Raw genomic sequence first — 72,089 nt, forward strand, 5'->3', positions numbered from 1 at the left:
GAGTCGGCTATGTTCTTTTTTCCGGCTTGAATTATTTAAAGCTCAGTCACAGTTAGTATTTAAATGGCTAGTGCTTGTTATATAAAAATTGAAATCTATAAATTAAAATACAAATAACCGGCCTTCTCATTTTTTTTCTTGTAGTAGTTGATTTTTTTAGTGATTATTTACACAGTCAGAAAGAAATTATCTCACCATTGATACAAAGTTCTGTCAATGGATTTTCAGGCAGGGGAACCCTTACAGCAATATCCAACATCCTACATGAGAATTTAGGGATCTAATTAATTAGTCACAGCTGAAGACAAGTTAGATGAGCCCTGTCTTTAATGACCTGCAGAGCAGAGTTTTACTTTCAAAATGAACAGCTGACTCCTTTACTTGCTACCTTACCACAAAATGAGACTGTCACAGAACCAAGGAACGGCAGGGGTTGGAAGGGACCTTCGGAGATCATCTAGTCCAAACCCCCTGCCAGAGCAGGTTCACCTAGAGCAGGCTGGACAGGAACACGTCCAGGCAGGTTTTGAATATCTCCAGAGGAGACTCCACCACCTCTCTGGGCAGCCTGTTCCAGTGCTCTGCCACCCCCAAAGTAAAGAAGTTTTTCCTTATGTTGAGATGAAACTTCATGTGTTCCAGCTTGTGTCTGTTGCCCCCTGTCACTGGACACCACTGAGAAGAGCCTGACCCCATCCTCTTGACATCTGGCCTTTAGATATTTATAAGCATTGATAAGATCCCCCCTCAGTTTTCTCTTCTCCAGGCTAAACAGTCCCACGTCTCTCAGCCTTTCCTCATCAGAGATGTGCTCTAGTCCCTAGATCATCTTTGTAGCCCTCCACTGGACTCTCTCCAGCAGTTCCCTGTCCTTCTTGAACCGGAGAACCCAGAACTGGACACAGCACTCCAGATGCAGCCTCACCAGGGCAGAGTAGAGGGGGAGGATGACCTCCCTCGACCTGCTGGCCACACTCTTTTTAACGCGCACCAGGATGCCATTGGCCTTCCTGGCCACAAGGGCACATTGCTGGCTCACGGTCATCCTGTTGTCCACCACCAGGGCTCCCAGGTCTCTTTCCACAGAGCTGCTCTCCAGGAGGTCAGCCCCCAACCTGTCCTGGTGCATGGGGTTATTCCTCCCCAGGTGCAGCACCCTACACTTGCCCTTATTGAATTTCATAAGGTTCCTCTCCGCCCAACTCTCCAGCCTGTCCAGGCCTCTCTGTATGGCGGCACAGCCTTCTGGTGTGTCAGCCACCCCTCCCAGCTTGGTGTCATCAGCAAACTTGCTGAGGGTGCGCTCTGTCCCCTCATCCAGGTCGTTGATGAATGTATCGAACAAGACCAGAGTCAGTATTGACAGCTGGGGAACACCGCTAGTTACAGGCCTCCAACTGGACTCCACGCTGTTGATCACAACCCTCTGAGCTCTGCCATTTAGCCAGTTCTCAATCCACCTCACTGTCCACTCATCTAACCCACACTTCCTACCAGACAACCTTCTTGTCGGTCCATGAAATATTGCTAACAATAACATTTCTTTGTTCAGAGCCTGTGTACTCTCATTCCCTTCAGTAAGGGTAGCCAGTGGTAACGCAGAAGGTGGTTCCACAACCGTATCACTGAATTACTCTCAAAAATGCAGAGCTGTTCTCCCCACGGCAGAACTAACACGAGTTAGAAAGTAGTTTCCCTCCCAGTCACACCAGGGGCAGTTAGCCTGAATATTGCTCTAATCTCAGTTGCTTTGCTTTTCATTGGCAGCAGTAAAAAAGAGAAAAGACCCAATGCTCCTTTTTACAGAGCCACTACTGACTAAAGAGGCACTCTTTCTATGTGGGCACATTTCATGATTTTTATAACAGTTTGAGTTCTAAAACAAAAACAAACTAATATTGGTACATGGAATCTCAAAAGAAGTAAAAGTGCACACCAATATCCATGCTACAAAGATTAGGTAAACATTAACATTTTTATGAAAGCGGCAAGTAAAGACTATGAATGCTAAATATGGCTTCATATGAAGTTGACTGCCTTTTCACATATCACCTGAGCAAGCCGAGCTCTTTATAGCAATTCCTTAGTTGGTTTAAACAGGGCAGTGGGCAGGCACCACATCCACAGCTGCTGCAACAACCCAGCTGAACTCAGCACAGCTGCGCCAGTTTACACGTGCTGGGGAGCCAATCCTTACACCTACGAAACTGTTTGTGCTATTCAACATCTAAAATTATTGGCTACATTCTAAAATATCACTTGGACCATATCTTGGATTATCACAGACCTTCAGAAATAGTATTGTTACAGCTCTGCCTTAGAATAAAGCACAGATTCAGATTACAATAGTTTCAATTCTAACTAATATTTACATTCATTGATAATGTCCAGGAAATATTGATTTTTAATTGCTTGGGGTTTTGCCTTTATAGCCCAATAATTATGTCAGCTGTTTTTGAATGAAAACAATAATTTCCTAATATAATATAACCACATAATGCAAACTATTTTAAACGCGGACTTCATGTTGCAAAGCTTGGCATATCAATATAACAATTGTGAGGTATATTTCCACGAATGAAAGACATGAAACAGGAAATGCAGTTGAATCGGTACGTTACAACGAGCAAGAACAAATTAAAAGTTCATCAAGCAGCTCTCTAGCCAACATCAACATTTCAATTCTGCCTGACTAACACCAGGGGCTCTGCAAGGAAATCCAAAAACATATAAATCAGGTTTTAATCTATAACAGTAAAAACAAGCACCATAAACCACATAAGAAATCAGGAAGAACCCACCTCACAAGCCAAACACACAGAAACCAGGAGCCTTGAGCCAGAGGGAAGCTTGCATCAACCCACCCTGCTCTTATACTGCCTGTGAACGTCTGCCACTGGCACCTGGACCTCCAATTGTCCCAGCACAGCAGTTTGTCTGCGTTGCACATGTTTTCCCTGAGTAATTTTCAGTAGGTATAAAACCAGACATAAATAATTTTAAAATGGAAGGAAAATGCAGAAGAGTTCTGTTAGTATCTTTTGGATAAGGACCCTAAAAGAGATGAGCGTAAAAGCTAAATGTAAAATCATACCACGACCACATTGCTCTGTTAACGATTGTCCCAGTGTAGTCCTCACCTGTATTTGCTATGCTTGACTACACTTGGATTTTTAGCACTAAGCAGCCACACAAAAATTAAATCTGAAAATCTGAATATCACTTAAATGTTTACTCTGCTGTTCCTACAGCAGACTTCAAACTCTAGAACGGGACAGCGCGTGCAAGAGTGCTCTGACGGTGTGCTGCGGCCGAGTGAGCACATCTCCGTGCAATGACATCAGCAGGCAGGAAGCACACGGTGTGTCCAACTGGAAGATAAAACCACCTGAAGAGCCTCCTTGTCACCATCTCTAAGAAGAGAGGAAGACAGCGGAGTAGGAGGGATGGGTGAATCGACACTGTGTGCTTCTAAATGACAGTGGGACGCAGCACCTGACAAGCTAATGTGTGCCTTGCCTTTGCTTTACTAATTTTTCCGAGGTTTCTAAACAGTATTTGCAAGAAAGCTTCAGCTGAGCACTGCACGCACTGAAATCTGCAGGAATTTTGGCTAATTGAACTTCACAGGTTGCAATGTTCTCACGCTAGATAAAGGCACCAAGACAGGGAGAGAAATTAAATGTGTCTAAGGTCACCTAAGGAGTCAGCAGGGTATTTGGCTTCCAAAGCAGCAAAGCAACAAAATTCAGCCCAGTGTGACACATTTAAGTTTAAGAATATTTATGACCTGTGGCGTTAAGTGGATTCTTAAGTGTCTGGCTGGATAGGGACGGGTTTAAACACATTTTAAGCATCTCTCTGAATTCAGGCTGACTCTACATCTTTTAGTTCAATCAAAGGCAAATATTTACAGCAGGACAACAGTGTACTGAATTTCTCCCTACTGATTTTTTTCTTTATTTTTTAAGTGTATTTTATTGTTTCTTATCTCTGAAACATATATTGTACTTTGCTCACTTTCTTTTCATAGTCATTTATTTCCTTTATCCACAAATAATAAGTAACAAGGGCTTACTCATGCACTAAACACGGTACTGTTAGATAATTAAAAGGAAAAAAAGTATCAGCTTTCAGGAACTTTGAATAATCTAGAACTGCTGCATACATAGATTTTTATCCTATCTGATTTTAGGAAAAAACATCATTATGGATCAATACCGCTGCTTAAGAAAACATGAAATTACAGGTTACCTCATTGGTCCATAGGAAGATGAACTGTCATTTACTATATCAAACCACAAGTCACAATTTTAAGGTCTGAGTCCCAAACAAATCTGTGCTTCCAAATGCAGAGCAAGAAGGACAGTGAGGTACAAAATTATTTTCTTATTTCTGAAGGGTAAGTGAATGCCATCCACACCAGGATGACAAGAGTACACCCCTCCCTTTTGTGGAGAGAGCTTCCTAGTTGTAGAAGGTGTGTTGAATTTATACTAAAGGTGCTATGACAGCTCCAGGAGGTTGTAGATTTCTAGTCAAGACTTCACCTCATCCGCAGCAGTGACTTATTACATAGGAGATAAACACATATGGTGTTTGTATTCCATGACAGATAAACCCAGCTGCTGCCGGAAAAGCCTCCTGAAAAAGATCTCGTCAATGATCACCACTGGATTTACCAGGCTCTTGTAATCCCCACAAGCTCCCAATTGTGCCCTTTGTTTTTTTTGGTGGTTTTCATTAATTCCACAGTGGTTTTTTTTAGAAAACAGATTATTATTCCATACTTCCTTTCTGACATCGGACAAGAAATCCTATTATTATCTAGGAGAGAATCCTCCGTTTCTGGCTTTATGGATTGAATTTTGAGAGGATGTTTGGCAACAGCGTGGCAAGGCATAATAAATTGTTGTCTCTGTGGATTAGAAAGTCTGAGAAACTTGTAAGTAATTGGGTTTTCTGTTTGAAATATTGTATTTGGAGACTTTCAAATTCAAGAGACAGTCATCATCTCTAAGTTTCTGGGCATCAGCTATTTTACATCTTTATTCCATTTTTAATAGATAATGGGTTCAAAGAAGTGCCACTTTCAATTTTCAACACAGACCTAGAAAGAACATTCATATACCTTTAATGGGCATTGTATCTCAGATTGACTCTTCGAAAATAGTGCAACTTGTTTTCATGAAGATTCTCATTTGTGTTTCCCTGGAAGTTCTCCTTCTACTAATTTTTTGAAGCGGAAAGAGGCAATGAATAGAACCTTACTGTAAAATGAAAGAGCCATAATAAGAGTGAACTTTTTTTTGTTATCATCACTTGCCTTTTATAAAAACAGTAGCTGACAATTAAATGCCCTGTTTTCTTGACTGTGGCTCTAAATTAAACGGAAAAAAAAAGAGCTAGCAACTGAATTTCACTATGTGTACCGAAGGGTCAAGAGCTATTCTTCAATATATTTTTGAAACACATTAAATTAGAAATCAAATTCAAATCATATATTTAACAAATATTTCCATTTAATCACACGAGCAGGACTTGCAAATAACAGAGTTCAAAGCTTTGGAGCAGATGGTCTTTCTGTTTTAATTCTTTATCTGGTCTGCTGTATGCCAGTAAATCTCTGAGTTTCATTTGCTTGATTCAAATCCCCTGGCTATTCAGGACACACTGTGTCAAGGCATTCTGCTGTGGAATTTCGGTTGTTTTATATACACTCCTAAACTAAAAGAAAACATATGTATATTTCCTACACACAAAGAACAACAGGATAAACAACACAACACACAAAAAAATTTCTTCCCTGGTGACTTATATAAATTCTCTGTGTATGTGTTAAGTGTATATATATTCAGAGAGAGGATGCAGGCACCGACGGAATAGGCCAGATTTCAAAAAGTGTTTACTAGAAATTGAAAAGCAAAAATAGTTCTAATGACTTTAAAAATCTTTCTCTATGTCAAATTTAATCCATTATTTAATAAATTTATTTTACCAAAATAGAATTCAATTGGTTTAACTTCATTGCCACTAATCACTTGCACTAACAACGAGGTTCAAAGCGTTGCACACAGCAGCTGTGCCAAGTTCATTTTGGCTGACTGTTTAGATTTAATAATATTGTTTTTAAAGGATTTAGCTCTGCACTACCATGTAAGATGAATGAGACAGCGCCTTTTTGAAAACTTTATGGAGTCATAAAGCTGGCTTGAAAAAAACTTAGGTCTTCTTGACATCTTCAGTTTCCAAATGTGACTGTAAAACCATGAAGAGAGATGCACATCACCAAATATTGAGTTACTTGGAGACAGTAAGTTCAAACGCATCTTCCCTTTCTCATTTGAACAATTCATTCATGAAAGAAATCATATGACCCTAAGACTTACTGGTAATATACACATTCCTATATATAGCTTTAAGATTTTCAAAGATATCCTCTTAAGTTAGGTGCCTGAAACCCACAGATGGACTTACTTGAAAAATGCACTACCCTTAGTAGTATTATGTCAGTGGAATTTGGATGGGAAATGGAAAAAGTAAGAATTGCAAGACATGTATGTCCCATTTAGCACTTGTTCTTCGAAAGAGCATTTATGTTGGTAACAACGAATTGTATTTGTCTTCAAAAGACTAGATGTTTTCTTTTATAGTTGGGGGTTTTTCCTTAAAAGACAGTTATTTTGTTAGCACAATCTATCATAAAATGGACTATTTGTTTCATTACATCCAAATATTTTTAGCATTTACTATGGAATGACATGATAACTGTGATAACAGCCCTTGAAAAGAAAAGGGAAAATCTGGGTTACGTGTGAGCACTGATGGACAGGAATCTCAGCCATGGAGGAAAAATAGTTTTGTCCTACTTTCTGAGCAGATGAGAATTAGAGAGAGAACGAGCAACTTCCTATTTTAGGTCAATATTTTCACCCAGGGAGAACTCAGAAAAACGTATCATCCTTTGGCATGTGCCAACTGTGTTCATGGAGGCAAAGACCATACCGTGTAACCCTTGACACTTTACTAAAATAAAAACAGTTTTCATTGCTTATATACTAATTCAAATAAGTCAAGAAGAAAAATATAGGTGCAAGGTTATGCTTCATTACCTCTGAAACTACTTCAACTGGCCACTTGCTCAGATTTTACTGCACAGAGGTACATGAACCTCTAGCTATTCAATCATTCGCTTTTCAGCCCATCTGTCTGTCTACCTACCTATCACAGACACACACACAGCAAATGTACTTCCAATTTCTTTGTTCATGAGAAATGAAGGGGGAAATGAAATACTGGAGCTATGTTGAACATTTATTTATTTTCGCAAACATATATTATTCATCTAGAAAAAATAGTTTAAGGTCATTGTAGATAATACAATTCCCTAGTGACAGGGCAAGGAATCTCAGTGGTTTTACAGCCACACGATGTCCATGTACTTCAATAAAAATCCCTTGTGCTGTTTTTGTAAACTCAGCTGCGTACCACAGCTTACTTGTTGCTTAAGCAAAACTCTCTCATGCTTCAGTGCAAGAATAGAAACATAGTAAATTACGTTAGCCAAGAGCAAATGAATGTGGAAACATTGCATATTTGGAAAATACCTCCAGCCACTAAGAGTGCATCTATGCGCTAGTGATTTGAAAATTCACTACTTATAATTCCCTTGGGAAGTCAGTAGGCTTTTCTGTTCCCCACTTTTCTGTGCACTGCTAACAACCTTGAATCAAAATGAGATGAACAACATTGGAAATGTCAGGAAACTAAGCAAAAAGTCCACTGCAAGTCTTTAAAATAACCTGTGTCTATTTAATGCTGATCATAATGACTGGGTGCACTTGGTGCACCAGGGGACTTTGATAAACAAAACTTCTATTTTCCTTGTGCGTAGGGAAATCATTGCAGCATTTAGACTGTTGTAAGTCAGGCACTTATCCAAAATGACTGACACCTTGGAAATTATTGCCAGCCTTAGCTATGAATGTCATTGGTTTGTTGGGTCACATCAAATCTTTCTCATGCTGTTACAAAGACAAACAAATCATGCATTTCGTGAGGATGTGTAGAATGTGCAATATTTTATTTAAAAATCTGGATAAAGCTTGCAACAGTTTAACTGTAACATAGGATACCAGTTCAGGTTCTCTCTGACACAATACATGGATTTTGACCTCCCTTGGAACAGCATCATAGGAGGGAACAGAAATTCAATCAGCGATGGCAATGAGAGGGGAAGAGGGAAAGTAGACAGCACTTGAAATCCAGAAGGTGCATATAAGGGTTATTTCCACCCCATGGATGCTGGTAGTGCTTTATAAGTAACAGATACTGTTGACTGAGGAGTTCATTTTATCTTTACACTAAACAGAGCTCAGACAGCTGACCGTGCTGTGTCTGTGGCAGTTGGCAGTGCCTGACATTTCTGCAGAAGGCTTAGAGCTGGTGAAAGCCACGGTAACCTGTGGTGGCAGGTGAGCAGCTGCGTGACGCTCTCCCGGCGTATGCGACACCTCCCCGGACCTGATGCATCCAACTTTCTCCTTGCTTCTCCGCAGAAGTATCGGCACCCGCCGAGCTCGCCCAGTTTGCCCACACCTGAGCAGAGCACGGTCGCTGAGGGGGTTCAAATTGACGTTAACTTCAAGCAGAACCGTCCCTCTCGGTGACCACAGGTGGGCCAGGACCGGGCCACCAGGCAGGTCCCGGGGGGGGGGCTGCCGGGAGCACCCCTCCCGCCGCGGGCTCCGGCGGGGCGCGGGGGGGGCTGCCCCGGCTTTAGTCCCCGACTAAATTTCCATTTCCCCCGGGGAGCCGTGCCGCTGCCAGGTCCCCGGCGGCCCCGTGGGAGAGTGGGGCAGGGGGGGTGGCAGCCCCTGAGCACTGCCCTCGGCAGAGCCCCCGGGCCGCGACGGGCAAACGTGACACCCACCGAGAAAAGGTGTGTGAAAGTGTGGGAGAACCAGCAGGTCCCGGAGCTGGTTCCCACGGGTCTCTCCCAAAATGCATGTTACCTGGGTTTAATTGGGTTTGCACAGCATCTCTGTCCCCATCTGGCTACATCCATAGGCTACCGCCTGGTCTCTATAGGTATATACAGTCTATAGGCACACACACGTAGTGCTGCATCCTCTACATTCCTAGCGAGGCTTCATTCATATTTATGCCGCGATTAAATATTTGATCAAAGGTTGAACGCTAACGCAGAACAGTTATATTTTTAATGCACAACCCTTAAAATAGACTGTTTTGTAAACTGCAAGTGTCTAAAGATTCTCAGCGCAGCCTCCCCCCCCCGCCGTGCAGCCTCCCCCCAAATAATAATAATGCTGCAGATTGTAGAAGGATTTGAGTCTGCAGACAGAGAGAAAGGGATTAGGGCGAGAGCACTGGAAGTTAAATTGTGCTGCATATAAAAAATGGGCGGATTGGTCTCTAGATGAGAGCTTGGTACCACCTTCCTTTCTAAAATAAAATCTCTCTGGCATGAAGTCACAGCCTATTTCACATCCGGTTTACCCTGGGACGTATTACTACTGTCTTGGTAAAGAGAAAGCTTTTGTTGTATAGCGGCGGTTGGAATATTGGGAAGAGAAATTTGGGTGCCGAGCGCGGAGGAGCGGAGCAGCGGCGGCGCCGGCGATGGCTGAGGCGGAGTGAGCGGCGGAGCCGGAGCCGCGCAGCCTCCGCGCCGCGCGGGCGGGAGGGCACCCCCGGCAGAGCCGGTCAGCGCCGCCGCGGACCCGCGCCCGAGGGGCTCCCGGTAAGGGCGGCCGTCGGCTCCCCCCGCGCGCGCACACACCCGCACGCACCCGCACACCCGCACCCCTCCGGGCGCTCCCGGCTGCGGGCACCGCGTCCAGGCGCGCAGGCGGCTCCTCTCCCCTCTCTCCGCAGGTACCGCCGGGTCGGGGTGATTTTTTCCTATCCCTCCAGCTTGAAAAAATCCGCAGCGATCGATGGGCTTTTTAATTTATCTTATTTATTTATTTTTTAGCCTGGACTGATTTCCACCAGTCGTTTGGAAAAGGTTTTCTGGTTTTGGGGCGCTCTTTCTTTTTTTTTTTTTCCCCCTCCGAGGGAGGCGGTGGGAGGGGTGGCTTTCTCGGGGTGAGGGGGAAATACAAAGTTGAAATGCCGGGAGGAAAACAAGTCTCGATTTGCGCCTCAGAGATGGGGAAATCTCTCACCGGGGGTCAAAAATGCATCTAAATGCCCCCTTCCCTTCCTCCCCCTTTTTTTTCTTCCTTTTTTTTTTTTTTTCCAATGAGAGCTGCTGAAATTCTCTCAGAAGCGTGGCTCTTTCTCCCATTTTGAATGGGAAAACCAGAGCTGGTTTCACAGGCGGTGCGGGCTGGGGGAGGCCAGGGGCTGGGGGCTGCTGGTGTTTAACGCTCCTTGAAAGTCCTTGTTAACATTTGCTTTCTCCAGCTGCAAGAAACTTTCCTTCTCCAGGATTTATAGTACCTGTATAGGTTTATTGAACCGGGGGGTGGTGTTCGAGGGGGAACAGGCGTGGAGCTCAACAGATCAAGATAGTTCAGAATAATTCACTTTACGTTCTTTATCCTGAGGAGCCTTTTGCAAAGGCAGAAGTTGGCTGGACCGGGAGAAGGCGATTTTTGAAGCCACAGATGTTGCCTTTCCCTTTGTAAGGGGGCTGATCACAGGGCAAGTTAAGATGCAGTCTCGTCCCTGAAGCTCTTTATCCACGCTTTTCTGCCACATCCAGCTCTTTCCTATCCAGTTAGATTAGCTCAGCCCCACTCAATGCTTATCTGCCGATCATTTGCCTATAAACGCATTAATTGTATCTCATTGCTTACATGCCGCTTTGTAATGATATTTCATTGATTTAAATTGTCCCTGAGAGTGTACAGTGAATTGGGGTAGCTTTATTTAAAGGTACAACAACATTTCCATGGACAGTGCTTCATTTTCTTAGGCATTGAAAAAAAACTCCAATTCACTCCTGGGAAAAACACAGGCTTCATATTTTGTTGTCCTTATTTAATGTAATGAATGCTAAAAATCGACTGGATTCCAGCACACAGTGTGTGTACATATATATATATGTAAAGGGACCTGCAGCATCTCCTGAGCAATCAGGTGAATCTGGAACACTGATTCCACAAATATCGGCTAACTTTGTATTTTATGGTTTATTAGAAAGCGAAAGAAACCTCCTGAGTTGTGTTACTTTTTACTCAAAGGTAAACTGAGAGTAACTCAGTGAAGTCTGGAGAGAGGGCAGGAGACATTTGGAGAGGAGGAAAAGGCTCCTAATGCAAAAAGATTTCCTAGCAGCAATCAGAGACTGGTAGAGATTTAGGAGATGGTGTGTAGGTCATCAGCACATGGTTTGATTATGAATTGTGCCCTTTAGCCCAACAAAAATATTAGTGTGCATATATAGCAGCAGATCACAGAATCTGATCATTTTACTCCTTCTCTGATGCTACTATTTCAGAGAAGAGGAGAATAGTGGTATCTGTAGAAGAAAGTTGCTTCCATCACAACAAAGCAAAGCAGTGGCTGTGAGGGAAGCACCACTCTCCTCGGTCACGCTACCACGCACTGACACCTTCTAAGGGGTTTGGAAGGACTCAGCCTGGTTCAGGTCTAGCTAAAAACAATTACACTTGGTTATCTGGAAATGTTATGGAGGTGCCTTGTCACGTTTTCAACACAGGGGGAAACTGAGTATGAACTGCGACAGAGTTTGAGGACTGGAGCTTTAACTCATGCAAACAAGAATACACCCCTACCCTAAAATAAATCCCACCCCAAGTCTCTGTGTCTAAAAGAAGAAGGTAAACAGGAGAACAGCCAAGGCCACACTGCCTTCTTCTGAATGACATGGACTATAGTATTGTAAGGTCATTGTCTGACATGAATTATTCTGCAAAAGTTTCCAAAATCAAACATTTTTGTCCACAGTACCTGTTTTAATGTAGGGGATGTTGATGGTTATTTTCCTTCTAGTTCCAGAGCCGACCATGAAGAGATTCCTGGTGCTTTGTGACTGCCTCTGGGCCTGGGGCCTCCTTCTGAATGCACTGACTGAAAGAAGGTGGGGAGACACTTTTTAATACACGAACATATTTTAGAAATCTTTAATTTAATATAGCAGCATAAGACAAATACTGCATGGACTGCACTACTACTAAGTGTATTGGGGGAAGTTAATCCCTGTTCCAATCCCAGCTAAATCTAACTAAGGAAAGACTGAAAGAAAACTACAAATGGTTTGCGTAACATCTGTTTTTTAATATTGTGAAAAAAAAAAAGCAAAGGCTTTCTGAAACAAATTGAAACAAAACTGTGCAATCCACCTCTACTCTTATATAATGACTGCTCAGAAATACAAGTTTCTTTAGAGGGGAAAAAAAAAGTGTAATTAAGATTTTTTAAATCTCATTTACGTGCTATTTAGTAACTTTATTGTCCCTGCAAGCAGAGGCAAAGTTTTAACTTCTTGGTTGGTCAGGATTGTGTCCTAACTTAGTAGCTGTTCTCGCAAACCCGAAGCGGACCTTCCTGGTGAAGGGAGACTGCTTGGACAAAGAAGAATTTGTAGGCTCAAACCCTGTAACAGTTTATGTTTGAAAGACCACGCTGCACGGAATGTTTACGGAATGTATGTTGAAATCTAAAACCAGCATTAAGAACGATTTGTAATCATACACCACCTCATCTAACAACTAGTAGGTTAACTAAAGACTGTAAAGCAGTTTGGAGTATACTTGAAGTACTCTCTGCAATTCAAAATTCAGTAAAGGTGTTTAAGACAACTCACAGATCTATTTCTGTATTTTAAAAATATTAATGTCCTGTCAATAATGCTACCTAATGACCAAAAAGCAGTAGAAATTTTGGATTGTCAATAGTGATCCCTAAATCCCTAGTATTTGTGCCTTGATCTCCATAGTGTCTCCTCGAGCATTCGCAGCTCTAGATAAACTTATCCTCTGGCTACCTTGAAGATTTTAAATAGAGTGAAGTGGGCAAACGTTCATCTGCACAAGTGTTTCCTCTCGCTCAAAAAAAAAAAGAATAAAAGCAAGTGATTCATGTTACAATTGCTGTTTTGAGTAAACATGACATTTTAGAAGAAATACCTTTATTTTGATATTATATTAAGAAAGGTAGGATTTGAAGTATTCATTAATTACTTCATCTGGCCTAGCTACAGAATTTTGTGAAAACATGTTTATTATATAGATATGTGTACATATATATGTGTACATATATTTATTATATCTATAATGTATGCATGTGCATTCTTAAAGTGAGAATTAAAATGCACTGGGCTAGTGTTTAAAAATTATATGGTGTCACTATTATAATGACCTGTAGATGGAGTTAGTGCACAGTTTTTTATTATACTGTGGTTTAATATGAAAACACAACCGTGTACAGTCACTTTTTCCTCAAAATGTACACACCTTACATGAAATATATTTGTTTCTAAAGCCACTTTGTCATAGTAACTTCCCTTGCCTTTCTTCCAGAGCGCTGTTATTCCTTTATGATAAAAAACAGTTGATGAATCAGATAGTGTCTGTGACACAGACACAGAAAGACGCAGTCTCTCCATATCATTCTTCTTGTCATAAAAAGCCAGCATTAAGACTATTTTAATATGTGTGTTTTGAATGAAAAATCACAGCCCCTCTGGAGTTACAGGATACTTTATATGTACACAAATGTTCACATTCTTCCTGTTGTGACCATATGTTAATCAAAACCATCCCTAACGGTGCTTTTTACCTCTGACAAAATGGTGGGAAGAACAGGTAAGGGTGCTGACAAACGCGACACCCAGAATGGAAGCGGTGTATTGTACTGCATCCTTTCGACTGCACTGCCACTAGTCCATCTTTCTGATGCCTCTTCTGCAAACATACTCATTTATTTACCACTAAAATTTCTGAAGCATTTTTATATCCTTCTGCCACCTTAATCCTGATGACCTTCTGCTATCCTTGAGATATGTATGTACAGTAGATTGTTTACTGACAATGAGTGTTAATATAAAATTTAATCCAATGAAAAGTCCTGTGTTGCAATTCTACGTAAGGTGCGTGAAGAATGATCCTTTGAAAGAATGCTCACTGGAGGCAGCAGGCAAACTTGTTATTTGATAACATATAGGAAGCATACAAGAAAAAAAAATTAATGCCTGTGCCTTAAAATGCATCTGTAGGTATGAAAAATAAATATAAATCAACCTATTTTTTTATTTAGTGAAATTATATGATATGGCTAGAGGAAAATTCTTAGTATTTTTAAAAACTGTTAGAGATTTTGTCATTTTTATTAGAAGCAGTGATTTATATGCATTAAAACCCCCTGCAAATTGTTCCCTACAAAGTCACACCCTATTGAAATTAAAAAAAAAGTTAGTAAAACTTCTATGAGTGTCCGTTTTAAATTTGTAGTCATTTAAATTTGTAGTGATACTTACTCAAACCTGTACTGCAAAGTAGCTTGGAAGCATTTCCAGAGTACCTATATTCAGGGTATCTTTCCTCCTTCTCTCCAAATTTGATGCAAGTGGAATATACATGTGGGATACAGAGAGGATGTTTGACTGCTGCAGCTTACAGAAAACAATTTCATAGGCATTTTAATAGAACCCGATCGTTGCATGTAACAGTGTATTCCTTGTAAGATGGTCTTTGCTGGTTAGAGCAGGAACAACTGGGAGAGCAGAGCCCTGCGTATCGCCGGAGCCATAGGGATAACGAGCTGCCCAATGGAAGGATCACTTTTGTGACTAGACCTGATCCTAACAAAAGTTTTTGGCACTGCACTGTTCACTCAGTTCAGCAGCAACACGTGCAACAAAACAAGGTTTTGGAAAGCAGTGGTTTTGCTTTTAGTCATGATGACTACACGTTTATAATGGAAGTCTTCCCAGCAATGAATGAGAAAAGGATACTGGGTTTGGCTTTAAGACAACTGTAAGCTATGATTAAGGGAATCATCTATGACAGGGCATTTGGTAAAGATTTCAGATTTAAGAAAAAGGTTGATTCTGATGTCACCTACAGCAGACAGAAACCACTAAGCCCAAGGATTTCATTCTGATCTGTGTTGATGGAAGTAAGATTTTGGTAACGGTTCAAAGAGCTTAATTTTATCCTTGTTCAAGCAAAATTTCAGGACCTTTGGCTAAGTTAGAGATATACTTAGGGATCTGAAAGTGAAGCTTTATAGACCTGAGAGATTTCCATATCAACAGATAGTTTTATTACACATTTGTAAGGAAAAGTTGGAGATATTCCTCGAAATCTAACTGCTAAAGGAAAATGGGAAATAAAATAAAGCAAAATTATATGTTGACCTATGAAAATGCACACTCACTTGATTTACTTCTATATTCATACGGAAGACATCTCTGTATTTTTTAATCTATGTTTTAGCATTTAATTTCAGTACTTAAGTGTCGGTGTTCTAAATTATTGTATCTTTCTTTGTGTGCAAACCCTTTATAACTATTAAGAATTAAACACATTATCTTTTGCTGACAAATGAGCCTTTTACTGAGGAACACATACTAGAATATTATAACCATTATATATGATTATATATCAAATAATGAGATAAACACTAAGGAACTGACGTTCTATTTGTTCACTGTTTATAGAGAGGCACTGCTTTTCTACAATTTTACAAAAAATGTACAATTTAAAGAAGAAAATGTTTAAGTAAAAGAACCCTATAAAGCACTACGGTCTTGTTTTATGGAGGAGATTTTGTGGCTGTAAACCAGTATAAGGAAGATTAAACAGATTTTAGAATTATTTTTGTAAGGTTATTGGTGGATTACTGTTTTTCAGTGTTAACTGTTCTGTATTTCAGCTATGGACAAACCTCATCACAAGATGAACTTAAAGACAACACCACAGTATTTACCAGAATATTGGATCGTCTGCTGGATGGTTATGATAACCGCTTGAGACCAGGACTGGGAGGTGTGTTGTATTATCATTTTCAAGGTTACCTATTAAATAGAAATCAGTTAAACCAATGTTATTTTTCCATTATATACTTGTTTTAATTCTGTTTCTAGATACACATAAAATACTGCTGATATGTAATGTCCATTTTTAAAAAATGCCATGCCTTTTCTGTCTTTCACATACTTGGTTTTCTCACACTTATACCCAAAAGAAGAAGAAAATGGTTCACAATTCAGGACGACCTCTGGATACATATTAAAACTTTAAATGTATAAAGAATAGTAAAATATGACCTGTGACCTGAGAAATGACAAGTTTATGAATCAGGCCTAAACAGCACATCTGTCTATGACTACCTTCGTAAGAGGATTTGGTTTTAAAAGCAAAAGCATTAATCAACCTCAGTCATAAAAGTCTCACAGAAGTTTGTAAGATGTTTTTTTTTCTACTTAGGTATGTCACAATTTGTTTCTGTAACATTGTGCCTTCACAGCTTGCTAAAACATCTTTCTTCTGCTCTTGGTGCTGAATCCATAAAAAGGAATAAAAACACAAAGCAATTACATCTTTATAAAAACGTTGTCACAAAGCCTAATCTTTATCAGCATCCCTACGTTCACTCTTTGACTTCTACTGTGACACAACCCCAAAATTGGGTCCTAAAAGCTCACTGTTCACAAACATGAAAGTTCTAAATATACAAGCACAAATCTGTTCTTTCCAGTGCATGGAAAGGTTGGTTTTACTTCTGTCAGATGTCTTTTTTTTTCTTTTTTCTTTTGGACTCTTCAGGTAAAATAAAACAAAGAAACCCACCCCACAAAATGTAGCTCAACCTGTTTTCGTATAATAGCTCTCAGAGGAACTGCATTATAAGAAGAACGAGGTATTACACTAAGAATTCTTATACCATCTCCTGCGGATAAAATGGAAAGTAATTACGAGTAAGCTTATTCTGTGGTCTGAGGCTATCATCTTACAACAGTTCTTGAATTGTGAGCCAGCTTCTTCAATGGTTCGACTTCACCAACTTCAAGGAATGGCTAAAGATAAAATTCTGTCCAGAAATTATTGATTAACACATTTAAAAATGGGTTGGTCTGTAAATTTTCGTATGCAATTTCAGATAATACACAACAAAATAAGAATCACTTCTTACTTTTATCTACCTGTAGTTTTGCCTGCTTATTTGTAAACCCTTGGACTAGTGTAGAAACAAATGCTCCTTAACCTTTCATTAATGCAACTGTACAATTCAGTCTGCTACTACATACAGTATATACACATAGCAGAGAAGGCAATAAATAAATGAAACACTGTAAAACAAGTAGAGTCTGGTACATGTTTACAAGAAAAGTCTGAGCACACGATGATTTCTTACATGAGTTTTGTAGCTATTATGATTTGTTTAACAGTTACTAGAAGAGCAAACAATGGGAAACAAGGGAAAGGATTTGCTCTCATTCTCCACATTGCAATTTAGAGAACTAAGTGCATCGGTATAGGTTCTTCCGTATATGTGTTTATATATAATGTTTCTGAAGCCAGATTACAAGGGTGTAGTGGGAGAACAGGCCTGCGTACGTCATGAAAGGATCATCTAGTCCAGTTAAAATTTACTCCTGACAGAAAGATTTTTTAATGTAACTGCTTCTATAGGAGGAAATGAGTCTCTTCATAAACTTTAACAGCTATTTGCATCATGATCAATTAAAGGTATAGATTTCAAAAACCAGGGACAAACTTCTAGGCCAATGTTTTAAATTCTGGTACCAATTTATAATAAAGGCTTTGCTCAGGAATTTTGAAATTCACCTCTGCAGAACCTTCTTGCTAAATATGAGCTAAGAACCTCAAGATGACTCAATTTTGACACTTTGTATAATGGGAAATATATTCTGAAATGTTCCATATATGAAAATGTCCAATCCAATGAGAAATCTAAACCAACATGTCAAATACAGCACAGGTTTTGGAGTTGGAAGTTCAATAGCTTTCCGTTATTGCATCATCTATTGATGGAAATTTTAAAATGTTTATGGAAGAGCAGTGGTTTCATTTTTCTTCCCAACATCAGTGATGGCTTCTTACTAGATATTTCATACAGAACACAGTTTTTATCTACTCTAAAGGGAAAGGTAAGAAAGCTACCAACAGCATTTATATATGTATATAATTAGGTCTAAAAGTCATTCATTCCATATTAGCTGTGATGTAGCCATCAGAGAATTTAAGAGACCAGAGACCCTCATACATATATGTTATGTTGATAAATTTTATGCTGTTAGGCACAATGTAAATCTGTACAACCGATTACACTATAGCACTCTTCCAATTATCCACATCTGTCTGTCCTGTTCTTTCTATGCCTTCTAAGAAACAGCAGATGAAGCAAAAACATTGTGTGGTAGCGTTTCTTCTACCGAAAGGGGCATATTGCAGAAAACCCTCTGCTTGTCCCTGTATGACCTCTCCTTCTGTAGTGCAGTTTTTCAAATATATACACCTACAGAAAAGAAAATTCTGTGCATGAACACAAGCAGAAAAGAGAAGTGCTCTTTCTCACCTATGGAAGAAAAGGCAGATTATGGACTTTCTTCCATCAGTTTATTTGTTTCTCCTTCCGCTGTGTTTATGTATATGAATGAAGAATTCAGTGACAAAAAGGTATGTTTAATGAAAAATTGTAATGAATTGTGAAAGAGGTTTGATCTTGATCTTGCTCTACTCACTTGCAGGAGGAATTTCCTCCTTTTTGAAATAAACACCATGATATTCCTCTATCCCAAGTTTGCAAAATTCCTATTAGTGTGTGATGAACAGTTTCATTGTTTGGTAGAAATATCCTGGTGAGGCAGATGAGGCACCATGAAGCCCGGAACAAGCTCTTGGAGAGATCTCATTACAAAGATACGCTGTTGGAGCTATACTATATATTAATTAGAAAGCCAGGTTAAAACGTGGAGCATTAAGATAGTGAAGAATTTAGAGGTGCTGTAGTTTGAATCACTCTTTCAGCATGCATGGTATCAGTGCTAGATTAATATAAATCCTCCCTTTCCTTTTTTTAGATCTTTTGAGGTATCACTTCAAAAGGAAAACTAAAAAACATGTATGCTGCATAAAGAGTATGGGAATGAAAATTATTCATCAGATCACCCAATACGACCATATCTGAAATTAAGTGAGCAGCTCAGGGCATTTTGCCATTAAACAAAGAAGGAATTATTTCTCATTAACAAGAATATAAAAAAATGGAATATGTCACCCATAGGGAAAAATTACAGTGATTGAATATGCTCGGTATTTAAAAAATGTCACTGTGGCTAAAATTACTGATTTTTCTTTAAAAGAAACACGCAGGACTGTATTATGCATTGGCACATTTGCACCTCTTATCAATAATTATTGATATAAATTATGTTATTTAGATGTTTGTCTCCTTCATGTGTGGGCACAGTCACTTAGTCAGACATTGCTAGGAAATAGCATCTGTTGTACCCATCCATAAACATGGACAAATAACTACATTTACAGTTATTTATGCCTGGAAAATAGAACCTTCAAAATGAATGTAAAAACGTTCTGAATCACACTAGAGGACACCTATTAACTCTATGAGAGGATAATAATTTACAAAACGCAAGGAGAAGGAATTGCAGAGAGTAACATATTGAAGCTGAAAAAGAGGAAATGACGTTAGATACTAAGGGAAAAAATAAACAGCAAAGTCATTTAGGTAACAGCATAATTTTCTGTGGGAACTATCTGGATCCTAGAACTACAGGTGATCAAAAATAGGCTAAATAATAAAGACGCTGTTCTCTTTTCAAATACACAATCCTGAACAAAATAAGGTATAAGAGAGCGGTGGGAGGGACTCAAATAAGGAGGAAAATTCACTTCAATGCTTGGTGACCTCTCAAGTAAACCGCTATGTCTACAATGGGAGTTTAAAAGAATTGAAAAGCAACGAAAAGGGATGGAAAAAGCAAGTTCCTCAGATAAACGGATATGCCAGTGCCTTTTGTTCTGGGTTGTCTTCGTGTGGGGAAGAGAGATGAGCCCTGGGATGCCACCATGGCAGATTTGGAGTGCCACAGTGGAGAGAAGGCGGGCTTGCATAGGGCAGGTTGGTTGTACCTGGTGCTGAGATTCATTAGCATGAAATCAGGTGCAGCTACAGATTTCTTAAAACTATCACCTTTGCAGTGCACACATCCTGTCTCTAAAACCATAGGATATCATATGGTCTGTGACCTTTCCACTTAGAATAATTTTAAATGTGGTATATCCCTCTGAGAGGGATTTTGTAGTAGAAAGGTTGTTTAATACAGAACTAAGAACGAGTTTGATTAGGCAGACCAGAATCTTCCTAAGTGAAATTTGCTTTTATAGTTGGGTCAGATGCTCATTAGATCATCCCAAGTAGATTATCAACATTACTGCAGTATTAGACAGAATTATACTTGTTTTATGCTATCAGTGAAAGCTATTTGTTGATCTCTCCTGTGTGATGTTTATCGAAATTGAGTGTGACTGTCCTTAAGTGGAACCTCAGTCCATCTCAGGCAATTCATTACTTCCACAGAGTGCTTATATTTACAGTGATGGAAAATAAACCTGACAGTATGATGTTAATTAGGTTTTAAAATTCAGTTTTATGAGAACATTATCTATAAATATATGATAAACTTACCTCTTGGTGATTGAGGTCCCAATGGAAATTTTTAGATTTGAACTCATATCTGAGCTAACTTAAAGTTTAGGGAAAATATGGGTTTGGTCTGCATGTGTAATAAAAATTTAGTTAAACCTAAAAGTTTCTACTCCAAATGAAAAGAAAGTCCTATACTGGACCCCTACATGTAATTCTGGAAGTGAAGAAGGACTAGAAACTCTATAAAAACTGAAAGAGCTGATTTTGGGCTTTTTTCCACTCAGTAGGCACCACATTGATGTAAAGACAACTGTGAAAAGCCATAGGAGACCCCAGGAAAATTGATTTAATGCAACAGAAGGGAGGTAGGGAGGATATGAGCAGCTTTGAGCTGTTACTTGGCATGGGGAGAGCTGCCATGACACTGCCCAGCTCTCAGTAAACCCTTCCCAGCAGCACAGACTGCAGCTGGGCAATCACAGGGCAGCTCGCTCTCACCCGTCTCCCTTTTGGTCTCTACTTTTACAAAAGCAGCAGCACAAATTTCTTATGAGTGTATTTGTTGTGGTTCTTCAATCAAAATATTTCATAGGATGCAGCCAGGGTGATTAGTCGACATGCCTTTTTTAGTAACAATAGCGTATGCTATATATGCATCTAAATTCCTCTCATTCAAAACCATAGGAAAAGTCATCTATGTTTTAATAATTACAGCGCACTCTTACACAAGACATGAAGGAGGAACAAGTGCATTACGAAAAAAGATGGAATTAATTTAAACCACCAAAATGTGCAATTCAAATAAGCCTTGTGCTCCAATAGGTCAGAAAGGGAAATAGTTAATGTATAGTTTCCTATGATAAATAGGCTTATTTCCTGCTGTTTAAATAAATCTGTATTTGTTATTTTGTTCTCATTTTGTAATCCAATCACAATTCTAGCACTAATGAGCTCCCTGGGAGTTTAAATCAAAATATTTATTGTTATTAATTTTGAGAGTTTACGTTAGTCTAGCATCATTAGCGAAACAAGTAGTTGTAAACAGTGAAATTACAGTAGTTCACGTTGACTGGTGCCTCCATAGCTATACGCAGATCGGTTGCCTGAGGCCGAGTGTTCCAGAGTGCCTAGGTGTGCTACTCAGTTGCTCTTTTGCTGATCAGTGACTACTTGGACCCTCTGGTTGCCTCATGGTAAAACTCGTAAGTCATTAGTAACTTCCTTGGGTTTTTTTACTGGAATTATTACATACGCTACAGATATCCCTATATTATTTAGTTCTGGTTCATGAGATAGAGGTTATAGTCAAGAGACACGGCTAACATGTCTTTACAACTGATGGATTTATCCTCAGCAGTCCAATCAGCTCCTGACCTGAGCTTGTTTTGTTCAATGACTTAGAATTGTCTCTAATTCTTAGGGATATTGTGAAGGTTTTGAATATAGCTCAGGATTTGAGGTTCCTGAAAAATGCATTCTGAGCATTTGAAGCACAGTTTAAGCCTTCCCATGGCAATCAAGCTGCAAACTGAACATGGTTAACCTTGATTCTAAATATATATCCCAACTGTATGAGTAAACACATGTCCTGTGCAGGAGTGACTCACAACTTCTGAAGCTCTTAACAAAGCACAGCTGAATCATCTAATTAGTAAAACAGTAAACAAAAAATTCAAAACTTCCATATGGCTTTGGAGGGGCTAATTTTTTTCTGTGCGTGTTCATACACATTTTTTCATTGCTCTTGAAAATAAGGTACATATCAAAGAAAAAAGAAATCATTTGGTGGTGTGTACGGTGGTTTTATCTGGATTTGAAGAGACTTAGGATTAGATGCTCTGCAAAATTGTAATCACTATGAAGGTAACACAGTCTCTTATGAGTTCACAATCTGAATTTTCTGTTATTACTTATGACATGCCACTTAAATTATTTTCAACCTTATATAGAAATGAAAGGCATCACTCTTTTTTCTGATGCCTTGGAAATCTTCCATTTTACTGCCAAAGCCTTTAGTTTCCATTTTGTGTCCTCAAAGTGATTTCCTTAAGCCTCAGCCTCTCTACTATGACCATATGTCTCCCAAAACTAGAATTCAAGATACCATTACATGATATGCTGCTAAGTCAAAGAGTATATTCTGTGTTTGTGCAAGATAAACGAGTTACCTATATCATATTAAATAGTCTCTCTCAGAGCTGGGACTCTGAGTTTATACCACTAAGGGCTGAAAGCATTGTGCCTGAGGAGCTTCTAGCATCTTCTGTCTCCTAATGACACCAGTGGAAGTGCCTCAGTGGAAAGGAGATGGAGAGATGGGGAGTGAGGATGAAAGATCTTCAAGGGAGCCATTTGAGCTTCACCTTTCAATACGTAAAAGGCTAATAGGTTTAATGACGGTGATAGTTTCTGAGTCTTAAGAAAAGGTGATACAGTAGCTGGAACTTAAAGAATCCATTCAGCAACGTTTTACTGGACCTTGCGAAATCTCCATCTTCTTTTTCTGCCAGCTGTTTTATACAAGACCACAGCCTCTCGAAATTTAGTGAAAATGATGAGCTGAAGCAGAGAATACTTTTTTTCCAAGCCAAGTAACTTCTGGACAACCATATGCTTCTTCCAGTAATAGAAGGTTAAATTCTCACTGTGAACTACTTTAACTCCAGAGCCAATCAGATGTCAAGAGAATATTTAAATTTCTTTAAGTCAGTAGAAAAGCTCGTAAACAATGATAAGGCCACCCATTAATTTCACTGGACAGCCAAGGAGGAAATTTCACTTCTCCAATGCTTTTGTCAATAGTCACTGTAGTTTGTACATGTCTCAGACACAGATACAAAAAGAGTATTATTAGGCAATTCAGCCACATCATGGTATTTTAGTTTATATGGTTATGAATAATACATTGGAAATTTCATGCTTTAACTTTTTTAATGAGTCCTGGAGATTACTTTTGCTACCACCTAATTTTTGCATTAATTTGCTAACAGAATACAAGTGTCATTCAGTGCATTACTAGAGTGACAGCAGAATCAGATCTAATGTTACATCTTGATTATTGCTGTCTCACAAAATGAGATATTTTATTGTATATATATTAAACATTTATTTTAAACTGCTTACATTTATGTATACTTAGAAGTTGTAGGCTTTTTTGAATGAAAGTGAAAAACCTGCATGTGCATTGTAGAACACTGATTCTCATTAGAACTTTTGCATTGGATACAGAAGTGTATATTGTTATTGGCTGCTTAACCTTGATTCCTTATTTCACTCTTCTTCTGTCAGAACTTTCTCGTCAGATGGAGCAAATCATATTTAAACAGTCCAAAGTCTTTTGAAATCAGGGTTGTATTAAATTATTTTTTAAATGTAATTATTTTATATTATTTAAATAACAGTTATTTGAGAAATGTATCACTCCTTCCATATTTGAAATTTCTACCAAAACCCCCACGTTGGCTTGTACAGCACTATAGCAAATGTATTCAGACTTACGCCACTGTAAATTCTGAAAGCTGATGGGCTTAGCTCCACTCAGCACTGTTTGGATTTATGCCTCCAGGCGGTGTTACTCCCTGCAGCCATATTTAAATCAACAGACTTATTTTGATATATGCCATCCTGGGTGAACATTTTGTGTTGCGTGGCCTAGAAAATACCAGTATGTTCAGAAGTGACTGATACTCTGCGTGTGTGTCTAGAGAGGGAGGAGAAGAAGGGGGGAGGTTAAGCTGGTGCGTTTCTCAAAATGCCTTTAAACAGTAGATCTGCAAAAGCCAGATGTTCATCTCTTTCTGGAGATCAGCACCATTTTAGGTGTCTCAGACTCAGCATTTGTGACCTCTAAAATCGTTAGGTTCTTCTGAAGTGGCCAAGGGCGTTGTGCCACGGAGCAAATGTACATCCCCAAAATCACAGAGAAGTCGAGCTTTATGGTGTAACGTATACACGTAATCTGTGTTAAGTACACATTATAGATTTCTGAATTATTATTTATACTAATCTATCATTGAGGCCTGTAAAACAAATTTGGTAGTTTAAGGGAAATCTAACGTTAGTGCCTGCATCCATTTAAAAAGAAACCCAAAACATTTACAAACTACAACATTTATACAGAAGTCAAAAATTGTAGTAGAGAAGTTTAGCCGATATCTATTTGGAAAAGTTTTAACTCCTTTTTATTTATTGCAGTTAAGGGTAATACAGCCATTTCTAACTCGTGCCAATAAAATATCTTTATGTTTTTATACACCGTAATGTATTCTCTCTCTCTTCCTTCTCTTTTCCTGTGTCTGAATATAATAATACATAATTCATAAGGCCAGGGTTAATTATTAGAGACCTTCATTTAGCTTGCCCAGAAACACTGAGTACCCAAATAAGACTTCTGAGTACTGTGTAAAATATTCAGCACTGTTTATATTGTCAGACAAGAAGATTTATTTGTCAAAGAGTGAAACGATTTACACAGGAGTGGAACTATGGCTGCTGTACTGTGGCATCACAAGCCACGTCTCAAAAAGTTCTGTGGAAACACTGTAATAAAAAAATTGTTGCTGACAATATTGACTGTGAAATTACATCTAGAAGCAATAAATTATCAGGACTGTATTGTAGACCAATTTTAGAATGGCTAATCAAGGCCAATAATATTTCTATTTATTGTAAGAATTGGTAGTGGTTAGATCTAATGAAGACTGTTGATAGGCACTCACTGTCCTAATTTCCTGCTTCATCAGAGCGTGTAACTGAAGTGAAGACTGACATCTTCGTCACCAGTTTTGGGCCTGTTTCAGACCATGATATGGTAAGTGTTGGCATATATTTCTACAGCATGCATTTTTTCTTGTCTTTTTAATTTGGAGGATAAAAGATCTATGCAATAACTTATTTACTCCTTTTAAGGCTGGGCTTTTTTTAAAGCCTTGATTCTAAAATTCTGTCAGCTTTTATGTGCAGCCATTCCTGCTAGCTGTGACTGCATTTAAGTGCCCTGAAATTAGCAGCCTCAGTGACTTTAATAATGTGTTTTAACAGACCTTATATTTGCTACATAATATATTATGAAATGCATTAGGGTTTGGATCTGTATTCTTCTGAGAATGATTGCTCAGGTCCTTGCTGGCACATCACTGATCCAATTTGCCGAGAAAGATCATCATCTTAAAACGCAATTAACACTTATGCCTACAGTGTGACATCCATACAGTCTAACCTGTATTTTTATATTAAAAGCTACTGATCAATGGGAAGTGACTTTCCTAGATCTTGGCTGCTGAAAGAGAAGAGAAGATTAATGAGAGAATTAGTGTCACTTCTTTATGGAATGAATATTAAAATCGAATTGCTAGATAACTGCAGGGGATGGAGAAGTTCAGAAAACTGAGGGAAGATGTTGTGAGCCCTGGTCTTAAGAGATATTAAAAATGGTGTAAAAATACAGATAAGGTGCTTCAAATTTTGCATATAAATGAGGTCTTCACAAGTAGGTTGCTATTGACAGGGAAAGCCTGGTCCACAACTACTAGTATCTGCCGAATTCAGCATTAGTATGGGTGCTGGAAACATCCTCGTCAATTTGAATGAAAAAAAGAAAACATTTCAGCCTTGTAACTGGCTACATTTAGCTACAGACATTCACGAAAAGAAAGATGAAAAAAAGAGAAAAAATTATCACAGGAAAGGAAACAAGTTCCATTTCTTACCACAACAGTGACAGTTACTTAATTTGAACTAAAACCGTAGACAGGCCTTAAACACTACGTTATTACAAGTTTCTGACTACCCAAAACAACGTTAAGGGATGGAATAACAGAGAAAGTAACTTTTACAAGACAGTTTATTTTCCTAAATGAACTTTATGCAAAGACACCATTTTCCTGATTGTTTGGAACATAGCACTTATAAAACTACAGTCAAATTTATAATTGCAACCGAGGCCATGATAATTTAAATGAGAAAGCACAGACTTTTTGACCAGCCATTCTGCAGAGAAGATCTACAACAGAAGGGTAATCCAGGGAAACAGCTAGACTGGTGACTTGTTTCCTCAGCACATATATACAATATTGTCTAAGTACTATGTATACCATGAAGAAGGTAAAAGTTCATTCAATGACTTCTGCTTTTTTGTTCTGTGATAATCTTGTGAAATTACAATGCCTACTTATTACTCTAAATTATATATTAGAAGAGGGGAAATTTCAATGTCCATTTAATGCAGAGTCCTCTATGCATATTCTAGGTTGGTCGCAGACACCATCATGTGAGGGCTACCCCAGATTTGCTCCAGTGAGCAGATTTCCAGTGAGTGTAGAGTGGACTGGGATTTGGTCACAGGGAGACCTCACAAGCAGCTGTACTGGCACTCTGAGGGAACGATGCGCTGCTCTCTGAGCCCAGGACTGACGGCTGGGAACTGGCAATGAGCTATTCCAGCTGACGCCATATGTTATGAAACTACAGCCACAGTGAGACATCAGCATACCTAGACCATCTGTTTGCAGGAATCCAACGAGGCAGTTATATACATAGTAGGTTGATATATCAGGGAGTAAGTACATGATGTTCCTACCCACTCTCAATACGCTCTTTTAAGAGCAGCATAGACATAACCTGTTATTCTATAAAGAGAATATCTTGGCTTGTTCTTAAACTTGTGAATAAAGTTAAATGTGAAAAAAGCACTTTTTAAAATAAAAACACCTTTTTTTGGAAGAACTTTGCAGGTTTTCAGGCAGAAAGACTCATCAGTCTCTCAGGTGGTAGACTGAACTAATCAATAGATAAGTGGCTATTCTCACATGACTGTCTTTTTTGTGAAAATTTTGAAGTATATTATCTGTAATAAGCAGCATTTTAAAATTAACTTTTTTTCATAAGACAGAATTGTTTTTCCTAGTAAACCTTCATTCCCGCTCCTTTTGTACTATAAGCTCTTCAGGGACAAATTTCTATGTTACTACCTACCTTCCTGTACAGCACCTTGTCTGATGTAGACCATAGTGTGGTCTACCCTGTGAATAAACAGTCTCCAGGGAGAGATATCAGATGAGTAAATTAGAAAACATTTCAGTCAAAGTGTTATAAATATGCAATACCACACAACTTATTGCCACAGTGCAGACAGGAATCTTCTTTCTTTACCTACCCACTAAGGAATGAAGAGTCTCCACTATGGAGAATTTATTCAAAATTTCAACTCACACATATGTTTGCACATAGACCCCTCTTATAGTGCACGGTTTGGAGAACATCCTTCTGTTCCCTTGTTCTGCCTGGCACCCTCCTGCAGAAGAAAGCCCTAATCAGAGTATCCGATGACTTGATCTTAAAGATCAGCTGTCTGTCAGGATTCATTTGAGGAGAATTATTGTACACGTTAGAGCCGGTAGTGAAAACTAAGGAGTCGAGAAACCTCAGCCCAAACGAATTCATCCTATATGGTGCAACAGCCTGCGATAGAGAAAGATTCAGTCTCTGCCAGTCTATACTTGTCAGCTACTTTTTAATTGAGTTTTGTCTTATGTTGTCAGGTACCTTATCAGATCTCTCAGACTCCTTATTCTTTTCCAGCATAAGAACCCTGTGTTCATAGAAAGTGAAGAACCAGACTCCCTTCTCTCAACCTGTACCACCTCCCACTCAGCTCCATCTTTGCAGCTGAAAGAGATAAAAAGGGAATGGCTTACATGCACACTGAAATGATGTCACCTTCTGGGCATGTCTTTTACCTTTCCCATGTGTGTAGGAGGAAATTTTCTTTGGCGCTAGTAAAACATGGAGGAAATCCAGTATTTTAATGCTGTCTACTGCATTTTAAACCTCCTTCTCTCCTACTCTGCTGCACACCTGGGACAAGACTTTGCACACAGTTCAACCTAAGGCCCCGACCCAGCAAAATCCTGAAGCAAGTAATTGGCAGTAAGTGCACAACTGCTGTCACTGGAGCTGAACAAATCCAGGCTTCAGCGGCTCACTGAGCACGTGATTAAAAAAATGGAAATACAATTAAGTAAGCACCAAAATGATTCACGGGTCTAGGATGTAAATAAAAAACACCAAAACAACCCCCAAACAACCCCGAAGACACACCACCCCACGGAACTACAACATTTCCACGTCCACAAGAAATTTATTTAGGCATTTCAAGCCCTAAAACCAGGAAAAACCACGCCACCAGTAAGAATCACCATTCTACAGGCTATTAGTTGCCCAAGGAATAAACAACTCAAGCTCAAACAGCTCTCAACTGTTTACGTTGTACAGAGCCTTGTCATTTGTTAAAAGAAAAATCACAAGTCTGAGGGAGTCTGCCACAGATTTTGCACACTCGTTCCAGAATGTTTCTCTTACCAACATATTCCTAGGGGCGGCTCCTTTCTTTATAGCTGTGTGTGCCTTCACACACAGGAATTTCCTTTATTTCAGGATGTGCTGTCTCCATTGTCAGGAGAGCTCAGAGAAGGTTCACTTTCTCAGGCAAAAGATTATCATTCAGGGTAATTTTGAACACTGTTTGGATAGCTACTTTTTATGTTTATCACAATATCGTAGCCATGAATGATAGAGGAGCAGGATAAAACCATACTGAACTTTCATATCAGAGTGGAATTTATCCCTCTGAAAATATTATACTATACTGCATCTACAGCAGTTTTTCACATTTTCACTCTACATAAATCTATATTTTATGTATAACACTTCAACATATTTTTCCTGACTTCACCCTCTGCCTTTTAACTTTGTTTCCGTTGCTTTGTAACAAATAATTCTTTCATTTCGTAGTGAGTGTTGGTTATTTTGATTCTCCCCACGTACACTGAGTCAGCCACTGCATCTCTTTCCCATTGGCCCAGCTTGCATAACCAAACTATGATTCCTGGTACAAAGCTGTCCTCGGCTTGTGCTCTCTGTAGTCCAATGATTTGGCTCAATAAGCCATTCTACTTCTCATAAATCAGACACATAATTTTAGTGAACTGTGAACTTTTTGCAGGTTGGCTACGTGTTTATATTAATGAGACACTTAAAACAAAAGGCAGTAGTAAGACCCTGTCTCACCAGCTTGTGTTTTTCTAAGAGACATGCTCTTCTTGAGCTACGCGTACTGGCCACGCAGCCACAGCTTCAAATTACAGGTTTATGGAAGGTGAAAGAAAAGTGAGAAAAGGGTGAATTATTTTGTTTCCACTATATTATATCTGAAATTCTTACCTAACTTTTGATATACTATTCTCCCTGACATTTATTCTGTTGAACATAGTAATGATATTGTAACTGTTTAATAACAAGCTTCAGGTACAACGTAAGTAATATAGAGAATAAATGTTCTGATAATTACTAATTTCATTAATAGTCATCTTGCTTCTAGGGAACGATAAGATCATACTTTTCAGATTCTCATATTGCAACATATGGCATGTGTTTCCTCTTTTTCTGAATTGATACAGGAATACACTATAGATGTATTTTTCCGCCAAAGCTGGAAAGATGAGAGATTAAAATTCAAAGGACCTATGACTGTTCTCCGGTTAAATAATTTGATGGCCAGCAAAATCTGGACACCTGATACCTTTTTCCACAATGGAAAGAAGTCAGTGGCTCATAACATGACGATGCCAAATAAACTATTACGAATTACAGAGGATGGGACGTTGCTATATACAATGAGGTGAGCCCTGAAATATTATATCCTTCATTTAGACTGACAATTTATCTTGTTAAAGCATCATGTTTTCCAAACAGGAAACAATTTCTTTTTTTGAGCATAATTTGGTTCCTGCTTAGTAATTATCTTCACAATAGGCCATGGAACGATGGAACAACCTGAGACATTTGCAGCATTGTTTGTTTTTTCCCCTCCTGCTGAGCTATCTTTACACTCCCTACATGCGCCTTAATGCTTGATTTTAAAAAGATACCTATAGTATTAGGAATCCCTCAGTTTGCATAGAACCTTTAATTTGGAGTTGCTTTCGAGGATTCCATCAGCAAAGTATAACAAAGCCGCAAAGTTTAACATACTCTAGGCTGCTAGATGGTGTACAAGGGTCTTTAATCTTTGCATCCTACAGAAAGCAGATTCTAAGAACTAGCAGATGTACACAGAATTCATTGCCCATTCTTCATATTTCTTGTGCTTGGGCATACAGAGCATGACAGTTTAAAAACAGACATTTTTTTATTCCATAACAATTAACTAAAGCATTTGGAAAGTTAGGAGAAAAAACTACTTTTGTGCTGGCACCACTCTTACTGGAAATATATTATTCTCTTCATGGATAACTGAACTTTAGCTATCCAGTTGTCAACAGAGGAGTTAAATAAATCCTTCTGAAATAACGATGATACACAGTCATGGAAACATTCTGGATTAAAAGACTGCAAATTAAACAGTGAAAAAACGGTACGTTGTCCCCACAGAGCTACACATGCCCTGTTTATGTCTCCCGTGGAATCAAACAAGGTATAAAGTGATTCTGTGGACTCAAAGTCAAGATGGATAGCTTAGTACGTAGGTGAACACTGAGTTTTCTTCTAAAGATGTTTTTAAAAGCAGTACAAGTATTTGGAGAAAACAAAGTCTCCGGGCTTTTGGGAGCCTGTCAAGTATGTTCAATTTATTCCGCAACATCTTTCAGGACTGCCTAGGCTACAGCAGAATCTGCTTGGCTGGTAGTTATACAAGTTCAGGTCAATTTTTCTTGTCTTCCTAAATGCTTGGCTGTTAGGGATTTAATCCACAAGAACATTATCTTGGCAGCACATTGTTCACATATGTCTCTCTTTTTGACCATAACCATTTCTATTTGCTCACTTTTACAAGTGCTTTAATGCAATCTTCTACCTAGTATTCAAGTACTATTGTTCATTCCTTGCTGACGTGTGGTATGTGACTGTTTCTAGTTTATTTAATGTATTTTATTGAGAAACATGTTTGCACCCAAGCTGATAGCAATGAAATTATTCCAGCAAACGTCTGAGCATCCAGAGTGGGCCAATTTAATGAAGCAATTTCAGTTTCTAATAGATTTTAATCCTCATGCCAAGTTAGACGTCTGTGCATGTCTCTGCTGTACAGCGAAACATGGCAGAGGGGCAGAGCCAGTCACACTGCTGTGCCTGTCAGCACCCCCAGCCAGACAATTCAGGTCCCATTCTAGCTGCTAATTAATCACATAGAAGATATTGTACTATACTTATTTTATGTGTCTTAATAGAACTCTATTTGCTATTTCTATGAAACTAGAATAAATGTGTCCTTTTGCTCATTAATCCATTATAGATTGACTGTGAGAGCAGAGTGTCCAATGCATTTAGAAGACTTTCCTATGGATGCACATGCTTGCCCCTTGAAATTTGGAAGCTGTAAGTTTCTTTTAAATTGAGGTTTCTCCCTTTTTAGGCCACTTTGCAAAAGTATTTTACAACTGAGGAAACCTCCAGGTTTTAATCTTGTGTATTTTTCACTTTTTTTGCAGGGTTGTATTTTTATTCTTATATATATATTTATATTTAATATAATGAACTACTCCTACATGTCTTAAATATCCTCCCAGTGTCATGCCTGGACATCCATAAAAAAGAAAAATGGCAGGGCTCTAAAAATCCAGAAAAGTAGGTTGTCACATAGAAAGTGTTGTTAATCTTATAGTTGCTTTATTTTGTTAAGACCCAAAATCAATTTCAGAGAAAAGTAATACAGACCACAGATAACTGAATTGGCTTAGGTGAAAACAAGTCCCCTACCACACTCTTGGCACACTTAGAACAAAATTTTGCCTAAGAATATAAAATACTCATATTACAATCATGCAACATTTCTGAAAGTGAAAAATCTCTCAAATCTCCTACATTTGTAGCATTTGCAACCTTAGATCAGAGAACATACTGGACAAAATGTAATGTAATTGAAATCAATATAATAACTGACAAAGCTTTCTGTAAGTTGAGAATTTCCTCCAAAACTTTAATTTGAATAAAAACCAACCTGACACTGATACTTTGAAACTTAGCTAAACACAATATTTTTAAAAATTAAATATAGGCTCCCTTCAACTCTTTAAGTAAAAAACCAAACAAAACAAAGAAAACCCCACAACAGCGAAGAGCTGGTTTACTCTGGTTGGTTCAACACAAACAAGGAAGACGTAACAGTGTACAAATTGGTTCCTCAATGGCTATTTTTTTCTAGTAGAAATGGGTCGTTTCACCGATAATGGGTACTTAGTTGCTTGATCTATTTTAGAAGCCAACAAACAGAACACTCGATTCATTCTTCACATGTTACCAGACAAAGCGATAATTTACTTTGGCCTGAACAGCTCTATGTTTACCATGAGAAAGGACTGATCTTTCGTCTTTAAAGAGCTACTAGGCTCCTAGATAAGATTTAGAGAACAAAAAGCTCATACAAACTTGGACTATAACTGTCCAAGAATAGTCTACTCCTTGAATGTTAAGCTTTCTTGTAGCACTCCCAATAAATCTTTCCAATCTCCTGTGAAACAGAAGAGGATGGGGGGAAGCCTTACTCTAGCTAGTAACAGGGCAAACAGCTGCAGTGGGTTCTTCATTAATAACAGATCTGTGCACCTGAGATCCCAGTTAGATCAGGAGTGGTCACAGGACTGAATTCTTTTGAAGTATTTTTGTGGAGTGCATGCTGGATCTGGGAGGTGGGAAAATGGCTAACCGTGCATAAAACCTGCGAAACCAAAGTTAAACCATCACCAGTTTTTGAATAAATGTGAACTACTAAATTGAATTTTTTATAGACTTGATAAGACAATCTGTGCACAGCCTAAACACCAGACACTCCCTAGTCTGAACAATTGTTCCCTTTGGCCCACTGTGTCCCAGATTAGTGTACTCTTGATTCACAAAATGCACGGCTTTCCAGATGACTAAGGATCTTGCCTCGATTAAATGATAAGAGATGCAGAAATTATGAATGAAAAGGGATAGATAATATGGGTTGGAATACAACTCCGGAACCATATCACAAGGTAAAAACAAGATAGCAAAGAGACATGCAGGTGTATCTGCATGTCTTTTGTGTCATAAAATACATGATTTTCTTAAATGAACAAAAAAAAAAATCAGTGACATTTCTGATTGAAAGACCATTTATTACACTAAAATGAGAGGCGATAACTGACATTCTAAGCTTAGAGTGCAGGCATGGTCTGTCATGTTTTGCAGGCTATTTTCATTAATTTTTTTTGTTTTGAACACCTGGCTACCATGCCAGCTGTCCTAAACAGGACCTAGCAAAACAAGTAACTCCAAATGCTGGCAAGGGCCATGAGACAAAATCAAGGAGTTCTCAAGGAAACTTTGCATTCCGCTACTGAACACAGGTGAGCTTCTAATCTGGGATCCTCATGGGGAGGAGTTCCTTCTGTAACACAGTTTTACTGCAAACATGGCATGGGGAATTCACTGTCCAGAACAGGGCTTTAAGGCTGGACCTCTCCCCTCTTTCTCATCACATTATATGTCATAATTATCAGATTATAGAACATTTGTCTCAATATTTATAGATATAAATGGATACAAATATCTCCCATGGGACAAATGGCTGGACCCAAGCAAGATATCAAAATGGGACTTACCATTGGACATAGAAAAAGAACAGTTCTTATATCTAATTGCCACTTTTTCAGTGGGAATCATATTTAAATACATTTGGGGCATTTATGTCAGACAACTAAAGCAATTCATTATAATCACCTTAACAGACTGCACAATTTACCAAAAAAGACATTTAATTCTCATGAAAGCCATGCTTTAACTGCAGATGACAACATTACACTTAGTAGCTCCCCAAGGTAGTGTTTGCCCGGCTCTGTTTGTTTTGAATTAAAGTGGTTAAGAGTTTTTCCATGTCCTTCACTGCTACTCATCACTCGTTGGAGCTGGATTCAGAAAAGCCTTGTATTGAAGGAGTTGCATGCCTCCTACGGACTCTGCCCGTACTGTAGGGGCCGATAAATGTGTGACCCAGCTCCAAGCTAAAGTGATTTGCCAAAACAGCAGCTTAAGCTAGAGGTTATTCCAATGTAAATTCAACGTGACAAATGCTGAGGAGATTCTGGAACAACAAAAAGCCATATGTTGGCAAAACAAAATCAGAAAGGCAGATGCTCTCCTTAACCCTTACCACAAAAATCTGATTGTCAGTTTAAAACTAAGGACACTCTGGAAAGCCGCAGTGATAGGAGCAAAAGGCTGTGTGGCTACTTATGCAATATTTGAATTGGAAGCTGAGGACAGAAGCTAAACAGAGCACCCAATCTGGCAGTTACAGGGCAGGGCAAGCTCATTTCCAGCACTGATGAGCGTCCTCCCTTCCCTCTAACCCAATCCAGTGGTTCTCAGCAGCTCAGGAAATCAGTCCTCTCCCTTCCAAACTACTCTCATGCTCTAGAACAAGTAAAATGCTTAAAAACTATTATTATTGCCACTCTTTCTTTATATGACTAGATTAACAAGGCAATTCTTGAACTTACTGTGGCCATTATTTTTAAGGTCAGAATTATTAAGACATAAATTTGCATTTACCACTGATTCCAGAAAGCTACATGTTACAGTGTTTGGGGAATATGAAGTCTGAGGGCAAAAGCACCATTCTGCATCAATAATGCAGGATCAAATGCCATGCAATTAATTTACCAGAGCACTCCATCCAACACCACCTCTTCAATTACTAACTGTTATCTCTTACATTGATAAGATTAAATTACTAACTCCCAAATGAGGTCAAGTGAATCAGATTCCTCCTTTTCCTTTCCTGCCTGCCAGTCCTGAAAAAAAGCAGGAAATCTCACCCTGTTGGTAGGATCCTAGGGTCATTTTAGATGCCCTAAGATGTCCCATCTGGCTTCCAGCTGCCTTTGGTGGGTGCAAGCGTTATGTAGGTTCTGATCACACATTGAGTCCCATACACATCTTGGACACTCTTACGTGTGAAGAATGACACTAGATGCCTCTACGTAGACAACTAACTCCCACCCTAACTGCTCAGAGCAAGAGCTGTCAGACTCCAGACTACGCAAAATCACAGAAGAATTTTACAATGGGACTAAGATTAAAAATATTTATATATAGTTTGCTTCCTGAAATATCATAAACAACATACTAATAACAGCACAAAACACCTGGATGGCATATGTAGTATGCTAATGAATTCTCTCTGTAACATACTAGACTGTTTGGGTTTGAAGAGCCCAGAGTGTTTTTCTTTCACTTTGTTCAAGACTCAGATAAATATGAACTTGAGTGTGAGCATTTCCCAGAAATAACCAAAGCAAAAAAACCAGATTAATTGTGATTTAAACTCACTCGAACCTAGGCAGCCTCAGAAATGTCTGCTATGCCTCTTACACAGCAAGGACAGTGGACACCAAATGGAGAGCTCTAGCCAGGCCGATGATGAGATCGCTGAAGCCACCCTGGAAGGACTTACTTTCTTACAGGGGCCCAGACAACACCACACTATGACAAATTGAAAAGACTCGGGTTCCTCTTTCTTGACAGTAGTTAAAAGTTAGAAAAAGAGCTGGAGTCCTGGCATGCCTGTGAAATTCCACATCTCACTATTGCTTCTGGTTACTCAGATTTTACATAGGTAGGAACGACGTAAGGGAGAAAAAGATTTTCGTGCCATTAAGGACCAACCTTAATGCAGCCCTACAGCAAATCTTTAGCTAGTCATTGTATGGATAGACCTATAAAATCAATTATATTTCCCATAGATAAAAAGTTCCAGTAAGCTAGTTGTGGGTTACTACAGATAATTAAAGAGAATTTAATATTCAAATTACTGCTCGAAACATTGTTCTGATAAAACCATATGCAATAGAGGTGCAAAGCTGAAATGCAATGTATTTCTTTTAAATTAGATGCTTATACCAGAGCAGAGGTTGTGTATGAATGGACACGGGAACCAGCAAGGTCAGTGGTTGTGGCTGAAGACGGCTCTCGACTGAACCAATACGATCTGCTCGGACAAACTGTGGACTCTGGAATTGTTCAGTCCAGTACAGGTCTGTGAAAAAGTGTTTTGGGAATGGTCATATTTAACTGCCAAAACATAACTTAAAGCAGGAGAAAAAATACAAAGATGAAAGAGTGAGAGAGGTAAATTGCAATACATGTGCTTCAGATTAGGAAAACATGACTCTGAAAAGATAACATATCCTGAGATTATTTTCCTACTTCAACAGGCGGTTAAAATACTTGAACAATTAAAAAGCTTCCTATAGTGACAGATGTAGCCAGAAAAAAAAAAATTTGCATTATAAAGAAGCACCCCTCGTATCCTTATCGTATTATCTGTTTACTATATAAGCTTAAAAAAAACTGTATAAGAATATGAATCCTCAAAGATCATATTCCTGGAGGCAGTGAAGTAAGTTGCTAAAAGCAAGCATATAGTTTCTCAAGGAGGAATTTAGAGAGTGAAAAAAATATGCCATCAAATTAAAAATTGTCTGGAACATCCAAGCAGAATTTAGGTGTCTTAATGCTAGCACCAGCTTTAACTCCAAAACTATTAATGAGATACAGAAATATAACCAACATTTATAGTATTATATACCTGCAACCTTGAAACTGGCTAAAAACCTTTTTCTTTTTTTTTTTTTTTTTTTTAATAATTTGGAAGGGGCACAAACACCTAAATACAGTAATAAACTGAGCATTGGGCATGAACAAGAGCTCAAAATGTTGACCAAACTGACTGTTCCAACGACCAAAAGAACTGCTTTAGGAGTAGTTGTATTACTTTGAACGCACCCGATGTTGTGACTGAACAGAGAAGTACACTTACACCTGCATAAACTGGACTTTCTAACGTCTCATTCATAAAGTCAATGAACACTTAAGGAAAAGTGAGTTGATCTAAGGTGAAGCCTAATTCATGTCTGAATTTTTTATTTAGCTTGCCAAAATATATTCATATGCTCTATTAAGCCAAGAAAATTTCTCAAAGATGAAAGTTTCTGGTGGACCAATATTCAAGTTACTGCTTGAAAGTTTTTGTTCAGTTGACATAATCATAAATGATGTCAGTAATAAGGATTTTGCATAAGAACACTATCAATGCAGCTGTCCCATAGATTCACTGCTTCCATCATTGAGCACAGAGTCATGCATTAGACAAGTGAAAAGAAAAGGGGAGAACTCTTGGCTTGGCCACAGCTAGAAATGTTGCCACTGACTTTTGGAGACAGTAGTTCAGCCCAGCTGCCCTTTGCTGAAAAGTCAGTAAGATTTGTGAGGAACTGCAAGGATCTCAAGCTCTTTGCTCTTTCTTTTCTAAAGCTGCTCACTCAAGAGAGACCTCAGCAATGCCTGTGCCTGCCCTTTTGCACCCATCGCCAATTCTCTGCTTGCTGGATGCATCATAAGGGCAGCAGGATAATCAGAAGAGACTCATAAGCTTGGGAACATATCTAAACCAAATAGATAATACCAGATACAGTTCAGGGTAATTACATAGTAATGTGAGAAGCACCCTATAAATTCTTAAGAAAGGCAGATAATAAATTTTTAAACGGAACTGAAGGCAAATACAAGAAGTGTAAAAATTCTTCATACATTTCCATGAACAAACAACAACAACAACAAAAAGTTGTTTTGCCCATGATAGTTCATGGGTTTGAATTCTGACTCCTTTCACTACCTTAAGAAACTCTCTACCATGCCTATCTATAAAGTTAAATATAGTGTAATTAATATTTGCTGAAACAAAGATGCTATAGTCTAAATGCAGAAAAACACTACAAAGAACTAAACACAATGGTTATCAAAACTAAAGACAAGCCTATTAAAGAATATCTTTAATACCAAACTTGCAATCCTCTTTAGTTACTACCTGATAAGAACATACAGTTGTGGAAGAAATACATTTATCGCTTGTAAATTCAATGTCTCAAGGAAAAATTCTTCTTTATTTGCTTTGGAAAGACAAATGCTTTGCCTTCCCCAAAATAACGGTGGGGATCAGAAGTGGTTACTAATCACTTTTCTCCGCATTCAGGTAGGTGGGCAGCTAGTCTCAACAGAATCCTCCAGAGCACATCTTTGTCCTCTGATCATCTCTGTTTTAAGATATGTCATATGTATTGAGAAGGATGAAATCCCTCCCTGTGTTCAGGGTTGTGGATGATGACTCATCTGACAAAAAGACAAAAGAAGATAATCTTCACTTAAGAGTTCTCAGCACCTCTATTAGGCAAGAAAATGAAGCCCTCGTGCAGCTGATTCTGTGGATCACTAGAGGAATCTACATCATCTTGGGCAATTTTAAGATTATATTTATAGTTGTCTGGAATTTCAGGCACGTATTTTCCGAGAATTTGTGTGTAACTGGGTTGTTCTAAGCATTCTCAAAACAGTCAAATGATCTGGTGAATCCATGAAGTCCTTTTATTTTTTTCTTTAATTTCTTCCTTTGCTAGTAGACCATCTGCTATCCTTATATCTGGGATCTAGAGTAAGATAACTAAAAATACTGATTTTTTTTTTTTTGTGACAAGAGAATCTTGAAAGACTAGAACTTTTTTGTAGCACAGTTATTCATCTATGCTAGGAAGGCAATGTGCAGGTACTACAGTAATGTAGTAATTCAGTAAATGAAATAATAATTACTGTTGATGCTGTTTTGCTTAAGCAGAGTCATCCTTTCACTCTCCAACCACTGACTCATATTGACTCAGAAAGAGTTTAAAATCGCCTTTTCTTGTAAGCACCTTAACAGATACTTAAAGGGCTTGTGCAAGTTTCTATTTACATAGAATTATTTTGCCACCTTGAAAACACTGCTTTGCACTGAGGATCATCAAGATTTGTACTCACAATGGTGTATTTTTTTCTCATGTTCTGTAAATCTGCTGAGAGGATGCTGTTCCTAAGAGTTTTTCTATTGGGCTATATGGCATAAATAGTAAATGAGAAATACTTTGTTTAAAATCAATGGCAAGGAAAGCCTTACTTCCTACCTACAGTGATAGAAAAAGTATTATTATAGCTAAAACTCAGTCCCCACCTCAAACCTTACGTCTGATGTGATGCATATAAATTTTAGGTGCTGACCTGATAAACTGGGTTTATTACAAATAGTTTACAGAACACTGAGTAATAGGTTTGGTGGAACTTTACTGAATTACCAGCTATTTTCTTCTAAGGACACAAGATAGCTTACAGCACCTCAGCATTCGACTCAACGACTGTGATACGCTGTATAATTAAAAGCTGGTTAAAAATTGCAGCTATGGAAGTGCTGAACACAGGCACAAACTCTTCCAGAGCACTGGAAGTATTCAAATGGGGACAATCAATCGAAACACTAAGTTAATACAAGATGAAGAAGTTGTGTGACCACTTTTAAATGCTTCATATTGTGTAATACATATAAACTAATTTATACTGTGTGGAATAAATAAAATGAAAAACAAATTTATCTGCTCAACACAGTTATTTATAGAAGACTAGGAATTCTAAGGAAGCTAAAAACAAATACCTTTCTTTCTAACTTCTTTGGAAAAGAGAGTAAGAGATAAGAGCAAGTAAGATGCATAAGTTACAAATTTGTGAAAGCCTAGTGATCAGACACAATGAATATAGGAAATATTTTTCTCAAGAGCTATTTGAAATTTTAGCTTGTACGGAATTTTATGGCCAAATTACAAACCTTTAAAAACAGAATTACAGAGGAATTGCTGGGAAGTTAGACAATGGTCAGCAGCTGCCGTGAATGTGGCTGTGCTTTTCAATTAAAGCAAGCCATAAAACGTGGGAAGCTGAAGATTCAGTAAATAACTGGAGTACTTTCATGTCCTACACTTATTTAAATAAATCTCATCAAAGATCTACTATCTTCTAAGAAATGACTGCAGTCCATTGGTACTCTGGAGACTTAAAACCACGGTTTTGCCTTGTAACTGAACTGTAGGCATTATTCTAGGCCTATGCTTTGCCTGTTTCACTCCTCATGGCATTACCTTTAGCTGACTTCTAGCTCAGACCTGCTGCAATGCTTAACAGCTGTGAGCAATCCCTGTCTTTTTAATTGCCTTTATGCTTTGAATCTTGTTCTCATTTTCCAGAGGTTAAAAATACTTTGATAATTTAAGCAGCTAAATAAAGCTTCAGAGTACAGCGGTGTGTTCACTCTATATTCTTAGCTTGCCATCTACAATCACTGAATTAATTCTGAGACACAGTTGTGAGCATTCTATATCTGATTGCATTAAAATAGCTTCCCACGTCATATTTTAGTAGATAAAATTAAATTATTGGCTCTTCTAGCCAAGGCTGGCACCCTTCATAAGACCATAATCTCTGAAACAGAGGAGAAGAAGGTTGTTTCAGCAAAAGTTAAAGAAAGGTGGGCAAAATTCAAGTAATAATGCCCACTATACTATTTCTTCCAGTCCTATTTTTGGAGAAAATTTTCTTGTATATCCTTTGCTTTACCTCTCAATTCATAATTGATTCTCTTTTCCCCCTTTGTTACTGTCTTTTATATTGAAACATACCAAGAGTATTGTCACATCTTATTTATAAGCTTTCCTCAGGGTTACACATTGAGCAAGATTGTTCACATGAATGTTCTCCTAGACTCTGAATTAAAGAAAAGGGCATTTGACATGCTCGGTGCATAAGCAGTCAATGTCTAGACATAGTTTTTCAATCCAATTTAAGCTCTTCCTGTACAAGAGCAAATTTCTCTTTCCAACTGCCTACATTTTAAAATAGAATAACAGTAATTTCACGTGTCATCTCCAATCTAGACAGAGGTTTCCATTCAGTTCCACATCCACCTCTTTCTTTCCTAAGACAATGTTTATTGCATAATGGAAAGAATCAATCTGCTCCAAAAAAAGGTCACAACAACAGGTTTTCCAATCTTTTGAGAATATAATGTTTTTCAAAATCCATTTTCAATGATGTAAAATAATGATCTGAAAACCAGGCATTATTTGCTGTGCTCTGGCAGGAAAGTTTTGTAGAGTTATAAAAATACTTAAGATTCATTTCAATTGCAATTAGAATACCCAGCTCATATGTTTTTGTAGCACCCAAAAAGTTAGTGCTAATGAAAATATTCTGTGTTATTCTTGCATTGTCCATTTAATTCAGGAGAGAATAATCATTTAGTAAAGTACTGAATTTGCAGAACAGGGGCACTTACTTAATCCTTGGAGTACATAAAGCACAGACAGCACACAATCTGTCAATCAACAGTCTGATTGACATCAACAAATTACATCAACATTTACATGACCAACATCAACAATTACACCTTAAGCCTGGTCCAACTGAAACACTTTTGAATGCCTGTCTTGATTTAGTCTTTATACGATGTTTACACGTGTATACTACGGTGGATTTCCGTCTTTCAATGGAATAAGACCTTTCACAACAGACACCAGTTAATGCAGACTTTCTTTTACTACTCAGCAGAGATGAAAAGATGTAAATTTAATTAGCATTTCCCAGAACTGTCTAGTTTTTATTATTAGTGGAACTTCAGAACCTGCTTTATTAAATGTTTTATTCAGAGCTAACCCAATTTGATCTGAGGACAATTTTTTGTATTATTTTTTTATTTTGCAATGGGGATGAATATAATGAAAAAAATACTTTCTATAAAGCCCTCTAATTTGCATATTATAAAATCTTCAATGTTCCTGTTTTTCTTGTTTTTAGGGGAATATGTTGTTATGACTACACATTTTCATTTGAAGAGAAAGATTGGTTACTTTGTCATCCAGACTTATCTGCCATGCATCATGACAGTGATACTGTCACAGGTGTCCTTCTGGCTTAATAGAGAATCCGTTCCAGCAAGAACTGTATTTGGTAAGCAAGACCTACAAACTGCTTGGCAATCATAGGCCAAATACGTTTAAGAAATTTTATGATAAAATTAGTCATGTGTAACACAATATTGGAGAACAGCACGAGCCTGGATACAGTGCAGTACACAACAGTTACCATGCTGCATTGCGAAGATGTAGCTGATTGTAAAAAGAGACCTGAAGAGATCTTAAGCAATCTATTACAGGTCCACTTTTCCAAAACAGTAAGTATATGAATAAAACATTTCTGACAGTGGCAACGACATTCATAGTGGGGATTGTCAAAAAGGCTTTAAGCAATGGGTGTTGGTCACTTGACATCCGCAGGCCCTTCGAAAATTCTTACCTAAAAAAAAAAAATCTTTTTCATTGATCCCTTTTGCTGGCTGCTGCTAAAGCTGTCCTGTTGAAATTAGTGACAATTCACTGTGCTTACAGCAGTGAATAGATGCACTCAATGAATGCAGTAGGAAGGCAATCTAAAGGACTCTGAGTTTACACAGTTGGTCCCTGGTGTTTTAACTACTGCTTGCGAATGCTTATCTTAAAATGAGAAACACAAAGTAGCATTTTCTTTGGAGATATTAAGTCAAGTACCTAATTTAAAAAGAAAAAAACAAAACCAAAAACAAATGAAAACACCACCACCACCAAACAAAAAAGCCCCAAACAACAAACAATAAGAAGATGTAACAACTCTTCAGTTAAGGAAAATAGAACCTGAGGTTTCTGCCACATGTCCTAGTTTTTTTTTGATGTTCAGATGGGACACCTGAACACCTTTGGCAGCAGGAGGTGAAGAGCACACGACAGAGTTGGCTTTTACAGTAGTTTTCCTGCCTCAGGGCAGTGCAGGGGCAGGACGCCTGGACCTTTCTGCTTTGCCAAAGGGAATCTACCCATTTACGCTGGACATCGTGAAGCCAGAGAGTCAGGAGGCCTGATGTTGAGAAACGCAGACTCTGAAACTCTTGTTGAACAAGAGCTATTTACATTGACCTTTTCTGGCACTCTTCACAGCTGTGCTTTAGTTTCCCAATGCCTCTAGAAATCAATCACATCTTGCATAGCTTTAGACCTCATGAACCGAGCAGAGGCTTTCTGTTGATATGCAGATGTGCATTTACAGAAGAATGGTTTAGACTGCAGTATAATTAAATTTGATTTACATAATACTGTTTAGATTAACATCAAAAATCAGTTCTGAATTTTTATCATCAACTTAACTGAGAATTAACCTGTGATTTTTATGGGCTTCTGTAGTCAAAGCTACTGAAATTGTGCCTATTCTACCTCTTTTTGCACATGCCATTTAAAAAGAAATGTCAGATGATCAGTTTGAAATGCTATACTTCATTGTCTCTAGATGGAGACCAAAATTTCCTAGTCTTACAACGAATAATATAAAATACTGCATGATGTTCAAGCTTCTATCTTCACCAGCTCAAGAACACACACATTCTGAAAGTTTTCCTTTTAGAAAACGATTATTTAGTAAACAGTCTTATGTTTACTCCATCATTATGTATCATTATGTAGCTTTCTCATTTCTTAATGGCAGTGAAACAATGTTTCAGAAAATCCTGCATGAATGTATATACACACAGAAGCACAACTTACATCTTTTAGCTCACTTAGTACCACAGAGAATAAAAACTATAAATCTTGTTTTGCTACTATGTAAGAGAAACTTAACTCGCTATTAATCAGTCAAAGACAGAATTAGGTTGTCTCTCAGGGAAGAGAAACTGCTTCCTCATTAGGCACTAATAATTCAAGCTCTTTACACCAGCACATAAATACACTGTTTGTTATTTGCCCTATTTTAGACCACTGCACATTTTCACTAACACTAACAGCGAAGATGAACTCACAAGACACATTCAGTACATGACATTGCAGTTGTCAAGGTAACTTATGGACATGTGATTTGATGTAAATGTCTGGCCTGCGCTCGCAGAGTTATTTTTTTCGAGCAGCTGCAGGCAGAGGGAGTTCAATACAGTCCTGCCTGCTCTCTGCGGCCGGTTAAGGGAAAAGGTTCTTCAGCAGTGAGAAGCTCTGGTATCAGAAACACAAATTACATTATCACTGTTCTTACACAAATTCTTTGCTACTTTCAGGGCATCAGTGAATAAAGGGACAGAAATCTGTAAAATCCTCCATTCAGACAAATCTAATATCACGTAAAGCTTAGCGCATTCGAGCATATATTTGAAGGCACATATACCAAATAAGCTGAATGGAAACAACAAGTTTTCTAGTTTTCTATCTAAATATTTTAGAACTGTTGCAAGAAAGGACTAAAAATGTTAAACTGTTACATCTGTAGTACAATTCCCAGGGCATGAATAAGGAACAGCAACAATGATTCTCCAAATAACAGGAAGCATAAAGTAGTACCCAATCAACAACTCAAAATAATATTTCCATTCCAACTTTAAAAATATTATTCCACTATAATAATACCAAAGAATAACAGTATAAAAGATGTTTTGAAGATCCTGCAACTTCCACAGAACTTGAAATCCAAGATCCTTAATTAGCAACTGAACTTAAATGGGGAAGTTTATAAGAATTAGGGGTGAAGACACGGCTTTCCCATCTATCTACTGTAACAGTTGAGAAATGAAGCACAAAATACGGCCGCTGATCTAAAGACACTAAAACTGTTTGCTTTGCAGGAGTGACAACTGTCCTGACAATGACTACTCTGAGCATCAGTGCACGGAATTCGCTCCCCAAGGTGGCCTACGCCACTGCTATGGATTGGTTCATAGCGGTGTGCTACGCCTTTGTGTTCTCTGCACTCATCGAATTTGCAACAGTGAATTACTTCACAAAGAGAGGCTATGCATGGGATGGCAAAAGTGTCGTTCCTGAAAAGGTAACACCACTTAATTTCTGTCCCACAGGTGATACTGTGTCATGCTTGGTTACTATACGGGGTTTTTTTAACCCATTAGAAATTCTTATTATTTAGAATAGTAAGCAATTATTCCAAAAGAGTTTCCTCATGTGTTCGCACACGCCATAAATAAATGAGAACAGATAAATAAATAACAACAGATAATAAATAATAATAATAACAACATAAATAATAATTACTTAGACACTGAGCACCTAAAGAGTAATTCTGACATACTGGATGATATTTAATGCTATTAATAATTTAAAATTTTACTGAGATTTTGACTTGTAAGATTGAGTAGAAAAAATATAAATATGTAATTTTTTTTAAGGAAAAGCAATTAATTTTCTAGCATTTGAGCAACAGAAAATATGGATGCCTCAGTATAAATGTAGAAAAAAAATCTTATGGCTGCTGTATTTGGCAGTTTCCAAAGCATGTTGCTCCCCAACAGGAACTTCAGGAGGACTGCTCTGTCATCATGACCAAATAAGTCACCGCAGGACTTTTTCTTTCCTTCCTTTTGCCTCCTATCATTTCTCTATCTTTTAAAAAGTAGAAATATTATTTTTACTTCTTAGTCTATAGGATAAATTGATTTGGTCTGGGGAAGCACTGACAGTTGTGTTGGGAGTGTGCAATCCTGATCTGTACCTGACCGCAGTAGAGACACATCACACTGACTCCCTTTGGTCTAGGATCAGACCCGACCTGTAAAATACAGATACATCAAGAACTTGTTGAGGACATTTAGGGGATGAAAGAGAAAGTTTCCCATTTCCTGTGAGTTACCACAGTAGCTACTTCTGTGAGGAAGCTCATTTGGTTGGGGGTTTGTTATTTTTATTTGAGAGAGATCTTGAAAGAGAGTTTTAACTTGCCTAATTGGTTATTATGAACATCCACAGACTAGAGATTCAGCAGAATAAATATTTGAAGGAGCAGATATTACTCATTGGTATGCGAATACATGTGTTTAACTCAGGAGTGTATGCCTACAAATAATTTTTTTTTTTTGCTGTAAGTCAGTGAGAAAACAGAAATAAAATTAGGACATTTACACCACGACAACTAATACAAAAGTACCGTAGAACAAATGAATGAACTAACAAAACAAACTTTCAGTAATGAACTGCAATACTGCTGGTGAATATTTAATTTTCAGTTACTGACGATACTTTCATTGAAAATAATTTCTTTGATTCGTTGTTGTGCTCCTATCTTCACAATATCTACTCTAAAAAATGGGCTGTATTAATGGAACAAAATCCTTAAGCGTTAAATATTGCCTTGTTATAATAACCTACCTTCTAACATAGTTATTATACTCAGCCATTTCATTTGTTTCAAAGAAAGTCACATTTTCAGAAAAAAACACACTAACGTAAACGCAATATTCAAAAAGTGTTTAAAATATTGGAAGACCTCTGGCTTTGCATTCCTCAACAGGTAAGGGTCTTTATGTGTCATTTTGAATAAGTCAGCAAAGACAAACTGGTACCTGGTAGAGTGCATTATCTGCAGACGTAAGGAAAGGCAAGCAAGGCAAATTCATGGCGAAGAGAGCATCGCAGGGTAATAAAATTTATAGTTCTAATTAGCTACAATATTACTTTTTCACAAAGTTGAATTTGACTTGAAATGCTAAGACCCTGATTCGTGTCAGGGCTTTCTGTGGATCAGATTCTTCATAACATTTGAATCTATAGAAAGGGTGTCCTCTGAGACTCCTCTGGAGCGGTTTTTTGCCTGCTGGATTTACTGATGCTCACTGGAGTCTCTGGCTGAGAAGGAAATAGGACTGGCTTCGTACCCAGCAAGCGTGTTAGCAGCCTTCCTGCTCAGGGGGAAAAGAACGGACAGACAACTAAAAAAAAATAACATCTTCCTGACATCACCTTTTTCCTGCTCTGAGTATTTTTTTTTAGCCTGTTTGTTCCTCCTATTCAGCAGAAATATTCTAAGACAATTTGAAGCTTTTTCTTAGCCTCAAGCTAAGCTGAATATTGTCGTGAAATACAGAGCATCCACATCAGAGTCATTACGTGAATCCCTTTTCTTATTAAAGTAGCAGAAACTTAACATTTCAGCCTTCATTTCCTTGCCGCATGGGGCTCCAAGTTATGTGTCGACAAACCTCTCTGCCCTGATGCATTTGCAGCTTCCCTTCACATTCCCAAGCATCCTGCAGGAGCCAGTCTGCTCCCTGAGATGTTCACCTCTTGAACAAGAACTTTTACCAAAGCCCCTCTATGGGGTGGTCTATTTAGCTATTAATCTACAGTTCATGTGTAGATTAATACAGATTAAAAATACAGATTTAAAAAGTACTGTGACTGCTTTAAAAAGAATTGCCTCCATGGGACAGTTGCTTTTTGAAAACAGAGAATTATATTCGATATCTTGTGAAATAACATAATAGATCACACTCTGCTGATATTTCCTCTTTAGCCATATTTTTTTTTTTCCTTCTACAAGGACAAAACAGATAACATTTGTCTATTCTTTTTTGTGGCAAACACTGCCTAAAGATTTTCTAAGCTCTGGGGAATTCCTTGTTATCTGTTGTTTTCTCATAATCACAGGAACTTGGAGCAAAGCGATGCTTTTCTTTACACCTCCTTAATGACCCACTACATCTCTCTTCTATGTTTATCCTTGGGCTGTGGCTGGAGGAAGGGTTTGGACTGTCCGCAACAGGGACAGTTGAACTCTAACTGGTAACCCCAGATGTCAAAATTCACATTTTTTTTCCTACAAGTAGATCCCAGAAGTAGAATACTAGAAAACATAAGGACCCAGGCCAAAAATTTAGATATTCTTTCAAATCAGGAAGTTCTTTTCCACTAAAAGATTTTCAATACATTCTTGCTTTAGCAATAAAGGTAGGTAGATGTAAAAAATCATACAGCTATTTAAGTCCCTGTATGTGGAATGACGTTTCAGCCATTATCATCCAATTGTAACATTCAAAGAAGAACATTAAGTTTCTATTCCATATTGCATATGCTTTTGGCATAAACCATTAGTGAATAGAATAGAAAGTGGCAGCTTTGCATTTTATTAAATAATCCACTTATTTAGTGCATGGTCACATGATATTTTTATTGTTTATTTTTATGTATGAACTGTGTTAAAATGCATCATATAACATTGTCTTAGTATTTGAAAGCTACATTAAGAAATTCAGTGTCTTTTAAAGTTTTTGTCCTGGTCAAGAAGCACAGTTGATTAAGCGAATATTGGATTTATTAGTAGTTTGTCACTATTGAGTATCATTAAAGGTGATTTTGTCAATCAGTGAGCCTAGCTATAAGTCCTCGTTATAGTTTATCCATCATCTAATTTGCTTTAACTAATACAAGTAATGCAGGTGGATGATTCTGTCTCTGTCTTCACCTAAATATTTTGCATGAGTCATGTATCCAGACACTAACTTCTTTCTTACAGCTTACTACAATTTGTGGTATAAATCCAGTAAATTGCAAAAATTTTTATGATGCTTTTTCATAATCTTATCTGTTGAGAAGATAAACATTTTCTTCTTTCTTCAGCCAAAGAAAGTGAAGGATCCTCTCATTAAGAAAAATAACACGTACACAGCTGCAGCTACAAGCTACACCCCTAATATTGCAAGGGACCCTGGGCTGGCAACCATTGCTAAAAGTGCAACAATCGAGCCCAAAGAAGTTAAGCCAGAAACAAAACCTGCAGAACCCAAGAAGACTTTTAACAGCGTCAGTAAAATTGATCGACTATCAAGAATAGCCTTCCCATTGCTTTTTGGAATCTTTAACTTAGTCTACTGGGCTACCTATTTAAACCGGGAGCCCCAGTTAAAAGCTCCAACTCCACATCAATAACCTCATTTATTCGTATAGTTCTGTTTTGTCTTTTGCTCTGGGAATTGCTTCCCGTTTTCACATACAGTAATTCCCATTTGCTTCATTGCCTCTGTCTTAAAGAAAAGAAAGGTTTCTTTATTTAACAAAAGGTAATATATATCTGTATATTTAACAAAACTGTGTGTGAGGGAGAGAACAATATAAGCTATATACTTTGGAAAAGTGGTTCTGGAAACAGGAAAGAAAGAGTTGTAGGGTAATAAAGAAAAAAGGATACCATTTGTAGATAACTTAGTACTGAATGTTGCCAAAAGGTATTGTATATGTACGTGAAAAAGATATTTTTATTCAAAGGATTGTGGGGAATGGGAAAAATATTCTTTATGACGTTCCTGATGCACATACCGTATCATTTATTCAACCACTGTTTATAAGATTTTCAAGGATGTAAAGCTTTCCATTTGCTGAATCCCATAAGATGTGTTATTTTCCTAATCCCTTTTCTCTTCTATATTCCAAACCACCTGACTTATAATATTAAATGGTCTTTAAAGAAAAAGGAAATCTACTCACTCTAGGTACAGTTTGTCACTGTATAGCACATAAGATCCAATGGTAAGAAATGCTTTAATCTGCCATTTTACTGCAGTCTTGTTCTAAGCATTAAGTTGTCACTAGACTAGACTTAAAACCAGCTGCACGATCAAGTGCAGACCCCAAGTTCCCTCTATCACCTGCGTAATCCAAACAATTCCTGGATGCTTTTACAGATAGCTTTTACTCATCACTATGTTTTAGAGACTTAAACAACAAACCAACAATTTTTGCAAGCTCTAGATATGTTGAATGTATTCTTTTATAAAATGATACATTAAAAAGAAGCTTTAGATTGAGATTTATGGGTAGCAGAAAGACAAAATATAGTATTTAAATAATATATGTAAATATGCAGCATGAGATTGTACATTTTTTTACTTTTTTAAAGTTGTGTTCTTAAAACATTGTGTAGGATTCACCTCTTAGCTCTTAATATGTTGTTAAATGCTCAATAAAACATATTTAGAGCCTGAATAATAAAAGAACAATCAGTGGTACTGGAAAGCCTAAAAAAAAATACACAGGAAGTGCTTGGAATTAATTCCATTTGTAAAGTGGTCAAGTGTACAGTAGCTTGCAATTTGACAATGCCATCCAATGTATACTATTAGATTAATGACTGGTCTGCTCAGGTCATGCATAAATACTAAAGTATGGGATTATATTTGGTAGGTAAAAATGGTGAAATATTTGTTAAGACAGAAGTTCATCTGTATATTACTGCTATATTTGCTGATACATAACTGTTACAATAAGTGATGTAATATATGTAGCATTAAATACAAAAAAGTCATAATAAAAGAATGTACAGGAAAATAGATTTTATTGAGTAAACTTACTACATTTCATTTTTACTGTAGCAATATATTTGTAGGAACAATACGTAAGGGCTTTAAATACAAGATGTCCATTTTGCAGGTATCGTGCTCCCTTTAAAAAAATTCTAGTCAGTGTCATTACTGCTGATTCTTAGAATAAAATTTCAGATAAAGATTTTTCAAAGAGATGGGAAGACTGGTGAATATTAGCAAGCATCAATTAAAAAACCTTAATATATGTATTGAATGAATTTTAAAACAATGTTACATGAGCCTACAGAGAAACAGCTACTGAGAGTCAAATTTCATAGGCAATGTTTTCTAAACTCTTTCTCAATAAATGAAGAAGTTGATATTCTCTATCTACAAAAGGAAATAGTCAATGTTTTATTTAGAGAATATTTTTTTTTTTAAACAATGCTTCATTGTCTAACATTTAGTCCTGTCTAAACTTGATAAGTTATCTGATTGAAGGTTATTAAAAGGGGATGTTTCATCTTCTGGTATCATGTGTAGATATATGTATAGAAAAAAATAAACTATGGCTCTTTAACTTCTGTGTACTTGTTTATCTTGTTATTTTTGGCGTTAAACTAGTGTGTTCATTTAGGGCATTTTATCTTCCTAGCAATTCATAGCTACCTTTTGGTCTGCATTTTGCACATTAGATGTGAGTATTACTTAACTAGTCTGCTTTTTGCTATGCAATGATTGCATTATATCACCTCTTAGTTAGTCTATGCCAATAGTATTATACTGTATAAACTTGATTGCACAGTTTATCAAAGACAAAGTATTCTCTATGTAGCTTTTTTACAATGCTTTGCTAAACCATGTAATAATAGTAAGTCTTCCTTGAAAATAATGATACACTCTTATAGAGGACAGTTTCTGTTTACTCCTTGGATAATTTTAAAAAGATGACATTGAATGTTTATTGCACCTCAGTGCAGTGATGTGGCAATAAAACCTAAATCTAATAGAGATTGTTTATGGCAGAAGCATGTATTGCTTTACAGAGTTTAGCAAAAGCTCTTTATTTTATGTCAGACTGTAATTCTATTATAATAATAAAGCTAAAAATGTTCAATAATGAAAGTGAATGTTTTACTTTGGTTTTCTTTAGTTACTGCTTTTTATGACACATTGCTTGATAAACTGCTATTCATTCAAAAACTTAGTTTCTGTGGATTTGGTAATGAATGCAGTTTTAATAGAAGTAATTTTTTGGCCAGTGTTTTCCAGGGACAAATATAACAACAGGAATGTTTCTGAAATCTGATTCGATATTCAAAAAAGACAGTTCAGTCTGTGCAATGTACACACAGTAAGGCAATTAACCGAATCAGGTGAACAATTGTTAAGGCTTGGTACCACAACAATGATTATGATATAGATTAGGCACAGAATAAAATGCATTGTCTCCCAGATAAAATGGCAGATAAACCAAAGAGTGAGAATAAAAATGCAGGTATTTGTTATAATTTTCACTGTTTAAATAAACGCACAGATCTAAGAAAGACTGTTAGAAGAGAACCTCAGGCTGTATAAAATAACATTATTTCAGTTATTTAATGAGTTGTGGGGACAGCATTCAAACAAGCATATATACAGCTTGGAATTTTTTCCCACACAGAAAAATGCAGAGAGAGAAAAAGTCATTCCGATGCATTCAGCCCCCAAATTTTCTTAGAAAAGTTCTGGAAAGCAAGGCTCATGCTCTTAAGTAGGGGGAGACAACCAATTGCAGACATACAGTTTTAGAGGATCCAAAGCAGGAAAGGCTGATATAAGTGTATATAAATATATAACAATATTCATAATGTTCTTAAGCACGAGCCCTACAGAAGAATTCTTCAAAATGGAAGGAAAGATTGTATTAATACAGACACAGATTCTATTGACTTCTTTTTCTTTCCTCTGTTTTGAGTGAGAATAATGCAGTCTGAATCCCTGTTCCTTGCCTCCTACTACTAACTCCACAGAGATGAATCCCTATGGAAACCCACACAGGATTTTCTGGAGGAGCATGGTAAAGAAAGTGGCGAGTGACACTGTTTGAACGCCCACCTCCCGTGTTCTCATGCCAGATGCAGAGCATACATGGGGATTCTCACGTCTCCTTTGTCACTGCTCAGACACTTTTAGGCAGAACTTTACTTGAATAAAATGAGTGAAAAATGTCTAGATGCAACAGGATTTGACTCAGAGAAAAATATATAGCACTATTCAGCTTCAAAGAGTGGGAGAACAGCCTCAGATGACAGATTCATGGTCACCAGACAGTCCAGCATGACAACCTGACAGGGAATTGCTGTGTTTGCTCTGATATTCCACCAGTAAGGCAAACTTCTCCAGTTTTTTTGGGTCATCCCTAGAAGCTACTGCAGGACTTTCTTAATGACCAGGACCTTTTTTTTTTTTTTACACCACCAATGACTTCTTAATGATATTTTTTCTCTTGGAATGACTATGTGAGACCTGAAAAAACTTATTTCCTTTTCTCTCTCTGTCTCCTTTTTTTCACCAATATGGTAAATAATAAAAGCTTATGAAACACCCTAATGGCTAGAAAATGGGGCACACGTGGTTCAGGGAGCAAATAATAAGATAACCTCTTTCAGACTGTTCTTTGTATCAGAATGACCGTCCAAATAAATTAGTGTGACTGGAGAAAGTCAAACTTCTTAGATGCTGTAAAAATTTCAGTCATACTTTAAAAGATGAAAACTCAAGATCTCCTCAGACTTTCTATAGCAGATCTACAGAAGAAAAAAAAAAAGATCCTCCTGCTATGCATAAACACGACATAGCTTAAATAAAAATGTGTTTGCAGCCTTAGCACACGAATTTTGCAAGTGAAGTGTATTATCAGCTTGTCAAGCTGTTGCTGTCATGTTACATCTGATTACAGACTACGTCAAATACAACAAGAGAGGTAAAAGCCTTGAAAGGACGTGTTTCTATAAGCTCGCTCACTCTGGCTATAGGCCCATCCAAACAGGCAGGATGATTTCACAGCTGCTGATAAACTTATTTGATTAAACTGCTTTAGGGCATCTGAAGATGCTCCAAGTAGATTTTGCCCTTGCAGCACAGCTGTTACACACATTTCACCCAAAGACTAGAGACATTTCCCGTCAAAAACCCACAGAGAGATCAACCACCAAAGGGCACTGCTTTTCTGAACGTGCTGTCAAGGAAGGAAAGATGTATTTGCTGAACCCTTTCTCCAGTCAAGACCATTTGAATGCAAACAGATATGATGAATTTCTTACCAAATATCCTCATATATGAAGTGTTCAATTAACCTCAAGTTGTACAAGCTTAAGGATCTGAACCAGGCCTAATATGTTAAATTTGTTTAGAAGTGGTTTGCTAACGGCTGCCCAGAACGCGCTATCTTTGCTACACGATAGTTTTATATGTATGCATCATCTGCTTAATACTAGGTGACTAAAGTGCCTCATAGGAAAAGACATAATTTAGCTGCTACAGGATTAACGCAAATTCTTTAAACAACCCCACATACTTAGAGCTCCTATTCCAGTACTGCCCATAGCAGCACAACCACGCTTCTAAACAAGTAGTTTGTAAGCCTCTAGGATTGCTCTCCATTGTAGTGAAAAATCTACTGCAAGGGTATGAAAAAATGCAGAAAAAAAACCAGAAGAAAATCTTTTATGATCATCTAAAGCCAAAAATAAAATGCAGTAAAGCCACAACAGAAAGATCTTTCTCTTAAAATACATTACTTTTTTATGCAATACCTTACAAACCAGAAAAGTGGATTTCAGCCAAGAATCTTTTAAATTAATTCACCTTTTAAATAAGAGAAAAAGCCAACAAAAGCCACGGTTAAAATCTCTGCCAATTGTTAGGACTTGCTGTAAGGACAAAAATTTTAGAAGGAAAAATAGCATTTTTCAATTAAACATAATCAACTAAATTAAGAGGCCATCTCCTTTTTTTGGATGAAATTGTTAATTTCAATAGCTTCAGGAGACATTTCAGACAGGGTTTTTGCTTTGATTTTGTTTTTTCTACAAGAACCCATGAAATTCCAACTTCATTTTTCATCTTTTTCCTGTCTGAGGGGCTATGGCAGGCATGAAGAGGTGAGGGACACAGTTCTCAGACGGAATGGTGCATATCTCAGGAAATAACAGCGTGGGAGTCTTAGATTGAACATTAGTTTTAATATGGCAATGTGAAATATTTTTGTAACAACACATAATGCTCAGCTAAGCGTCATGGATGCAACACAATAATATGCAAATTAGCATAAAACTTTGTGGGCTCGATAGGATTTTGTTTATTCATTTATGTGAGACAGCTAATCAAACTTTGAAGAAAATTGCTACATACAGATATTCAGAAGATGATACCTACTGTCAATCAGCCTGCTGATTTCTGCACATTTGTATCATCTCATGCCTAGCTTGCCTCACCAGTGCTTGGATTTGTAAGGAACAGGCTAATTTAGACCAAGCGCAATGGGGCCTTGGGTTGTTAGGGCCTTTACCAGCTTGTCTGTGACTACCTTCACTCCTAACTATCTTTTCTGTGGGAAGGTGAAGAAAACGTAAATAAAGTAACTAGAGCAACACATCCCATTTCAACAGTTTAAAGGGACACAGTGTGTATTACGAGAATAAATATGTGTACTGATAAAATGATTAGCTGGCTGCAAAGCCAGAATTTTCACACCTGAATGCACTTCTTTTGTATCCATATGTAATCTCTTCCCCCAAAGGACAGCCAGATTCCCAGAGAAGGTGAATCTTTTTGGAGTTCCGTGTGTGTGATGGTGTGCTTCACCTCCAACCCAACCTTTATGTCCTGTAACCCTGCTCAAGTGATAACCACCCATGGTAGTTATAATTGGTGCAGCTAGTCGTGATGGCTGCACCCAGCTCAACATGGGTTTGGGGAGACAGATAACACCATAATAGCCAAGGGCTAACTTGAGCAATGCACCCACCTAACCACAATACTGGTACTGTGGTCAATTTGCAAATATGACTATATTGATACGATATGACTACATCTTACCCCCATAAATAGTGAACAGCTCAAGAGCCCTTTGAGCTCTCCTGCACAGCAGCAGGCTGCACACCAGGAGCTCCCCTTCAATAGGGACACCTCTCAAGGTTACTTCTCAAGATTTGGTGATTCATTGCCCCAACAGATCCTTGGTAAGTGACTAACAGCACGCTAAACTTTGAAATCTTAGCTAAGTGATATAAGGGATTGATTGCGTACATATAACCTTTTAGACATAAACGATTGACCAAGACTAGCACTAGGACTGGATCCTGCTGCACCCAGAGTCCTCTCTGAAAAGGAGTTTAGAAAGCAAGGGGGCCCTCTCTGAACCTCGTGACTCAATAGGAGGGTCTCCCTGACGGTCCTGTCTGACCCTGTCCCCTGTGCAGTAAATAACCAAGTGTGCCTGGCCACTGAATCTTGTTAAAACACCATCGCATTTACTATCAAACTTTGTTAAATCCTTTTTGTATATCAATAAGTGTGTCGCTGCTTCTCTCTAAGAGTGAGGTGCATCCCTCCTTCTGCAAAAGCATGATACTTCCAGAGGATCCCGGCCATGATTTTACCAGCAGCTTTCTAAGAACACGTGGGAGTTGTATTCTGGTCATTGAAGTACTGGATCTCAATGGTTATGTTCATTTGTAAGTGACCCTAGGCCTTCTTTTCCAACAAAGGTGGCAGGGCTGAAAACATCCACTTCCATTTCACAGTTTTTGAATGGAAAGAATTTTTGCTTGCAACTTCCAGAAAGTATAAACATTGAGAAAATTAATTTTAAGAACACTGAGACAGAAGACAAAGATCATTATGGATAATATAAAGAACTGGTAAACCAGAAAGTTCATTTTCAGATGTTTATCACAGCTTTAGTCCTGATGATTAACCACCCATCATCCATCCCCCCCATCCCCAGAGAGCATTGGCCTTCTCCTAGCAAGTGAGTTAATAAAACAACAAAAAACCTTTCAAGTGGATACAATCAAAATTAAACGAGTCCCTGTTGCTTTTGAAAACCTCACCCAATATTTCTAGCCATGCGTAGAATGACTTTTAAAAGCATACTAGTGATACTAAAAATAATTATAACAGAAAGCAAGAAAGAGATCACTAGATTCTGCAGTAAGTTCTGCTAACAAAACTTGCTGAGTCTAGATTTTGCCAGAGCATGAGACTAAAAATCTTATTCTTGCAGACACATGAATGGTGCCATAAATACTTAGGTGGTAAGCCACACAAACATGGGTTTCAAGTCTTTGAAAGAGAAAACTAATTCCTTGTTACATTCACGCTGCTGCAAAAGATTTTCTTACTTATGTAACAGCTTGAGAGTTTTATTAAGGATTGTCATAGACCTGCATGGAGCTATTTATCAGACAAATTACAGACACAGGTTAATTATTATCTTCCTGTATGAAGCCCTAGTGATGGCAGTAGAAATAACAGTTAGAAGTTCAAGTAACTAAATTCTGTGAAGTATTTCCATGACACTATTCTAGAACTAACATAATTTATCTGTCAACGCAACTTTTTTCCCTAAATATCATGCTTGGTTAATTGCAAAGTAAAAGATACAAAAAGCAAGAATAATAATTTTGTTACAGCCTTAGGTTCAAAGGGAATAAGCACGCTTCAAGAAATATGACCATACACCTAAAGAAAAGCAGTTTTATCTGGCTACTGCAAGAAGTAAATGGAAAGAAGTCTATAAATAAACATGATTCATTTATTTATAAATGTCTAGAGATAAGAAATAATAATAATTCTCTGGTGTAGCACAAGCTGACATATTTATTACTAAACATAGTGTACTTAACAACAAGAGTTGTAAGACAATAGGCTGTTTTACTACTGCCTCTTAATGGGAATTACATGAATAATGAGTCTCAGGAGGCACTTACCAGTGATAAAGGTAAATATTGGCTCTAAAAAATGTCAGGCAAGCTATTATACCTCTGTATTGCAAGCAAGCTATACAGATTATTAGCTATTATTTTGTTTTATTATATCTAGTATTTAATAGCTGTGAATGCACATTTAAAAGATAAAAAGACTGATGATATCAGAAGGTATGGTCAATGCAAATGGCAAGTAATCATCCATTTCTCTTCCCATCATAACTGTGGCTGGATGGTGTGAATCGTTAAAGTAAAGAAAACCAGCTTCAAGGTCAGCGCAGTGAAGGATCTTGAACAGAAACCAACACAGCAGAAACTGAACTGTAATGCATTATGTCCCCAAGTCCAGATAAAAAATGTCTTGTTTCTACTATTACTAGTTTCTATGTAGTAACAGAAAAGAACTTGCCCAAGATTTCAGCTCTGCTACTCGAAGCGTTACGCAAAGAGTGCCAGCACTTTACATAGTCAGAATGGACACACTGGTCTCATCATTGTACACGAATTAAAATAAGGACAAAAAGAAACTTTACCTATACAACACCAGAAGGCAAGAAGGCTGTAAATAATGGGGGAGGAGGTGACACCACAGCTGCCACTGCACAATCACCTGGTCAGGCCAGGACTTTGGCAGGAGCCAGTGCCTGCCGGAGCAGCCCGGGCAATGTACCCTGCACTGCTTGGCTTCCCCTGACCAGTCCTTGCTGCAGCCCAAACAGGTCTCCCTGCAGGAGTGACCTGACACAGAGCAGGACTGTACCTGCCACAGGTTTCTGGGGAAAATCCTAAGCCTTAGTGCGTGCCTGTCTCTGTTGTTCCCTCAGAAGGGGCATTAGGGCACCATTGAACAATAAGGCTGAAAAGAGCTCCAGGTTTGTCCTTGTCCACCATTTATTCCAAAGGGGCACCAACAGTCCTCACAGAAATCACCATTCCCTATGACTCAAATATTCTTATTAAGTGTGCATTGTATTAGTGTGATAATTTCCACAGTTAAACTAATGTGTTTCAGAAAGGCCAAGAAACCATTAACATTGGATGTACACTGAGATCCAAGAAACTACAGGTAAAAAAAAGGGCAGACCAGATCACAACCTGTTGATAATAGTAACTACTAACTCACGGTATCTGGAATTTAGGAAGCTGCTCATCCAAACATAACTTTCTGTCCACTTGTGAACAATCAAAAGAAAAATATTCACCATGGTCACACCACCATAACTGAGGTGATATAATCCAATGGTTTAACTTTCCAAGGAGCTACACTACTGAGTCTTTTCTGGGTGAATGTGGATAAGTCACTTTTTCCTATAACTGCACTGCTTCATTGGTGAAATGGTGATAATGATGCTGATCTGCTTACAAATGCTCTGAATTCATATTTCCCTCTTTAAACAAATGAAGTTTAAGAGGAAGAATTATCTTGCGGTTCACTGGGTTTGAAGGATCCACTCACTCTGCTCTCCCAGATTTCTTGTATGACCTTCAGATTCTGCTGAGAAAAAATGTCATGTATCATCTAGGTATTATTGCTATTAGCTATAACAGCAACTGCAATCTGTGGTAAGTGACTGGGACTTCTCAGCAGTGACCGTTGTACAAAGAGGTAAGAGCAGATAATTAGAAAAAAAGGAGGAAAAGATGTAAATCTCAGAGTAACGGTTATGATTACATACATTGTAAGTCTCAGCAGAGATGTTGCTATTTATAGCAAAAAGTCTAGCCCATACTAGACAATAGTATACAAGAATATTGTGACTAAGGCAGTTTTAAAAGAGATTTTTTTTAAATAAAACCAGAATACATTTTATGGAGACTTTTTTCATCCCAGCATGTTTTTAATGATAATAAAAAAAAAGATTCTTGAGACAAATTATTCTCACAGAGTTTATTAAATTCTTATCAGAAGTCTAAAATAAGTTGTAAACAACTTTGGATTGTGTACTTACAGGGTAGACGCATTCCTTGTCCTTTCAGGAGATTTCTTCATAAAGAAGAAAGTTTCCTAAATTTGAATAGCCTCTGTGGTGACTGATTCACAGCTGTAATATATTTCAAAAGAACTCTACTCATGAAGCTGTCACTTCTGATGTCCCAGAAATCACCAGCATGACTAACATTTCTTCTGCCACTCATGCCACTGCTGGCCAGTGCAGTGCAATAGGTCAAGGGGTATAGTTGTAAAGATATGCCAAGATGAGGAAAATCAATTTTGAAGCCAAAAGGCAAAACTACTGATGCAGAAGATTACTAAATACAACCAGTTGCCTTATGGCACTTGAGTCTTCCAAGGAGGACGCTGTGAGGCTGCTGTTCAGTAAATATGAAATAAGGTCTTATGGCAAGTCAGAAAAAACTAAGATTTTTTTTTTTTCCTTTGTTCCTAATTACTATTTGCTTGGGGGGGAAATGGTAAAGCGTGTATGCGTATAAAATGCATTACAAAAATTTCTATGGCTAACATTACAGAAAGAGTGCAAAACCTGCTGACCCTTAGACAAATTTGCATCAGCTCTGGGACTCTGCCAAGGGCAGAATGTCCTTGGGGAAAAATAGCTATGTCTTAAATACATATATTTAGAGCTTAAATTGTGGAATAATAAGGGGACTCTCTCAAGCCTAATGCAACAGTCCTAAACATCTAATCAAATTATTAGAATGTTGTTAATACTTATATATTTTTATGTAGTTATATTTATACACACATACGTATGAATTTTCTCCCCAACTTCAAGTGGTTCTTCTTTCTGCCATAGCTTCAATGCAAATCTGCACTTAAACCTTGTTGTCTAGTCAGCTGCTAACACAACAGGATTCACGTAGAAAATGCCATATTACGTAGTTTCCCAAGAATTATGAACAATCCTCCTAAACTTTGTGGAAATCAATGGAAAGTTTTGGGTTTGGCATCCACTTCAAACCTACTTTTTTTCTCAAAGGAGTGAAGCATATTAGAAGCTCAGGTACAACATCCCACTACTCAATGGCTGCATCATCTGCTGAAATGGCGAGTTTTGATTTATTAAATTAAATTTAAGTCAATTTATTAAGTTCTTTTCATAGACTTTAATAGTGAACAAGATCGCATAATCTGAAAACTTCCCTCAATGTATATATTAACATTTTGATAACAAAGTACAAGATCCTCTAAAAGTCATTTTTCTGATATGGTGTTTATTCTTGCCTAGTGCATTTAAATATCTCCAGTACCTGAAAACAGCGTGTTTGACTGAGTGCTCGATGCCACTGAGACACAGGCATGGCAATCGCTGTCACCAATGTACTTTCCAACCCCATTTCATCTATGCAGCTGGAGTACACCTTTGATGTGCTGTGGATGCATTTGGCTGAGAGTCAGCTGTGAGCTTCAGCACAGCTGGAGTCAATCAATCTCTGTGCTGTAACCACAATTTTAAACAAGCCAGATGTGCACCCCATGAGTGATGAACATCTCGGTAACCCCCAAAACTTCGTTCCAATTTCCCATGGAGATAAATGGTGAACTATTCAAATGTGTGAATGGCAATTATGCACCTAACCTGGAATTCTGATTCTAAAGGGATCTTTCAACTTATGATAGAGGCAAAGCTCTTCATTCTGCTTTGCTACACTTACTTGCTATATTTTCTTCCTCCTTGCTCCACAAAGTAACTGTCTTATTATATGGGCATACTTGGTTTGACGGTCGTGGGCTTTTCTACAAACCTGTTTTTCAAGCTGTGTTTACCTAGGCAGAGTCATCACTCGAACTAGAAAAATTAAGGCGGCCAAATGTGATCAGTGAGCACGTGATGGGCAGATATCCCTTCCTTAACTGCGGTTAACCACTGAAATGTGGGTGCCTAAATGAGTTTGGGTCTTGGACCATGTAGGCTGAAATGTATTTTTGATTTTTCACTCTCAACATACCATATTAAAGTAGTAAATCATGTAAAAACATTTCAGTGTGATATTAACAGAACACTTCAGCTAGAATTTCCTTGCAGATTCCCTCTATTTTGCTGAATCCTCAATTACCTGTTGTTGTTTCAATCTTCCTTTTGCCAATATTTGTTAGGGCTGGATATAGGGAATAGACTTGGGACAAAAGTGCCAAGATGACAGATTGTTTCACGCCAGAGAGCTTGTGGAAAGATTAGTGGCTGCAGGCAACCTATGTTAGCATGAGAGCGCAATAGTCCTGGGACAGCAATGCCCAGAGCTGTGACTTTTAACAACTGCATATGGCCTAGACATCATGCGTCACCCCCCTCCCACTTCGTCATTTCTGAACTAGTCAAAGGAGACAGCAAAACGTAGAAAGGAATAACCAAGTAGCTGCTGCCTTCCTGCCCATTCTGAGAACCTTATCCCTAAACTAACACTGCCTTTGGCTTGACAAAAATTAGCTTTTAGAGCAAAAGTATTTTGTTATTCCCTTATAAGATGTTGTGACACATCACCAAACTGAATCTTTCGCATGAATAGCCCGAGTACTCCTCTCCCACCTCAGCACCCTCCTTCCCCTTTGGTTTTCTTTTTTTTTTTTTTTTAAATATAATTTTCCTCCACCCACCCACCCCTTCCCTTTTGTGTTGGTTTGTTGGGGTTTTTTTTCTTTTGTTTTCCAAAATATATTTTTCCTCCATATGGTAAATTTTTCTTGGACTCAAGAAATGGAAAAGAAGGAAGGGGAAGATCATGGCTTTTGCTTTGATTATACTGGGAAATTACCCCAGGTTTAACAATTTGATAGTCACCCGTGTAAGTATCATTCCTTCTACAAGGATCCGGCAAGGGAAGCGGTAATTTGCAAAGATAAGGAGCAGGGAGGGAGATAAGGGTACTTTCAGTTTCACTGAATGAGATATCTCAGAAGAACAGTGTTTATTCGTGTCTCATTTGAGATCTAGCAATGCTAACACCCCTCGCTGTAAACGAAGCAGTAATTGTATACCTCTTGTTCATCATGATTTACAATTTTTGATGTTAAGATCTTGAAATGACACACTATTTAGTATTATAATAAAGGATAAGACAACAGATATTGCTGACTAGATCTTTTAGACTGCTTTTTTCCTACTGCATGAAATGAGTTTGCCTCCAACAATACTGGAATTTACTTTTGTTAGATCATCCTTAATGAACAGGTACTTTGAACATCAAGCTTCTTGGAGTCCAAGTCTTTATGAGTCAATAATGTACAGTTTGAGAAACTTGAATTAGGAATATCCATGTACCATTGCTCTAGTCTAAAGCAAGTACAAGGATACAATATGATATGTAAGACTAAGCTATCAGTAGAAAAAATAGCCTATTAAATAGTGAAACATAAAATTTCATGGTCTGTGCTCATAAGGTTTTTTCTGCAGATTTTAAAAGACAGATGTACTTTATTTTGAGCAACATATTCTTGCTCTAAAAGAATTGTGATAAGAAATTGTCAGAATTTTATTTCCAAGTGAATAGAGGATATAAGAGGCTATGAAAAGAAGTGCTGAAGTCTAAATATGATGACTAAAATGCAAGGTCAATAGTGTAGTAATATTATTAATGTGGTATCAAGTGATTCACAGGAAATAAACAGCTGACTGGGAAAAAATACTACTCAACTTCCATGAATTAATAAAACTTATTATAGACATAAGGTATATTCTGCTATACAAAAATTCTCACATCTGCAGCCTGTCTTGTGGTTTATACTGAATAGTATAAAAAGTGTATTATGTACAAAAGACAAAAAGATGAGACCTGCTGGGGGGGGGGGGGGGGGGGGGGAAGAGGCAGCACAGTATTATATTCCAGAGGTTTGTCTGGAAAGAAGAGCACTAAGAAATGAAAAGCGCCCTATGTGCAAGAAAAGGAAGACTCAAAGAGGCTGCAGCAGAAAGAAAGAGGGAACAAACTCCCATCCCCCAGTAACGAGATTTGAGGATGTTCATGTACATTCCAGGCCTTTAGTATTTAGCTGTATTTATATACCTTCATTTTTGATTCATGTTGAGAAACCAAGCTAGTAGTGATTTTATCTAAGCAGTCAGGCCCCTCTCTAGCTACATCACAGAACGTAGTAATTGAGCCAACATACATATAATTCAAATTGGATTTAATTCCCCGATTTATTTGGAGGAAAGGCATGCGGAAAAAAGGAAAACATTCCTGCAGCTTCATCAAGGTAATTGCCACCATCATCTCCTACCTGGCCAAAAGATCTGATGAGAAACTGCAGCCCTAATTAGGAAAATCAGTTTGAACCATCCAACTTTAGATCTGCATACAGAGTGGGAAATTACATGGGTTATAACCATGGGGTTTTTGCACCTCAGCATTGAGCAGAGATTTGAATAATTTGATGCAGTTTGCAGGTTGTGTATATGATGCTGAGTCATGTGCAAAAAAAGTGCACACTGGAATCAGACTGAGATACAAGTGAAAGGTTTTTAGTGAAATAACATTTTCAACTGTAGAGAAGTAGAGGGAGATTCAGTGGCCCTATTCATAACCTGGGTGGTAATTTTTAGACAAAAATTTATCTTCATAGTCTTATGAGGTGATTAAACACAAAGCCTCAATTAATGAGTATTGTTATAATATGATTTTAAGTGGATTATAGCATCATTTTACTTTCTGGGCTTAGAAGATGGAAATAACAGATGAGTGCAGATACAAGTAGGGTCCTTTTATTTAGCAATAAAACCAAAGCCTACAAGCCAAAACTGGGAAGATAAAACAGAAAAGGAAGCGAGAAATTACCAACATGAGGACTAGGCTTATGCTGCTGCATACTGACCAGGGGAGGGATTTGGGCGCTACTGCTGAAAATTTACAAACTCCACTCCAATGCACTGCTGTCATGAAGGAGGAAAATGAAAATCAGAGCCAAAGCTCCAAAGAGACAGAAGTGGAACATAAATAAAAAAAAGAATTGGCGGTGTGTCTATTTTATTCTCACCTACAGCACTAGGATGTAAATACAGAAATCCTGTTCATATCCGAATGATAAAGTCGAGACAAGGAATGAGAAGAGGTTACCCAGCAGTGACTGAGTAGCGTAACTAAACACATCACATTACTTATTACTACTCATAATTAATTTTTAAAATATAGTAAGTTAAAAAATGAGAAAGTGACTCTGATAGAAAAGTAAAGATTAAAATGTGTGGCAAGAACAAGTAAATCTGTGCAGTAGTTCAGACAACTAAACATAAAATGCTATGTTACCTGTTTCATTATGAAGCAATAATCAAGCAAGTTAACTAGACCAATTAACATTATGCAGCAAATTCAAATTAATTGGCCTACTGGGATATTTTCTGTAAAGGTAGAATTATTATTTATCAGAAAACCACACTCCTAATCCAAAGTGAAGGAAATTAATTTGCTTCATCACCAAATCCTGCTGACATGCAAAGTATAAACCTCTAATGGCTAATTCTTGCTCATTCCACAGACTGCTGAGAAGCATACAAGCTCCCTGTCTGGGAGTCCTCGTTGTACGTCATCTTGATCGATGACCAGTTCATTCCAGTTAAAAGAGATATTTGCAAATGCTTATTTAGATATAATGCTTATTTGGTCCGCCTTGGGTGAGACACGAGTTTCAGTTGGCACAACAGATAGTCCAGAGCCACAGACAGTAGTGTGGCTTAGCTGAAAGAGGCACTATGCAAACCAGAGGCCTTCAGTAAACCACCACTAGCAAAGCAAGATAGAGAAAGGCTGAAAAGAGAATCAGACACACAGATAAGAGCAGAGCAGATCAATATCAGAAAGACGAGCAGACCTTCTGAGTCTTGCCCAGTATCTCCCCTATACAATGCTGTATCTCCATCATACTCAGAATAAAAAATTTGTATCTTAGGTTCTCCTTTTCCTCTTTTCTCACTGACCCAGTAATTGCTTTTTTCCTTGTCCTGTCAGACTGGAAGATGGCTAGACAACAGGCTGGAGGCTCACTTCTCAGCTTTGCTGGAACAATCATCTAAATATTTGAAAGGGATTGCATATAACCTCTCTATAAACTTAATCTCTCTCCCTTCAACAGACCCTTGCTACTCTGAAATACAAAAATAAGTCTCTCTTGAATCCCCATAATAATGAAAGTGCTATAGCCCTTGTTATAAATAGATTGAAGTGATCTCAGATCACTTGTTGCATCACTCTATTAGATAATCTTGCAATCACAAAGGGATTATCATAAATGGCGTGGAAAATTATGTTAACCCACAACGGCTGCAGCATCTTTTGTAGAGCAAGATACCTTAAAGCAGTTATTTCTATTCTTAACACTTATTCATGAAAGGAAAATCTGTACTTGGGGGAGGTCCTTTTTCTACTTTTCTTTCTCCAGATCTCATTTATCTCATAGAACAGGGGCATTCCCAAAAAAGCAACATATACTATCAAAATATTTTCTTTTCTAATTTCCTAAACCTCTTTCCTAATTTTGACTTTAAGATACCAGAAGTCAAGGTTAGCTCTAAGGCATTTTCTTCAACATAACAGAATCCAAGCTCTTTGCAGTCACACTCCAATTAGCTTGTGATTGACAGCTGTTGGACTGGTTCATAATCAGGATTCTGTATAAAGAGTAAAGAAGAAAAAAGCCATAGAAAACGTGAATTTTGGTAAGTAATCAGGCTACTGTCAGTTGATTGAAACTTTTTTGGTTTTGCATACATGTCTTTATTAATTTCTCAGATAGGCATGCAAAAAAGTAGATAGTTTTTCCATACCAGAGACATCTAGTGAAGTTTATAGATAAATGAGTTTTATCTTGGGGAACTGCTACCTGTTCTTCCTGAATGCCACATAATTCATCCCCAGGATTTTTTGTTCTTCCTCCCTTTATTATTATTCATATCATAACCAGAGCCCATACTACTTTGTGTCAGGTACTGAGCAAACACAGGCTGAAGAAATGAGTGTGGTTTTACTGCGTTTTCAAGCCAGAGTTCAAAACTAGTGCCAGCTGTTTTGGCACAAAACCCCCCCGCTATATATTTAAAGACCAGCGTAGCTATAAATCACCAAGTAAATTTTGACACCTCTATTTACCCGCCTGCAACCACAGGTTCACTATAACACACGGTGGTGTTTAAATTGCTATATTTTTCAAATTCTGTGCTCTGAATTTGGCCACCGACAACTAATGTACAAGAACCAGCTCAGTCCTCACAAGAAACAGAAAAACTGTCATGGAGTAACAATTGCAATTAATATAATCTCATTCTGTACTGAGAACAAAGGCCTTAGGAATCACTTTGCTTAAAAATTACCTCTGTGCTAGTGCCCCTCTTCCATGTGTTCTCACAGGGAGAGAAAGGAAAAACTACGTATTCTGGAGGGTGACAGCCAGACACAATTTGGGAATGGCCTTGTCTTACTGTGCTGATTTCACTGTGCTCCTAATTGTAGCATCAATAGTCATAATTAAAGTGTCACCAAGAAATTAAAGATGTTCCTACTCAGTAACACAAATAAAGCTCTGTTTATTCGACCAGGAGAAGGATTTTTGCCGCAAAATACCCTTCTCACACATATTTAATGAGCTCATTTTCTAGGGAGGATTAACCGATAGGATGTTTGGATGGAACTTAATTATTCGTAGTGAGATAAAGTAACAAATTAGGGTAGACTGTGTGGATTAGTAAATAAGTAATTTATTTTTCTATAATTAAGACCTAACTTAGAGTACCAAGTAAAATGGGTTGTGTTATCAAGAGACTGTAAGCTGCATTTTTCCCAGCATTCCCAAGTTCCAGCATGTGAGTTTATAATCTAGAATTTAAGGGCATTTAAGAAAGAGGAGAAGATATAGTTGGAAAATGAGTGGGTAAAAAATGCTATAAGTTTTCGTGATAAATATTTTCATATGAAGTTTTCCATTCAGATTTCAGAAATGTTTAAGCTGAAGAGGCCCAACAATAGTCTTTTCTATCTGTTTCATTGTTTATGATATTTTTTTAAAGATAAAGAGGTTAGTATAAGCCAGCTGTATCTATATAATCATAGAAAGATAGTTAATACAGATTGCATAATTGTTCAAAGACACTAACAATAGTCCAATATCATCACACATGGCCATTCAGTATCCTATCACAAGGCCAGAAGCCATAGACACAAATTCTGAGATTTTCTATGGTTTTCTTGCTGAGATTGTTAAGTCTAAAATTTCATAAAATGTTTCAGATTAATGAAAGCTTGTTTTTTAGCTAGATCACCTCTATTCAGCTTGTTTTAAGCTGCATGTCTATGGCTGGAATACATAAATGATAGCATCGTGGGACAAACACCAAACCATGTTAATACAAATCAGGAATTTTTCATTTCAGTTTCATTTGAACTGAAACAGGCCCGTAGTTTAAAGCGTACTCCATAACATCATTAGCAGTTATACAGCTGGAGCTATTGAGCAATGCTCTGGCCACACCTTGGTTCATTGAGGCCTTAATGCAAACAGCAAAGGCATCAGCATCCAAAGTAGGTACCATTTTGCTCCTGCCAGGGAGCTGGAGGGACCACGCAGGGCAGGCATGCCCATAGCCAGTCAGTAACACAAGTTCATATCCTCCCCAAAACTCACTTTGTGCTACTGCATTAGCATTTACATTCATAATCAAGCTGTAAGCTGTCATTTCTGAAAGCAAGTACATAAATAAAGATTGATCATGCAAATTACAACATCTCAATTTGCATACACTCTCTAAATATGTCACAGGTTTCAGCCTACCCATGGCAGAAAGGTGGGGAAGGTCACACTGTTCCCAGTGCCTTATACCTTTAGAATCTGAGGAGCTGCAATACTGCCCCCCTCCTTCAATACCCAACAATAACCACCGCAGAAAGGACACACCTACTGCCTTTTAATACTCAGGAAGACTGCAATTTTACTCTAAGTTTTCTTTAATTCACAGGTTTTTTAACTTAAGATTCTTTCCCTTCTGGTATTTTTCTCAATAAACTCTATGCTGCTGACAACTAATCAACCAACAGGATGCGATGATTAACCTACTGTGACACACAAATGGTCAAAGAAAATTAGCCATAAATGGTACGAAGACAGAAGATGTATCTGACTTTCACCTTTTCTACTGAAGCCTCAATACCTGGATGCTGCTTCTCTCTGATATTTTCATACCTTGCCTCTAACACTTCTCTGGGCTTAATCATCCTTGTTTGTTTTGGTCCCTACAAGTGCCTGTAATGTCCTGAAAACAATTACTCAAGTTGCTGGTATGTTTGATTCTTTCAGGAGATGGCACAAAACCGGATGTCAGATATATCGTGTCTCTATTAAACAAACTACTGAGCATTCAGTCAACAGCACAGTGGCAGAGAGGGAGGCAAATGATTGACTCCAACCTGGTTTCACATTGCTACCTTCCTTTCCACAGGCAAACGTAAATCAACATTACATGTCATTAGTTATTTAGCTTAAATCAATTCACATATTCTAGTCCTATTTGGATGTATCTAACTGCAGCGATATTTTTTCTCCAAGTTTATTATTCCTTTTCTGCAAGACAAAAACATTTATCTTAACAGTGAGCTACAGCTTCCCTACCACAAAATTTCATTTCAACAGCGTTATTTTAGTTGTTTGCGGCTTCTTTGCCCTAAAGCTTCAATACTCTTTTCTCAGACCTAACTGCAGCCACTCAAAAAAGCCCAACGTTTATACCCGTACACCTTGTTTTGTTACTAAGGCTTCATGCTTGCCAACACCAATGACAAATAAAGAAGTAGAGTACAATCTAGTCACCACAGGGAAGATACATTAAGGGACCATATTTGGGTTTTAGCTACCGTTTACCCTAAAAAGTTGCCATTAAAAATACAGTATGCTACCAAGCTAAATACCTTATACAAGCCAAGTAAGACATCAGAGTTCTGTGTGAATTTATTTACATTTTCTGCAGCTCTTTAGAATATTGTATTGATTTTTTTCTCTATTTCATATTCTCATTTTTGTTCTTAGAAAAATATCCTTAAACTGGAATATATTGAGAAAATTCTTTCCTTTGAAGTGTGCTCCATGCTTTTGACAGGTATATCTTTCTGGACATTGTAGATGGTTTTGCTCTTTTGGTGGTGAAAAGAAAAAGAAGAAACAATCCAACTGATTTGAATAAGGAACTCCCCCAAAGAGTTACAATATGCTACCTCATTTCCAAATACCAGTGATCTCTGAAAGAACAAGGCAAAACTCTCACTGGTTTCCACATTTTAGACGTTAACAGCGTTCTTCCCTTTCCTCCCCATTCTGAAAGGGTGAGTTTGAGGTATGAAAGAAGGGCGGAAAAAAATTATTTTACAAATGTGTTTGCCAATGGTTATTAAGTCACTTGAGTAGGTGACCCTGGTAAATTTGAACTCCCTCTCAGAAGGAAAGAAAAATCCTTTACGTCTGTGGATTTTGCTACTTTTACCATTCTCCAAGCAGATGTGGGGTTTTTTCCAAAATAAATCTTTTTTTCTTTTTAGCACTGGTTTTATCTTGTGATACTACAAACACAGAGCAGAAAGCAGCTCATTGTTCATTAATCCTAGTTCACTCTGCCACATTCCTTAAACAGCTACATACTAGAGAAAAGATACACCATTTCAGCATGGCAATCCTAAGAATCCAGCTGCTTATATAAATCACCGGCAAAATGCCTTTTCGGTTTTAGTCATTTTGAAGGAATGTAGCTAGTTCATCATTTGACAACTTGACACTACAAAAAGACCAAAGCAACTAAGACCCCAAACCATGTCAGTTCTATTCCTAATATTTAAATTATTACTTAAATAGTTACATTTATTTGGGAAAAATATTACTTAGCACTTTTACTCCCCCCCACAAAATTGAAGTAGACTTTCCCTTACTCTCCCCATTTCAGACTTTTTTCCAACTAGACAATTCAAAAAGTGGAGAAAATTGTGATTCTACTGAAGTCATTGACAAATTATCATTGACTTTGAGAGGATTTTGTGCTTCAAAAAATGATTACATGCATATATGTGTAATGTTATTCCTGAATTTCCTGTATCTCTGTAGGAGTAGGAAGTAAGTATAAACAGGTAGACTGATCTTCGCATTTCTCAGATGGTCCTTCTTCAAAGATTCTTACGTCTTTGAATTTTTAACTTTGAAGTATTTAGATTCAAGAGAGCAAATATGATTATTCTCTGGGAGAATTTAACCATCTTAAGGGTTTTTTTTCCAGAAGTGTTCTACTTATAGCAGTAAACTAATTATATGCAATTAGAACACAGCAGAAGACTCAGAGAGAAGCTGATAGAAAGCATAATAGAAAGAAAGAATAACTATTTTCAAGTACAGAGTTCCATCTTTCAGTCTTGATTTTTTTAAACCCTGCATTGTAAAAAACAATTAGATCTTTTAATGTTGCCAAATGAATATATATGTATCTTTTAAATGAATTAAGTTACAACTTTGTGTTTGCTTTTCATGAATATTCTAGCAAATAGCTTAATAGGAGAAAAACTTCAAAGCTGCAATGCCAATATGAATGCTACAGAATATTAATAAAAATGTGGTCATGCAAGTAAAGTCATATATATGAACATCTATTTAAAAAATTATTTTTTTTCTATCCAAAGATAAGCACATCTATATCTAAGTATTTGGGGTTAGATCAGTTAGATTAGAAAGTAAGCAGAGCTCGAGTGACTTCAGCATGTTTAGGCCATTTTTTAGAAATCTACTATTCCTTTTTTTTCTTTGAAAATAAATTCTACCACTATTTTATCAGAGCTCAACTGAGGTACTAATAATGAGATACACACTGTGTAAAAGACCTAAAGGACCTAATTAAGTGGCCAATAGCAAGATCCTGAAAATCACCTAAGTGTATTAATCCACAAGCCAAATTCCAGCCATTCACTGAAGCCCCAAAGCCTCAAGATGTTTGCTGTGAAAACATACATATTGCCTGGCTCCCTCAAAAAAAAAAAATTATAAAATACTTTAACAACATTCATGTAAGAGAAAAAAATCCCATCTATTTAGTTTCACTGATTTCCAAGAAGGTAAACTCAAGTCTCTACTCCACCACTGCATATCAAATAACGACAGGACTGGCACAAGAAAGGACAAAATGGCATGGTAACGTTCATTAGTTAGGTTGAACATTGCTGTTTTCAGCATTGCATTTACAACTAAGACTGTCCTTTAAAGTTCCTATAACATATATAATTATAGAAACACTATTTTTCTGTTACCATTAAGGAAGAACTTTGGGAAACAAAACAAAGACCCCGCTGTCGGCAGAAAATGCCTCTGTCGCTCTTCACTGTTTGATGCAAAGGCTGGTATTGAAAAATGAAAACAGTAGCCTGGGGGCTGGGAACGTCATCTGTCTTCATTAACCACCATCTCCACTGCTATGGACTCAGAGAGAGCCTGAGGGGAAACAAAGTGCCACAGAAAAATGTCTTCCAAATAAATCACATTTTTAAAGAAAGAAGTCAAGCAC

At 37.7% G+C, this 72,089-nt stretch overlaps 1 protein-coding gene across 1 annotated transcript; it reads left to right on the top strand.

Annotated features, from left to right (window-relative positions):
* The first annotated feature begins 11,985 nt into the window (after positions 1-11,985).
* On the top strand, positions 11,986-49,283 carry GABRA1 (gamma-aminobutyric acid type A receptor subunit alpha1). The gene is made up of 9 exons (XM_054217230.1): positions 11,986-12,073; positions 15,871-15,983; positions 25,374-25,441; positions 30,087-30,307; positions 31,922-32,004; positions 36,543-36,686; positions 42,358-42,510; positions 45,194-45,396; positions 48,975-49,283. Exons 1-9 carry the CDS (start codon positions 12,000-12,002, stop codon positions 49,281-49,283), a joined length of 1,368 nt encoding a protein of 455 aa, XP_054073205.1. The 5' UTR covers positions 11,986-11,999.
* Positions 49,284-72,089: the final 22,806 nt, after the last annotated feature.

Source organism: Rissa tridactyla, chromosome 11 (assembly GCF_028500815.1).
Source record: "Rissa tridactyla isolate bRisTri1 chromosome 11, bRisTri1.patW.cur.20221130, whole genome shotgun sequence".
In the NCBI taxonomy this organism is placed as follows: domain Eukaryota; kingdom Metazoa; phylum Chordata; class Aves; order Charadriiformes; family Laridae; genus Rissa; species Rissa tridactyla.

Coding starts and splice junctions, on each gene's coding strand:
- GABRA1 (XM_054217230.1), top strand. CDS start 12,000: ATGAAGAGATTCCTGGTGCTTTGTGACTGCCTCTGGGCCTGGGGCCTC. Junction 36,687..42,357: donor AATTGTTCAGTCCAGTACAG/GTCTGTGAAAAA, acceptor TCTTGTTTTTAG/GGGAATATGTTGTTATGACT. Junction 42,511..45,193: donor TCCAGCAAGAACTGTATTTG/GTAAGCAAGACC, acceptor TTTGCTTTGCAG/GAGTGACAACTGTCCTGACA.